At 46.4% G+C, this 70,932-nt stretch overlaps 3 protein-coding genes, 3 long non-coding RNA genes and 1 other non-coding gene across 7 annotated transcripts; 5 read left to right on the forward strand and 2 right to left on the reverse strand.

Annotated features, from left to right (window-relative positions):
* The first annotated feature begins 9,665 nt into the window (after positions 1-9,665).
* LOC127308239 (putative linoleate 9S-lipoxygenase 3) lies at positions 9,666-13,087 on the forward strand. The gene is made up of 3 exons (XM_051339008.2): positions 9,666-9,936; positions 10,295-10,590; positions 10,686-13,087. The coding sequence occupies exons 1-3, from the start codon at positions 9,765-9,767 to the stop codon at positions 12,840-12,842; spliced, it is 2,625 nt and encodes an 874-aa protein (XP_051194968.1). The 5' UTR covers positions 9,666-9,764; the 3' UTR covers positions 12,843-13,087.
* LOC139832118 (uncharacterized) lies at positions 10,136-14,844 on the reverse strand. The gene is made up of 3 exons (XR_011746724.1): positions 14,727-14,844; positions 13,885-13,991; positions 10,136-10,623 (listed from the first exon to the last, which is right to left on the reverse strand). It is a non-coding gene; the product is annotated as an uncharacterized lncRNA (long non-coding RNA).
* A 5,455-nt stretch (positions 14,845-20,299) lies between these two features.
* LOC127308241 (protein PECTIC ARABINOGALACTAN SYNTHESIS-RELATED) lies at positions 20,300-28,679 on the forward strand. The gene is made up of 11 exons (XM_051339010.2): positions 20,300-20,790; positions 20,885-20,935; positions 21,033-21,123; positions 21,777-21,853; positions 24,911-24,999; positions 25,617-25,736; positions 26,823-26,939; positions 27,155-27,298; positions 27,401-27,524; positions 27,630-27,821; positions 28,122-28,679. The coding sequence occupies exons 1-11, from the start codon at positions 20,437-20,439 to the stop codon at positions 28,482-28,484; spliced, it is 1,722 nt and encodes a 573-aa protein (XP_051194970.2). The 5' UTR covers positions 20,300-20,436; the 3' UTR covers positions 28,485-28,679.
* Positions 28,680-28,998: 319 nt separating this feature from the next.
* LOC127311027 (U6atac minor spliceosomal RNA) lies at positions 28,999-29,121 on the forward strand. The gene has a single exon (XR_007857520.1). It is a non-coding gene; the product is annotated as a U6atac minor spliceosomal RNA (small nuclear RNA).
* A 464-nt stretch (positions 29,122-29,585) lies between these two features.
* LOC127308235 (uncharacterized) lies at positions 29,586-34,094 on the forward strand. Its single transcript, XR_011746725.1, has 3 exons — positions 29,586-31,435; positions 31,545-31,720; positions 33,876-34,094. It is a non-coding gene; the product is annotated as an uncharacterized lncRNA (long non-coding RNA).
* A 1,494-nt stretch (positions 34,095-35,588) lies between these two features.
* On the forward strand, positions 35,589-37,607 carry LOC127308234 (SNF1-related protein kinase regulatory subunit gamma-like PV42a). Its single transcript, XM_051339005.1, has 3 exons — positions 35,589-36,434; positions 36,547-36,886; positions 36,982-37,607. The coding sequence occupies exons 1-3, from the start codon at positions 35,893-35,895 to the stop codon at positions 37,444-37,446; spliced, it is 1,347 nt and encodes a 448-aa protein (XP_051194965.1). The 5' UTR covers positions 35,589-35,892; the 3' UTR covers positions 37,447-37,607.
* A 7,968-nt stretch (positions 37,608-45,575) lies between these two features.
* Positions 45,576-47,348, reverse strand: LOC127308233 (uncharacterized). Its single transcript, XR_007856361.2, has 2 exons — positions 46,743-47,348; positions 45,576-45,830 (listed from the first exon to the last, which is right to left on the reverse strand). It is a non-coding gene; the product is annotated as an uncharacterized lncRNA (long non-coding RNA).
* Between the last annotated feature and the right edge of the window lie 23,584 nt (positions 47,349-70,932).

Genomic DNA, 70,932 nt, shown 5'->3' on the forward strand with positions numbered 1-70,932 from the left:
TGGCGTCCCCAGGAACATGGTTATCGCTCAACAAGCAACTTATAAGAAATAAAATGCATAAGTACATATTCAATACCACAATAGTTTTTAGGCTATTTGTCCCATGAGCTATATATTGCAAAGATAGAGGATAGAAATTTAAAGGTAGCACTCAAGCAATTTACTTTGGAATGGCGGAGAAATACCATGTAGTAGGTAGGTATGGTGGACACAAGTGGCATAGTGTTTGGCTCAAGGATTTTGGATGCATGAGAAGTATTCCCTCTCGATACAAGGCTTAGGCTAGCAAGGTTATTTGAAACAAACACAAGTATGAACCGGTACAGCAAAACTCATATAAAAACATATTGCAAGCATTATAAGACTCTAAACTGTCTTCCTTGTTGTTCAAACCCTTACTAGAAAATATCTAGACCTTAGAGAGACCAATCATGCAAACCAAATTTTAGCAAGCTCTATGTATTTCTTCACTAATAGGTGCAAAGTATATGATGCAAGAGCTTAATCATGAGCACAACAATTGCCAAGTATCACATTGTTCAAGACATTATACCAATTACCACATGTAGAATTTCCCGTTTCCAACCATATAACAATTAACGAAGCAGTTTCAACCTTCACCATGAAAATTAAAAGCTAAGAACACATGTATTCATATGAACCAGCGGAGCGTGTCTCTCTCCCACACAAGCATTTATTCAAACAAAAACAAAAACAAAAACAAACAGACGCTCCAAGTAAAGTACATAAGATGTGACCGAATAAAAATATAGTTTCATTAGAGGAACCTGATAATGTTGTCGATGAAGAAGGGGATGCCTTGGGCATCCCCAAGCTTAGACGCTTGAGTCTTCTTGAAATATGTAGGGGTGAACCACCGGGGCATCCCCAAGCTTAGAGCTTTCACTCTCCTTGATCATATTGTATCATCTCCCTCTCTTGATCCTTGAAAACTTCCTCCACACCAAACTCAAAATAACTCATTAGAGGGTTAGTGCACAATCAAAATTCACATGTTCAGAGGTGACATAATCATTCTTAACTCTTCTGGACATTTCACAAAGCTACTGGAAGTTAATGGAACAAAGAAATCCATCCAACATAGCAAAATAGGCAATGCGAAATAAAAGGCAGAATCTGTCAAAACAGAACAGTCTGTAAAGACGAATTTTATAGAGGCACCAGACTTGCTCAAATGAAAATTCTCAAATTGAATGAAAGTTGCGTACATATCTGAGGATCACTCACGTAAATTGGCCGAATTTTCTGAGTTACCTACAGAGAATTTGACCCAAATTCGTGACAGCAAGAAATCTGTTTCTGTGCAGTAATCCAAATCTAGTATCAACCTTACTATCAAAGACTTTACTTGGCACAACAATGCAACAAAATAAGATAAGGATATGTTGCTACAGTAGTAACAACTTCCAAGACACAAATATAAAACAAAACTACTGTAGTAAAATAAACACATGGGTTATCTCCCAAGAAGTGCTTTCTTTATAGCAATTAAGATGGACTCAGCAGTTTAAATGATGCACTCGCAACAAATAATATTTGAAGCAAAAGAGAGCATCAAAAAGCAAATTAAAAACAAATTTAAGCCTAACATACTTCCTATGCATAGGAATCTTGTAAATAAATAAATTCAAGAAGCATAATGCAACAAGCATAGAAAGATAAAACAAGTGCAGCTTCAAGATTTTCAGCAAAAAGAGAGGTGTTTTAGTAACATGAAAATTTCTACAACCATATTTTCCTCTCTCATAATAATATCCAGCAGCATCATGAGCAAACTCAACAATATAACTATCACATAAAGCATTCTTATCATGAGTCTCATGCATAAAATTATTACTCTCCACATAAGCATAATCAATTTTATTAGTTGTAGTGGGAGCAAATTCAACAAAGTAGCTATCATTATTATTCTCATCATCAAATATAGGAGGCATATTGTAATCATAATCAAATTTATCCTCCATAACAGGCGGCACCAAAAGACTATTATCATTATAATCATCATAAATAGGAGGTAAAGTATCATCAAAGTAAATTTTCTCCTCAATGCTTGGGGGACTAAAAAGATCATGCTCATCGAAGCCAGCTTCCCCAAGCTTAGAATTTTCCATATCATTAGCAACAATGATGTTCAAAGTGTTCATACTAATATGTTCCATGGGTTTTTTAATTTTCGCATCAAACCATCCATGTCTTAATTCAGGAAATAGAATAAAAAGCTCCATGTTGCTTTCTATTATGCCAAACTAGTGTAAAACAAGAAACAAAAAGATGCAATTGCAGGATCTAAAGGAAATAGCTTCGAGTACTTACAACGGCGCCGGAAAATAGCTTAGTAGCCGAGATCCGGAGTGTGAGTACCTTTTACCTTTCCTCCCCGGCAACGGCGCCAGAAAATATGCTTGATGTCTACTCACGCTTCTTTTCCTGTAGACAGTGTTGGGCCTCCAAGAGCGGAGGTTTGTAGAACAGCAGCAAGTTTTCCCTTAAGTGGATCACTCAAGGTTTATCAAACTCAGGGAGGAAGAGGTCAAAGATATCCCTCTCAAGCAACCCTGCGATCACAATGCAAGAAGTCTCTTGTGTCCCCAACACACCCAATACACTGGTCAAATGTATATGTGCACTAGTTCGGCGAAGAGATAGTGAGATGCAAGTAATGTGAATGAATATAAGCAGTAGTAACGGCACCAGAAAATAGCTTGATGCTACAACTGGCATGTGGTTGATGGTGGAAATATTGCAGGCAGTACAGATGCAGTAAAACAGTAAACAAGCAGCGATTTCAGTATTTGGGAACAAGGCCTAGGGATTATACTTTCGCTAGTGGACACTCTCAACATTGATCACATAATAAAACCACTCTACACTCTGTTGTTGGATGATGAACACCACTAATTGTGTAGGATTACACGAACCCTCAATGCCGGAGTTAACAAGCTCCACAATATTCGATATTCATATTTAAATAACCTTAGAGTGCATGATAGATTAATAGTGATACAAAACACATTGTAATCATAAAGGGATATAAATAAGCACTTCACTATGCTATTCATAACAGTGAATAAGTATTCTGTGAAATATAGCCTAAGAGACCCACACGGTGCACACACTGTCACCCTTACACACGTGGGACAAGGAGTCTCCGGAGATCACATAAGTAAAATCCACTTGACTAGCATAATGACATCTAGATTACAAGCATCATCATATGAATCTCGATCATGTAAGGCAGCTCATGAGATTATTGTATTGAAGTACATAGGGAGAGAGATTAACCACATAGCTACCGGTACAGCCCCTTAGCCTCGATGGAGAACTACTCCCTCCTCATGGGAGACAGCAGCGGTGATGAAGATGGCGGTGGAGATGGCAGCGGTGTCGATGGAGAAGCCTTCCGGAGGCACTTCCCCGTCCCGGCGGCGTGCCGGAACAGAGACTTCTGTCCCCCAGATCTTGGCTTCGCGATGGCGGCGACTCTGGTAGGTTTCTCGTACCGTGGCTTTTCCGTATCGATGTTTTAGGTCAGGTAACTTTATATAGGCGAAGAGGCGGAGTCGGAAGGTCGACGAGGCGACGACACACTAGGGGGCGCGGCCCACCCCCTGGCCGCGCCAGCCTGTCATCTGGGGCCCACAGGGCTCCCCTCTGGCGGTTCTCGGGTGTTCTGGAAGCTTCGTCCAATTCTAAGACTCTGGGCGTTGATTTCGTCCAATTCCGAGAATATTTCCTTACTAGGATTTTTGAAACCAAAAACAAAAGAAAACAGGAACTGGCACTTCGGCATCTCGTCAATAGGTTAGTTCCGGAAAACGCATAAAAATGATATAAAGTGTGAACAAAACATGTAGGTACTGTCATAAAACAAGCATGGCACATCAGAAATTATAGATACGTTGGAGACTTATCAACGACGTCAAGCCGCCGGCAAGGGGGACGTGGCCGGTGGGGTATGTTGATATTTCTGACTCGGTCAATGCCCATGTGGCATCTGATGTGGCCGCTGGCCCATCAGTCAGTAGCTGTAGCTAGGGGTAGTCGGGTACGTTTAGTATTTCTATTTATTTCAAATTCGAGAAAATACTGAAATTTTACAGAAATATATAAAATTCATTTCAACTTATAAAAATACAAATAAGATATCAAAATGCTCACAAAAATAAACTCTATTCAATAAAAATATAATATGAAAATGTTTAAAAATCAATTATTTTATGTCTTTTATTTTATCCAAAATACAATTTGAATTCAATAATTAGTTAAGTTAAAAAATAAATAGTAACTATTCAGTAAGTGAAGAAAATGTTAAAATTGATTATCTATATCATATTTTCATTAACTCAAATATTAGTGGTATTTTAAAAACTTTAATTTGCAAATTACCATTTACCATTTTCTTTAAATAATAATAAAGTAAGAAAATGTTAAAAACTAATATTAGTTTTAAAAGTTATTCATTTAAGGTAATCATTGTCACTTTGAGGTAATCGTTGTTGACTAGCTTGCGCTCATCGAACTCCGCCTTGATCGTCGCCCAATACTTCCCATACTTTTGGTTGGCGCCGATGATGTCATGGATCACCGTCGACCACGACTTGCAGAGACATTAATCCTCCAAAACCATCCACTTAGGGCCTCGTGTGCCCGAGGCCTTCTTCTTCCTCACGCCGACCGCGTCAACCTCCATGAGATCATCTGCATCCTCCGCGGCACCCGCGTCCTCGTCATCCTCTTCGTCGCTGCCCTCTTCGTCCTCGTCCTAGTCGTCCTCCACCCCTCCTCGCCCTCCTCCTCCTCCTCACCACCGGCGCTCGCGAATTTGAGCGGGCCCCTGCGGAGAGTGAACGAGGCGCCGTCCGCACCGGGGACTGGCTCGCACTGGGGCTCTTGAAGCCACCCTGCGGCAGCGTATCCTCGTACTGCGGTGACAAGTTCGGTGTCACGCGCCTGGGAGTGGCATAGGGGCCGTCGTTGTAGAAGCCGGATGTCGACGGGGACAACACTCCTAGAATGTACGTTGGCCCCGACGTACTCCATGGGCTCGCGTTGCTGGCCACGATACACGCGGCCAGCGCGTGCTGGTGCGCGCATGCCGCCACCATCTTCTTCTCTAGCTGCGCTGCCCTCCGTCCCCTCTGCTTCACCGTCGATAGCTTGCGGTGCAGGCAGTCTTGCTGCCACTAATTATCAGTCCAGACTTTTGGCTTCTTCTTCGGAGCCGGTGCCTTCCACGGCTTCGCGAAGGGCGCCTTCACCCCTTTCGTCTCATTGCCCGGTGGCTTGGTGGCCGCTTTCTTGGCCACTTTTTGGGGCCTGTCGGCGGCGCCATGAAAGGGGAGAGGGCAGTGGCGGCGGGAGGGATAGAGTAGCGACGGCGGGAGGGAGAAATGAATCAGCGGGATAGGCGGTGAAATTTGTTGGGAGGGCAGAAATGCGCGGCAGGAGAGGCGCGATGGCGGGAGAGGGGGCGAATTTTTATGTGATTCTAACGCGTTGGGCACGCCACTCTCGACCTCGCTTTTCGTTGTGTTCGGCGTGCCCGGAGCGTCCCCTGTGTAGCGGGCACAGGCTCGGAGCGCCGGACACCGTATCGGGCCGCGCCGGACGGAAGGAGGCTTTGGGCGCGCGGCTGGGAACACAATTTTGTCCAGCACGCTCCAAATCCCTTTGGGGACGCTTTGGGGGACGCGACTGTAGATGCATCACCCAAGTCATCAGGTTCTATAAGAACCATGGTATCATCCGCATACTGTAGATGCATCACCCCTGGAATAAGGTGGCGGACCACTCCTTGATGTGACCCGCCGAGTTGGCTTTGGTGAGCATCGCCGCCAACCCGTCTACCATGAAGTCGAACAAGATGGGGGACAAAGGGTCCCCCTGACGCATTCCCCTGGCGTTACGGAAGAAAGACCCTATTTCTCTGTTGATGTTAATAGCCGTTTGGCCTCCCATGACCAACTGCACATGCGATGAACCACCATCTTATAGAAATGCTTCCTGAGTAGGATTTCTCAGAGGAACTCCCAGTTTACACGGTCGTACGCCTTCTCGAATTCCATTTTTAGAAGTCGACCCCTATGCTTCTTGGACCGGAGCTCGTGCACAATCTCGTGAAGTGCCAACACTCCCTCGTGGAGGCACCTACCATTGATGAACACAATTTGACTCCGATCGATGGTCCTATGGGCAATAGCAGCAAAGCGGATCGCATATGCTTTCACAACAAATTAAAAAATAACATGAATTAGCGGTATTGGTCTGTATTGCTTAATGGTGTCTGCCCCCTTAAAGTTGGAAATAAGTGAGAGGATCCCGAAGTTAAGATGCGAGATGTCGACCCTCCCTAGGATCACATATGCTGAGAAGTCTAATCATTTAGCATACTGAGAATTGGTCCCTTCAGGATTCCCCAGAATCACTTATAGAAGAGAACCAGAAGGCCGTCAGGGCCCGGAGCCGATTCAGGCTTCATCCTCGCAAGGACTCGTCAAGCTCCTCGGGGTGAACATGAGTTCCAACCAGGTGTTCTCTCTGCCTTCGACACCTTTTGTCCCTCATCCCAGAGGTTCGGCGCCAGTAACATCACCCTAGTGTCACCCTCCGCTCGCATAAGGCCCAAGTAGAACTGATAGATATGCTCCAACAACTCACACTGCTCCGCGATTTCCCCCTAACCGGAGATCAGACAGGAAAACTGGCATTTCCGACGATGCCCATTCGCAGTCGCATGGAAAGAGGTGGTTCTAACATCCCCTTTGAGCGTCCAGTGCGCCCTTCTAAGTTGCCGCTAATTCTCCTCCTCGACTCTATCCAGCCCAAGGAGCCCCTCCTCCAGGTGTTATCGGAGGGCCCTGATGGGTCCGTTGCATGGAAAACAAAAATTTTCTACCGCAAAGACGAATAAATCCAAGATCTAATCTATGGAAAAGCCAAGATCTAATCTATGAGATCGGAGCAACAAGATGTATGTGAGACTAACCCTCGAAGATTCCAAAGCCTACGAGATCAGATCTCGTTGTTGATGTAGTCGATCGTCCCGGTGCTGCAATCCGGCATCACTTCCGTACTTGGTCGCGCGTACGGTGTCGATGGAGCCCGTCCTCTCCCCGTTCCAGCGGGCAGCGGAGGTGTGGTAGATCTCCACGGAATCCCAGCAGCACGACGGCGTGGTGGTGGTGGTGGAGAAGAAAAACTGCAGGGCTTCGCCTAAGCTGGAGCAGTGTATGGAGGAGGAAGAGAGGGGGCGGCTAGGGTTTGGTGAATGGGTGTGGTGGCCGGCCACCCCCTCCCCTCTTTATATAGGGGGAGGGGTCGGCCTAGGGTTTCCCCCTGGCCCCAACTCATCCTTGGCCGGCGCATGGGGGGATTTCTTCCCCCTCAAGCCTTCCCCTTTATCTCTTCAGTTAAACACTTTAATTTTGGAGATAGATTTTATCTCTAGATTTAAACCATTTAAATTAGAGATAGATCTTATCTCTATGGGTGGGCCGGCCTAGGCCCACATGTCATAGTGGGAAGGACCCACAATGCCATGTGGCGCCTATGTGGCCCCTCCCGGGGTGGTGGGCCCACTTGTGACCCTCTAGAACCTTCTAGAAGCTCCGGTCAAAAACACCGGAACTTTCCTGAACCCCGGAATGTGACTTCCCATATATGAATCTTATTCTCCGGACCATTCCGGACCTCCTCGTGATGTCATGGATCCCATCCGAGACTCCGAACAAACTTCGGTCTCCATCTCATATTCCGAATCTACCTATGCGATATCGAACCTTAAGCGCGTCACCCTACGGTTCGTGAACTATGCAGACATGGTCGAGACTCCTCTCCGAGCAATAACCAATAGCGGGATCTGGAGATCCATAATGGCTCTCACATATTCAATGATAACTTAGTGATCGATTGAACCATTTACATACAATACCGATTCCCTTTGTCACGCGATACTTTACTTGTCCGAGGTTCGATCATCGGTATCTCCATACCTTGTTCAACATCGTTATCGACAAGTACTCTTTACTCGTACCGTGGTATGTCATCTCTTGTGACCAAGTCACATGCTTGCAAGCTAATGAGACGACATTCCACCGAGAGGGCCCAGAGTATATCTATCCGTCATCGGGATGGACAAATCCCACTCTTGATCCATATGCCTCAACTCACACTTTCCTAATACTTAATCCCATCTTTATAACCACCCATTTACGCAGTGGCGTTTGATGTAATCAAAGCACCCTTCCGGTGTAAGTGATTTACATGATCTCATGGTCGAAGGACTAGGTAACTATGTATCAAAAGCTTATAGCAAGTTGAACTAATGACTTGATCTTATGCTACGCTCATATGAGTGTGTGTCCATTATATCATTCAACCAATGACATAACCCTGTTATTAATAACATCCAATGTTCATGATCACGAAACCATAATCATCTATCAATCAACAAGCTAGTTATACAAGAGGCTTACTAGGGACTCCTTGTTGTTTACATAACACACATGTATCAATGTTTCGGTTAATACAATTATAGCATGGTATGCAAACATTTATCATAAGCACAAAAATATTATAATAACCACTTTATTTTTGCCTCTTGGGCATATCTCCAATAGGCCCATCCCTCTGCTTGGTCACCTTCTCTTTCCGTGTTGTCTTTCAATCCATGTCTAGGGTTTTGTCCGTCAAAGATACGGTGGAGCAATTGGGATGTTGGCTCCCAGATAAATTTCCAGTCAGTCTGTGCGCGACTGGTGGTCTTCCATCAATCCATCTCCAGGGAGTTTGTAGGAAATTCATCACCCCTCTGGTCAATCTTTGTCTCTTAACCTTTGGGTCGAGAAAGACAGAGGGTGTTCAGAAACATTTCGACTAGGCGACTAACAATCTTAGAAGACGCCGTGTGAAGTATCGCCTGGCCAAATCGTTTGAGTTTCATTATACCGCTAGAATGGATATGTTGTTTTAGTTTAGGCGCTTGCGAGTGATGTGTTGTTGTAACGCTTCAAACATTTCGTAATTATTAAAATAAGGAAAAAGAACAATCTCCTGTCTAAAGAAAAAAAAAGTAACCAAAGCGTGTATCACGACGACATAAGTCTAGAACGACGAATGCATGGACATCCAGGACGAGTAGGATTGAGTATTGTTCGTATATGGTCCTCCTCCTCCTATCGTTCATGTCTTCCTAACCCTTATCCCAACAGTATGTGCGTCAGATTTCAGGTCTTGCGTTTTCAGATTCCCGTAACAGAAATTAATTACTTTTTTTAGGTAAGAAATTTATTACTGGGTTGAATTTGTTTATTAGCAAGTGAGGATCGGTGGCAAATTAATTCATGCATTTTCTTCAATTCCGTCTCCGGGTGATATATTGGGCCGTCTACGATGTACACACATGCGTAATTCACGAGGTTTCCATGCATGGCAGCGACTGAATCGGCTGTATCGATGAGAGGCGATAATGTGAGCGATCGACGCCGGCCTGCCGTCCACACGTCGTGCCCTGCTAATTGGAAGCCACACGTCGTACATAACAAGGGTAGGCGCGCGCCCGTGTAACACGCACGCACGTACGGTACTGCAGCAAGCTATAGCTTCAGCACAGCACTGTTCTTCAGTTCCTATAAATAGGCAGCAGCAGCTCGTTAGTTTTCCATCCCAAGCACAACCAGGTTGCCAAGTAATCACTGAGCTTAGTTAGCTTGGGAGTGAGAGTGAGAGTGATCGAGCTAGCCAAGATGTTCGGATTGTTTACTCGGGCGCAGCTCAAGGGAAAGGTGTTGCTCCAGCGCAGGAACGTCCTCGACTTGAACCACTCCAGCGGCGCCCCCCTCAGCCACGACACCTGGGATGAGTTCACCACCAAAGGCGTCACCTGTCAGCTCATCAGCTCCACCGTCGCCGATCAAAGTAATTAACATCTGAATACATGCATATATACATCCATCTATATATTAGCCTACCTACTGCATTAGTAGTATTACTTAGCATGATCTCCTTTCCCTCCTTTCAAAATAGATATCCAGAGTCACAAATACTATATCTATCTATGTCTTTCATGAAGATCTAGAACATGCTCAACAAGCGTTTTGTAATAATGTTTAGAAAATGATCATGGTAATAGTCTCCGGCCATCTATTATTCGCCGATCAAAGTATCAGTGCAAAAAATACTCATATAGGTTTCTTTCTACAGTTTTTTAAAAATAAAGTGAAATATAGCTAATTAGCTAAGCAGCTAACAAGAATGGGCCATCATCGATGTACAGACGACGCCAGCCGGGGTCTGGTGGGTGAGGAGGAGCGCGTGGAACACTGGGTGATGCACTTGCCCCCAATGACCCACAGCGACACCACCTACGATGTCACCTTCGACTGGGACGTGAAGAAGCAGGGCCTCCCCGGCGCCGTCATCGTCCGCAACTACCACGCCACCCAGTTCCTTCTCAAGACCATCACCATCGACCACGTCCCCGGCCACCACGGCCCCATCGTCTTCATCGCAAACTCATGGGTCTACAACACCGACAAGTACCACTACGACCGAGTCTTCTTCACCAACGATGTACGAGTCTAGCTTCATTTCCTGAATTCACTTCTATACCAACAACAACAAGAATAATGAACAAAAAATTGACAAGCATATGCAATGCGGTGCAGACTTGCCTGCCGAGCAACATGCCGGTGCTGCTCCAGCCGTACCGGGAGGAGGAGCTCCAGATCCTGCGAGGCGACCACCCCAAGCAGAAGCACGACCGCGCCTACCAAGACCACGACCGTGTCTACCGCTACGACCTCTACAACGACCTCGGCGATCCCGACAACAAGAGCCCCCGCCCCACCCTCGGCGGCCCCGACAGCCCCTACCCTTACCCGCGCCGCGGCCGCACCGGCAGGAAGCCCATGAAGAGCGATCCCACGTGCGAGAGCCGCAACGTCGTGCCCGTGCTTCAGCAGTTCTACGTGCCCCGCGACGAGTGCTTCAACCACGTCAAGAAGGCTGACTTCACCTCCTACCTCCTCAAGGCAATCAGCGCCGGCATCCTCCCCCTCGCCAGGGAGCTCTTCGACACCGCTGTGCCGCGCGAGTTCGACGCCTTCGAGGACATGTACAAGCTCTACGAGGGCGGGATCAAGATCCCCGATGTCCCCGTCATGGACCTAATGTTCAAAGTCTTCCCGCCGCTCAAGAGCATCTGCCCGTCCGGCGGCTCCTACCTCTTGAAGATGCCCATGCCGGAGGTCATCAAGAACGACAAGCTCGCATGGCGCACGGACGAGGAGTTTGCCCGCGAGATGCTCGCCGGCCTCAACCCGCACATCATCACGCGCCTGCAGGAGTTTCCTCCCAGGAGCAAGCTTGACGGGTACGGCGACCAGACCAGCACCATCAAGGTGGAGCACATCCAGCCCTACCTCGGCAAGCTCACCGTCGACAAGGCGATCACCGACGGCAGGCTCTTCATCCTGGACCACCACGACAACTTCATACCTCAGCTGCTCAAGATCAACAGCCTCGAAAACACCTTCGTCTACGCCACCAGGACGTTGCTCATCCTGCAGGACGACGACACCCTCAAGCCAATCGCCATCGAGCTCAGCAGGCCACGCCTTGACGAAATCGGCACCAAAGTGGTCGGCGCCGACAGCAAGGTCTACACGCCCCCCTCCTCTGCAGGCTCCGAGTCGGACAACAAGGTCCAGGACACCATCTGGCAGCTGGCCAAGGCCTACGCCGCCGTGAACGACTCCGCCTGGCACGGGCTCATCAGCCACTGGCTCCACACCCATGCGGTGATCGAGCCGTTCATCATCGCCACCAACCGGCAGCTCAGCGTCACCCACCCCATCTACAAGCTCCTGCAGCCGCACTACCGTGACACCATGATGATCAATGCCCTCGCACGCCAAGTCCTCATCAGCGCTGGCGGCTTCTTTGAGATGACTGTCTGCCCCGGTGAGTACGCACTCAGAATCTCCTCTGACGTCTACAAGAACTGGAACTTCACCGAGCAGGCACTGCCCGTAGACCTCATGAAGAGGGGTGTGGCGAAGCATGACTCCACCAGCCCCTGTGGAGTGTCGCTGCTCATCAAGGACTACCCGTACGCGGTGGACGGGCTTGCTGTCTGGTCGGCCATCGAGAACTGGGCCGACGAGTACGTCAAGATCTACTACCCCAGCGCTAATGTGGTTCAAGACGATGCCGAGCTGCAGGCCTGGTGGAAGGAGGTGCGTGAGGTCGGCCATGGCGACATCAAGGACCAGCCCTGGTGGCCCAAAATGACAACAGTGCAGGAGCTTGTCAGGTCCTGCGCCACCATCATCTGGATCGCCTCCGCGCTGCACGCGGCCGTCAACTTTGGCCAGTACTCCTACGCTGGCTACCTCCCTAACCGCCCAACAGTGAGCCGGCGGCCAATGCCGGAGCCGGGAACCAAGGAGTACCAGGAGGTGGAGACTAATCCGGACATGGCCTTCATCCACACCATCACGAGCCAGCTTCAGAGCATCATTGGAGTGTCTGTGATTGAGGTTCTGTCCAACCACTCCTCCGACGAGGTGTACCTTGGGCAGCGCGATGAACCACAGTGGACATCAGATGACAGGGCAAAGAAGGTGTTCGACAAGTTCAGCAAGAGCCTGATCGATATTGAAAAGAGTATCATAAGTAGGAACAAGGATGAGAATCTCAAGAACAGGAATGGGCCAGCACAGTTCCCCTACATGCTGCTCTATCCTAACACCTCTGACATTGATGGCGAGAGCGCCACCGGGATCACGGCCAAGGGCATCCCCAACAGCATCTCCATCTGATCAATGTTTATGGTAAAATTTCTGTCGTATGTGTTTCTCTACTGTTTATTTTCAAATTGCAAATAAGGAACGTGCATGTGCACGCGTCTGTATGTGGCCAGAAGCGTGCTTGTTCACGTTGATGACGAGTTATGCTTACCTTTCTTTTGATGAAGCGGGTCATCGCCTTGTAGTCAGCAAATATTTTGAGGTTGAATAAAATAACAAAAAAAGCAGAAAATACGCATGGTTAATGCGTCCCAAAACATCGCCCTTTGTGTATTGGTGTGTTCTTCCATGTTTGTGTGAGTGCCAAAAATGCCCATGAGATTGTGTTGTGTAATCGAGCCTGGCCAAAGATTTTGTATTAGAGCATGACTGGAGGAGGAAACGAGAGACACATCACCGGAGAAGAAGATGTCACCATGAGCAGGAGTAAACAGCCTTGACAAAGAGGATCTGCAAGAATCACATAAGGTTTCTGAACCAGCTATGATAACATCTAATCAAGCGGTTAACTACAATCAATTGCCTATATTGTGGTAGAATGTATGTGATGTTCCACTATTACAGATGATTCATTTGATGTTTGTCCATTAGATAGAATTAGCATGGTCTCTTAGATTTCTACATTTTCTTCGCTCTTCCGATTAGCAACACATCAGTTTTGACACTTTTGGTTTAGCAGATAAATGCTTCAGATGGGAAACGACATAAAGATACCACCAGACCTCTGTAAGAGTTTTTTTATAACCCCAATGCCATGCTCACCGTTTTCACCGTTTTATGTAATTGTATACAAAGTTTTCTAAAAACTCTTGTCAAACCAACTGGCATGCCTTCAATTATAGCACCTCAAGCACTGATGACAGACATTGCCTAAATTATAGAAAACTATAATCAGACTAAAAGGTAATCCCTACAGCCATACAACACTTATTTCCTAATTCTTCCCCATGGTGTAGACAAAGATATATCATAATAGTACTACCAAATATGGTCAAAGAAAGGGAGAAACTGACGGGTGAAAATGGGAACTAGAAGTGGTGGCAGAGGTACGGACCGATCAGCTTGCCGATCACCAACAACTGATCCATCTGAGTCCTTCAAGTACTCGATCGGAAACTGCAGGATTTCTCTGTACACCAACGCTTATTCTTGCCATAGACACTGAACAAGCAATGTGCAGCAAGTTAGGACACGTTTGTCAGCTGAAAAAAAATACCAGAAAAGCACCAATACTGCATTGAAACTGCAAATAATGAAGGCATTTGAATGGAAGGTCGTGTGAGTAAATTTTACATAGATGTGAAAGCAGTATGTTAAATATAAGGGGCCTGATACTGGAATAACAGTTTTGGGTCCTTGTTTGTACTTTGTACCTAGTACTACTTGTTTGTGCCACTAGGTTCTTGGTTATGTCGTAATATAGGTAATCACTATCATCGGCTCATCAACAACTACAGTTTTATGTGCGTCTTCCAAGCAGGCGATAAATCCTACCGATACACACCATTCGATTGTGCCCCAAGCAAATGGAATCACCGTTCCATCGTTGTGTCTCCGCACCATGTCACTAGGCCAATAGCGCTGCTCCCAGGAAATCATACATGGGTGCAAATCTCCCTTGATGCCAAGCGGAGGAGATGATGGCTATGGGAGGCAGCATGAACCAAACCATAGGTAATTAGGCATTTTAATGAACTACACGAACAGACAATGTAAGCATTTCTATTCTTGAACCTGGCTTGGATCAATGTCTCAGTGAATAGTGTAAAATGTTGCATTCGACCTGGATCTATATATGCCCCAAATTTACATAAAAAGACTTTTGGGGTGATGCCCCAAATTAATACAACATCAGGAGTTCGATCGTTGCCAGAATGAAGAAGACATCATCCTTACCGTGGCGGGGTGAGAAGAGATGAGATGGGTGAGGACGCAGCTTCGCAGGCGGAGCATGGCGGCAGGCGACGGCGCCGGTGGGGATGGAGGGGAATCGAGTCCTGTGGAGAAACCCATATGTCACGACTGACAATACCATTGTATCAGTGTGACAAGAGAGAAAGCACTGGTGTGTTGTTGGGCTGTACAAGTGCGTCGCTAGACAGTAGTTGGACTCGTGTTGTGTGTGTGGGTAGTTGGCGTCGTTATAAGCCGAACCAGGACCTCTGTATTGTTCATCGATGAAATAGAAACCTGACGAGGAAACGTCTCTCACCCTCCGTCTCCTTCCTCATCCCCTTCGTGCTCCTCCCACCTTTACCTCCGTTCTCGTCGGATCTCGCCTAAATCAAGACGAGGTCGTGACAATTTGGTATCCAGAGCCAGCAATTTCCGCCGATTTTTTTTTCCGTGCTTCGCGCTCTTTAATCTCTCGGTATCGATCCGTAAATCCGTGCGAAAGGTGGGAAATCGCTCCAGCGAATTCCCGCAAAATCCCTAGCCGGTTCGATCTACTTGGAGCGAGTCGCGACGGCGCCTCAGAAAGCTTCGGCGCAGACCACACAAGTACTCATGGCGTTGGCGGAGAGCGAGCGTAACGTGCACACGATGTTGGAGCGGATTTTGCAGCGCCTCGATGATCAAGTCGACCTCGCCAACAAGCGTCACGATGAGCAGTCGGCCTTCAACACCAAAGTCTCTCAGGACCTTCAGGGCGTGCGCAAGCAACTGGAGGTGACAGCGGCGGAAGTGGATGAGGCACGTCGCGGGGGATCGTCCTCGATGCCTACGGCTGGTGTGGGCGTGGGTGCGGTGGCGCCGCGTCTCGCCAACGTCGGGCCCCCACTGATCCCTGCCGCTCCGGGCGCTCCGATCCATCAACCGCAACCTCAACCTCAACCTCAGACGCACCTGTATGCTGTTCGACACAATGCCGAGCCGAACCAGCATGGGGAGCGCGGCCGCGAGGAGGACACAGGGTATGTGAAGCCGCCTAAACATGACTTTCCTCGGTTTGATGGATATTTGCCAAATCTGTGGGTGGATCGATGTGTGGCCTATTTCGAGCTCTACCGTGTCAAGCCGCAACTCTGGGTGACGACTGCATCGCTGTATGTGGACGGACATGCTGCCTTGTGGCTACAGGCGTTTCGTCAGACACATGTGCAGGTGACTTGGACGCAGTTTTGTCAAGCCGTTGTTGAGGAATTCGGGCCCGATGAATTTGAGGGCCAGATGCATAAGTTGCTTCAGTTGCGCCAGACGGGTACTGTCGCAGAGTATCGCCGACAGTTCGAGATCCACATGTACCATCTGCTATCGTTGGATCCATCGCTGAGTAGCAAATTTTTTGTCACTCAGTTTGTCCTGGGGCTCAAGGATGAGATCAGAATGGCAGTAAGAATCCAAGCTCCAACTAGCATCACGAGAGCAACAGTGTTTGCGAAGATTCAGGAAGAGGAAATGGACAGCTTACGTCCTCGCCATCGTCCTGCTCCAGCGGGACGACCACCACCGCAGCCAGCTCCATTGCATCCACGACCTGCTGCTGTTGCGGTTGTGCCCAAGGCAGGGGGCGATGAGTTTGTCCGTGAGCGTCAGCTGCGTGACTATAGGCGTGCTAACAATTTGTGTTTCAAATGTGGTGAGAGATATTCACGAGATCATCAATGCAAGCGGCAAGGCGCCCAACTTCTGACCATTCAAGTGGGAGAACATGGTGAATTGTTGAATGAGGAAGCTATTCGAGCACTTGAATTGCTTGATGATCCAGAACCAGCAGTTGCTGCAGTTGCAGCACAGTGTTGCATGCTCTCCGCTCAGGCCACTACTGGGACCGAGTCTTCTTCATGCATTCGCTTAACAGCAAAAGTCCAGGAGCAAACAATGTTGATTCTCCTCGACTCAGGTAGCTCACATAGCTTTGTGAGTGCTTCATTTGTCAGACGCTTGCAGTTACCCACGTCCCCCTTACCTCCTGTCCCAGTGAAAGTGGCAAACGGTCAATTTATCATATGTGATAGCATGGTGTCACAACTCGAATGGAGTAGCCAAGGACATAACCTCAAAACTGATCTAAGGGTGTTGGATATTGGTGCTTATGATGCCGTGCTGGGCATGGATTGGTTAGATGAGCATAGTCCAATGAGTTGCCAGTGGCACGAGAAGCATATCTCATTTGACCATGAAGGGCAGTGGATTACTTTGCAAGGCCTGACCGATGCTACAACACCTGCTCCAGCGACGATGGATTTGCACACCTTGCACCAATTGGAGTTGCACAATGAAATCTGGGCAATTGCAGTTCTGGAACAGTTTGTAGAGAGCACTTCGGGCAGCGACATTCCGCCGGAAATTCAGCTTATTCTCACAGAGTACACAGATGTTTTCGCTGAGCCAAAAGGATTGCCACCGCGACGCCAATACGATCACGCGATCGCCTTGGAACCTGATGCTCGACCACCTAATTCTAAGCCCTACCGCTACTCACCTCTGCAGAAAGATGAAATCGAGCGCCAAGTACATGACATGTTGCGCTCCGGAGTAATTACCCATAGCATGAGTCCCTATGCTGCGCCAGTCCTTTTGGTGAAAAAGAAGGACGGGAGTTGGAGGTTTTGCATTGATTTTCGTCGTCTGAATCTGGTGACGATCAAGAACAAATTTCCGTTGCCGATAGTTGATGAGTTATTGGATGAATTGGCGGGAGCTCAGTTGTTCTCAAAGCTGGACCTGCGAGCCGGCTATCATCAGATTCGGATGCGCGCTGAGGATGAGGAGAAGACCGCTTTTAAGACGCACCATGGACATTTCCATTTTCGCGTCATGCCGTTCGGATTGACGAACGCGCCGGCGACGTTCCAGTGCCTGATGAACTCCATCTTCGCTGATTACACTCGCAAGTTTGTAATTGTGTTTCTAGATGACATTTTGGTCTATAGCAATACCCTGCAAGAACATGAGCAACACCTTCGTCTTGTGCTTGCACGCTTGCGGCAACATCAACTTTTCGCCAAGGCCTCCAAATGTTCCTTCGCGCAACCAAAAATTGAGTACCTTGGCCATGTCATTTCCAAAGATGGGGTGGCAACAGATCCGGAGAAAACGAAGGCCATGCAGGTGTGGCCTACTCCAACAAATGCCACTGAACTTCGTGGTTTTCTCGGTCTAACCGGCTATTACCGCAAGTTTGTGCCCCGCTATGGGATTGTTGCCAAGCCATTGACGCAGTTGCTAACAAAGAAAGGGTTCCTATGGAACGATCAAGCCCAGCAAGCCTTCGAGCAGTTGAAGTTGGCCATGGTCAATACACCAGTTCTGGCTCTGCCTAATTTCGCGCATCCCTTCACAATTGAGACAGATGCATGCGACACAGGTGTGGGTGCCGTGCTTGCCCAGGAGGGCCATCCAATTGCTTACTTCAGCAAAGCATTGGGCGTCAAGAATCAAAAGCTTTCGACTTACGAGAAAGAGTTTTTGGCTGTCATGATGGCAGTGGATCGCTGGCGACAGTATCTGCAACGTGGTCCGTTCCTTATTCTAACAGATCACAAGAGCCTCTGCAATCTGGGCAATCAACAATTAGACACAGAGCTTCAGCGAAAAGCAATGGCGAAGTTAGTGGGGTTACAGTTCAAGTTTCAGTACAAGCGTGGCGTGGAAAATGGGGCGGCCGATGCTCTCTCTCGTGTTGGTCACTTGTTGTCGGTCAATGCTCTGTCAGTGTGTCAGCCGCTATGGATGCAGGAAGTTGCAAACTCTTATGCAACTGATTCTGAAGCTCAGGCATTGTTAGCCAGGCTTGCTGTGCACAGTCCTGACGAAGATGGATTTGAGCTGCATCGTGGCGTGATCCGTGTGCGTGGTAAGTTGTGGATTGGAGCCAATACTGCTCTACAAACAAAACTCATTAGTGCCTTGCATGATAGCGCGATCGGTGGTCATTCTGGCACTACGGCGACTTACCATCGAGTCAAGAAATTATTCAGTTGGAAGGGTCTGAAATCAGCTGTCGAAAACTTTGTTCGGCAGTGCTCAGTGTGTCAACACACTAAGCATGAGAACTTCAAACCTGCTGGCAAACTGCAACCATTACCAGTTCCAGAAGCCCCCTGGCAAGACATTTCACTTGATTTCATTGAAGGGTTGCCCAAGTCTGATGGCTGTGACTCGATTCTTGTGGTGGTGGATCGTTTCACCAAGTTCGCGCACTTTATACCTCTTCGCCACCCCTTTTCCTCATCTCAAGTGGCAAAGGCACTTTGGGACAACGTGATTAAACTTCATGGCATTCCGTTGACGATTGTCTCAGACAGAGATCGCATTTTTACCAGTCATACATGGCGGGAGATGCTACAAACAGCGGGTACCAAGCTACTCTACTCCACAGCGTATCATCCGCAAACAGATGGCCAGACGGAGCGGGTGAATCAATGCTTGGAGATGTATCTCCGCACCGCCGTTCATGAAACTCCAAGACGGTGGCGGCGATGGTTGCCGGCGGCAGAATTCTGGTACAATTCGAGTTTCCACTCTTCATTGAACTCTTCTCCTTTCAAAGCACTGTATGGGCGTGAGCCAAACTTGGGTGGCATGTTGCAATGGAGCAATCAGGACCTGGGATCTGCGGAGGATTTCGATTGGCAAGCACACACGGCTGTGCTGCGAGCCCAGTTGGGCCACGCTCAAGCTCGCACAAAGAAGAAGGCAGATAAGAACAGAACTGAGCGACAGTTTACTGTGGGAGACCAAGTGTTACTCAAGTTACAGCCATATGCTCAGTCATCCGTGGTAAATCGTCCATGTACTAAACTGGCATACAAGTTTTACGGGCCTTATGCAGTGGAGCAGCGAATTGGAACTGTGGCTTACAAACTGACGTTGCCTGAAGAAAGTCGCATACATCCAGTATTCCATGTCTCTCAGCTGAAGCCTTTTGTTCCAAGTTATGCTCCAGTTTTCAGTGAACTGCCAAAACCACCAGACCTTCTGTCAGCAACTACTTCACCGGCTGCAATTCTGGAGCGGCGAATGGTGAAGAAAGGTGATCAGGCACTTGTCCAACTCAGGATTCAGTGGGACTCGCTGCCGGTTGATGCTACAACATGGGAAGATTATGATGTGCTGCGGGCTCGTTTCCCTGACGCTGCAATCTGGGAAGGGTCTCCTTCTGAAGAACGGGGCAATGTCACGACTGACAATACCATTGTATCAGTGTGACAAGAGAGAAAGCACTGGTGTGTTGTTGGGCTGTACAAGTGCGTCGCTAGACAGTAGTTGGACTCGTGTTGTGTGTGTGGGTAGTTGGCGTCGTTATAAGCCGAACCAGGACCTCTGTATTGTTCATCGATGAAATAGAAACCTGACGAGGAAACGTCTCTCACCCTCCGTCTCCTTCCTCATCCCCTTCGTGCTCCTCCCACCTTTACCTCCGTTCTCGTCGGATCTCGCCTAAATCAAGACGAGGTCGTGACACCATAGCTGGGCCTCCATCGTCAATTCACACGGCAAGATGGGCTCGCACATCCGTTGGCCTCCGCCCTCCCTTTTTTTTACTTTGCTTGTTCGGTGTGCTCGTGGGATTGTCTGCCACTGCCACGCAGCCAAAGCGAAATCCCGAGCTGCACACTCCCACTACCGTCCCGCACCGGGCCGCCGGCGGCAGCCAGCGATGGCGGAGCTCCGGCACTCGACGGCGGCGGCCGCCGCCCGCGCGTCCAACTCCCCAGCAAAGCGCGACTCCGACGCCTCCGCCGCCTCCTCCCCATTCGCATCCACCTCCGCCGCCCGCGGCCGCGACGACGACGACGACGACGGCAAGGACGCGCACCGCTCCTCCCCCCTCCTCCCGCAGCACCACCACCACCACCACAAGCAGCTCCTACCGTCTCCCCTCCGCTCCCTCCTCGCCCTCGAGGACCCCAGGCCCCCCACCGCCTCCCTCTCCTACCGGATCTTGCTCGCCGTCCTCGCGCTCCTCCTGTTCGCGGCCCTCTTCTCCGCGCCCTCCCTCTGGTCCCGCTTCGTGAGTTCCCCGCCACCTCCTCCTTCCAATGCCGTTCAAATTCATCGGAATCCCCACCTAGCACTTAGGTTGTTTCATATTTGGTTTATCGTAGAACGCGCCCTACTTGTGCCAGAAGGAGGGGATCACGCTGCACTGCCCTCAGGTGAAGCGCTTTTGATCTCAGGAAGCGTTTTGACATCTTGTGTTCGCGTGAGAAACTGTAGGAGTAGTTCTTATGGATTTTATTGTATTGAGTGCAGACCAAGGAACCCCTCTCGCTGTGGGAGAACCCGCGTGCTGCCACCACGTCATGGAAGCCCTGTGCAGAGCGTCGAAGCGATGAGCCCTCAGGCAAGTCCTGCATTGACATTGCTTGAAAGACACATAAAAAAAATGTAGCATATGTTGAAACCTTAGTAGCCTTGCGTTAGTCAGTCACTGTGAGGTCACTTACTGGTTATCGCACAGCTAGATTTGTGGTAATCGTTTAACAATTCGTTCTGTTGGTGATTACTGTGATGTGGCGTGAATTTTTCTAGGCTGGGTAAAACCTGATTACAGTGTCTTGGAGAGTCGAATTGTGACCTGTAGTTCCTTACTTCCATTTCAATGTAAGGCTGCAGATTTATGGGGCAGCATATGGCGAACTTAACCCATGTTATTCCTATGAAATGATGTTGCCATCAGTAACATGAAGTTAAAATTATAATGAAGTTTTCAGTTATAGACTTCTGTAGTGAGCAATCAGTCAGAACACATCCATGTAAAGTGCTATGCCAGATCTTATGATCTCGACATCTTCTAGACATGTTTTGTTATACTTATTACTTGTAGAACCAGAGTGTTTCCCTGCAAGAAAGGATACCTCAGCCAGGGAAGAGATGTTCTCGCCCTCTGTTATATACATCAACTAGTGCCTTCATCATCAAACATTTGTTTCCTTCCCTTCCATGATTGGGCCCTGACCTGATATTGATGATACAATATAATGGTATATAATGCAGATGTCCCACCAGAGAATGAAACATCTGGGTATATCTTCATTCATGCTGAGGGTGGACTGAACCAGCAACGAATAGCTGTATGTATGCACTTCTGTTGTCCCAGCCTTTCTCTCCTTATTGTGTGTGATTGCTAAATATTTGTTTCCGTGCTGCAATGTTTTTTTGTGCTTAGGCGTAGATTTGTAGCAACCTGCCAGTACCTCCAAATCTTTGTGTCACCTGAGAATATTTTTTCCTATGTAGCTGGTTGTTGCTTCAGCACAATCAGGCTATACCTTCAATATATTAATGACAATTCATTTTGATAACATATTTTTGCTATGGTTGTTGCTTATCTATACCTAATAATAAAGGGAGAAGCGTTTCCGCGGTTTGGTCCGTCTTCGTCCGCCAGCTTTTGGTTTCGTCCGATCGTGCGTGACTACGTGATGTTTTGTTTTCATCCATCGTGTAGCTATTTTCATACCACACGAGTCACTTGATGGGAGTTTGATCCGGAACATGCAAGCCAAGCTAGCTATTTTCACGTCGCACGAGTCGGTTGATCGGAGTTTGATTCGAACACGCAAGCTACCTACGCGTTTCTATTCCATATATCTGGCCTGGCCGCCCGAAAGAATACCCCGTCCGGCCGCCCAAAGATAAGATCGACAGATTACGACCCTACCAGCGATGGAAAAACAAGGGACAACCCTGAAGCAATCGGGCTAGATGTTCAGGACGCCCCTCATCTTCCCCGCCTCCGGCCGAGTGCCGCTGCGATCGAGTTGGTCATCTCTGGCCGATCAAGGTGCTGTGGGAGAGGTTGGGTGACTTGGGGCGAGCACAATTGAGCCAACGCGCTGCGACGGCGTCTCTTGGCCTGTTGCCAGCTGCGGCGGTCATATAGGAACAGGTACAACCGTACGAGGTGCAGCGGCGGCTCATCGGCTGGGTTGTGTCGATGGATGAGAAAGAGGTTCAGGACGACCTGGTGTTGGCCATCGGCGAGCAGCCGATACGAGCCTACCCCGTGACAAAATCGATCGGGCAAGCAAACAAGCAAGGGTGCGGTTGGTCAATCACTGAATCTGCCAAGTAGCAGGTGTCGGTGTCGAGGATCTCTTGATTATTCCGGGCATCCCGGAATTCTAAACTCCTGAAGTCTGATCGCATCCTTTCCCAACTCGATATCCTCATTGACCTTGGCAAATAAAAATCTCAAATCCAACGGCAATCCCGCACCAAGCGCTCCAGGGCGATTCTTCCGCACGTACGAGGTAAGACGCCGCCTGGGAGGTTTCCGATGTGCTGCTGCAGTCCAATATCCATCCGGGGCAGAATCAACTTATGTTGAACAGGGAGGCAGGGCTGGACAGTCCCATGGCGAAGATAGCAGAGCTCGACCATGTCGGCATGAACTCCCAGCAGTCTAGCACGAGGTCCCATCATGCTCGGTCATGTGGCTCTGGAGAATGAGGCGTTCCTATGCTACCTCAACTACAACATGGCATATCGGCTCATGGTTTCATGGGGCTCGGTTGGGTGTGCTTCGTGGAAGAGATGCCCTTGTGCAAGGGTTATGGCCTCAATATGGAGAATATGCAGATATTTGTCTTTGAATCAATTCATGCCCCAGCGGCCAGAATCCAAATGCCAAGGACGAGTACCCGGTATTTGTGTCTTGCATGCATGAACTGAGTGAAGAAAGTGAATCTTGGACGTTCTGCCTGTGGCGATGGCTATTGTTTGATGAATCAATCACGTGAGGTACTAGCTAGCAAGCTTCATGTCTGTTTCTTCTATGTGATTCTTCTTTAATTATGATTAAAATTATCATATCATCTCATTAGCAATTTATGGATATACAAGCTCATTCGATTAAAGAGGCTTGCTCCACTACAACCCCCTCCCTCAAACTCAACTAAGCCCAACCGGTACTTTTTAGGTCCATGTCCAAACCCGAATCCAAAACTAGGTATGTCTACGTGTAGGCATACTGTCACCACAAGACAGTCCGACGTGGGAAGCAAGACAGTCCGACGTGGGAAGCAAGACAGTCCGGCGCGGGGTCCGCAAGACAGTCCGGCGCCACAAGATAGTCCGGTGAGGGCATCGCAAGACAGTCCGACGGGGGAACAACAAGACAGTTCAGCGCCACAAGACAGTCCGACGAGGGCACCACAAGACAGTCCGGCGCCGCAAGACAGTCCGGTGTAGGCGGCGCAAGACAGTCCGATAGGTCTCGTTCCTAACCCGACGGACATTCTACCCAAATTGCCTCGGGCTGTCTGGGGCGGACTGTCCGGATCTCGCCGTTGTGCCGCCGTCTAGCCTACACGCCGCCCCACCCGTGCCGGCACGCACCTATGAGGCATTGCTGAGGCTCGTGTCCTCTAGATCGTGGCCGGCCAGCCCCGCCATGACGTTCCTCTTGCCCGGCGGCCACAACCGCCACCATGCGGAAGAGTTGCCACCAATGATCCGCTACGTATGTAATCATAAATATACGTATATATATATGTATGCAACATATTCGTATAATTTAGTTGGACCATACGGGTTTATACAGGGCTACATATACCCGTTTAATATTAATAACGAAGAGGTATCAAGCGATCTTAGCCGTTCTTGTGTTTAAGTTTGCTACGAGTTTAGGGGAGGGGGTTGTACTGGAGCAAACGCCTCAATTTAGACAACTGAAAATCAGTTTGTATTTTTTAGCGTCCTCTGCTTATGTTGTCGTTGGAACTACCATGAGGAGCCAACCATGGTGATCTAAAAGTAATTGGGGGTGCCAATCGTTGGCGGCACGAAGAATATCTAGGCGGAAAAGAGCTTGTTATCACAATGGTCGTGCTCATCACACACCTTACCAATTCTGTGCGGGCATGACCAGCTAAGGTTACCGTTGGCCCAACCTTGCCACGAACACTATATAATTTTTTTGTTTCCCGTTGCAACGCACGGGTACGTTTCCTAGTTTAAAGAAAAAGGACTCTCCTGTCATTTAATGCTAATTTACATACCTGCCTAAGAAGATCATGCCAATTTCTTGAGCAGTGAGCAGTGATAATTAGTTTCCTAAGATAGCATCGAGTTTCACTTACAACATAGACCCATATGTTAATTTCCCATCTTTGGTGCTTATGCAGATATGTAATGCTGTCGCAATTGCTAAGATAATGGATGCAACACTTATTTTGCCAGTTCTGAAGCAGGACCAAATATGGAAAGATCAGACGTAAATGCTACTTCCTCTTGTAACTTCTTTTACTTGTCTGTTTTCCTGCTGGTATCGTGGTCTTTACTTCACAGTTCTATTATACAAATTTTGCTTCACATCCACTGGAATTCGATGTTAACTACTGTCTTACTAGAATGTTGGGAAATGAACTTGTAGTATTGGCTCTTCTAAAGATGATTTCCTTCTCGTACTACTACTACTACTACTACTACTACTACTACTACTACTTGAATGGCCAAATTACGTGCTCCCAAAAATCATTATCATCTTCATGCTTATCTATGATTATGGGAAAATCCTCCTTGTTGCTTCAGCAGCGAAGTAATGACTAATGAAAAAAATATGTAGATAAAAAATGCATATTGAAGTCATTTTATGACATCTCAAGTTCTGGTACTATGAATTTTATAAAAAGGAAAACTTGCGATGTCATGTTTAGTAGGTCCAAAGATTTCCTGGTCCTATACTGGGTGTTGAATGATGAACTGATTAATATTGGATATAATGCGGATTTATAGTTCACTTAGTTGCAGTATCACCTGCTTTGACTCTGTTAAATACATTGTGTTTGCCATTACTATTTTGATTGTTAAGATCATTTGTCTTCTCTGCAGTAAATTTGAAGATATCTTTGATGTGGATCATTTTATAAACTATCTGAAGGATGATGTACGCATTATCCGAGATATCCCTGACTGGTTCACAGAAAAAGATGAGCTCTTCACCAGTATAAAGTAGGTCTTATATTTTCTTTTGCTCCTTGCCTTAAGTGTTAGTGCCTCTTTGGTTCAATGTAGGACTGTTATCTGTAAGATCTTTCTATATGGGTTATTTCATTTATGGGATTGTAATCCATGTGAATTTATCCTCTGACTCATTCACTCTATGTCATAGGAAAATTTCCTTGAATAATGCTTGAAAAAAATGGTATGATTTCCTACGTTGCAATCAACACTACAGGATTCAAGGTGTGGCATTGCAATCCTGCGATCCTGCGATCATCCTATTCCTGTGTGTTTTAGAATTGAATCAGAATGACCACTACCCCTACCATTCTGAAATTTACGTTAGACTAACATGCAACACGGTATTGAACTTTGAATTTGAATTTTCTGTCACCAGTGAGATTTATTTATGATTCCGTCGAATGTATTTCAGTGGGTATGGGGAAGTCTAAAGTTACATTCATCTTGTTAATGCTTGAAATCTTGTTTGTTCTTAGCTCATCTTTCATGGGTATTCCGATAGATCTGAAGCAGTTTATCTGAAAGCGTGTTTGTGTTTCTGTCTCAGTTAATATTGAGAAGTGTGCGCTTGCTCGGTGGTAGGGGCACTGTCTAGTGACTCCAAGCCAGCCGGGTTTGATCCCCATGGGGAGAAAATAGCTAAACTGAGTTTCTGGCCTCTTCCTTAAAAAATGGCAATGGGCCCTTCTTTAATATGACTGGACTGAGATATTAAATGCTCAAATTAACCTCTGTCCACCTGGAATGGATGTTTTGATGCTTAATAGACTGAATCAGGTATAAACACATTTCTTTTATTGTCTTCTGCGAAGAGGTATCTGAAATACCATTTTTTTGTGGGTTTGCCTTCTTATAAAGTTAAATGGAAATTTAGAAATAGCTGGAACTGTTGTATCATCTTTTCACTACCTGCCAGCCCACCTTGTCTTATGTTTGCTATTGGAACCTATTTGTTTGTTTTCTTGTCGTCTCAGTATAAATTTCTATTCTGCTTATAACGGGTGTAAAGATCAAGCAACTGAATTGCACTAATATCTTCTGCTTATAATGGTATCGGAATGTGGTCTATGACAGGCGTACTGTGAAGAATATCCCGAAGTATGCATCTGCTCAGTTTTACATTGATAATGTACTCCCAAGGATCAAAGAGAAAACAATAATGTCTATTAAGCCATTTGTCGACAGGTTGGGGTAAGTCGACAACTGAATCAACTATGTTGTGGCAACCATTCATACGTGTGTTTTCTTAACCCAAAATTCCAATCTGCTTCCATGCTAATGTTAAGAGAACGTTGCTGTTTCTTTCTTCGCTTTTATTTAATTTGTGCCACAGCAGTTACATCGTAGAAAATCTTTAATATGGATGTAGCAGTATAAACAAACATAATACAAACCTTCAATTTCAGATATGACAATGTTCCGATGGAGATCAACCTGCTAAGATGCAGAGTTAATTACCACGCTTTAAAGTTCCTACCTGATATCGAAGAAATGTCTGATAAGCTGGCAACAAAGATGAGGAATCGAACTGGCAATGGAAATCCATACATGTAAGCTACAGTGAATCTCTTATGTCCAGTCTATCTGGAGTTCATTGTTTTCAAAGGGAGTGCTTATTTGATGATGAAGTAATTTTCTCTTCTTTTTTAAAGGGCACTTCATCTGAGATATGAGAAAGGAATGGTGGGCCTGTCCTTTTGCGACTTTGCTGGAACACGTGAGGAGAAAGCAATGATGGCAGCTTATAGACAGAAGGAATGGCCACGCCGCTATAAGGTCATCTCAAATTTCCATTTTTCCTGCAGTTATCTCAGTCCCAAGTCTTCAAACATAGAAGTGCACACAACATAACATTCTAACAGTTTTCACTGTTATGCGCAGAATGGATCTCACTTGTGGCCATTAGCACTGCAAAAGAGAAAAGAAGGACGTTGCCCCCTTGAGCCTGGTGAGATTGCTGTGATCCTGCGAGCAATGGGATACCCAAGGGAAACACAGATATATGTTGCATCAGGGCAAGTTTATGGCGGCAAAAACAGGATGGCTCCCCTCAGGAACATGTTTCCAAACTTGGTAAGTTCTTCCATGGCTCAACCAAAGTGCTTATCCACCACCCCTGCAGAGACATTGCAAGTTTGCAACATTTCATTAATTTTCTTTTGGAGCAACCGAGCAAGTCTATTCCACCTTACAACCATTGCCCTTAAAATCATGAGTCGAAGAGTGTTGAATCTCCGGTCCGAAGCAGGGGCCAATTCTAGACTCACACATTAGTCATGGAGGGCACAGCATACGTAAATCATTTCCTACTCTTCCCCCTGAATGCATGAGCCTCAGCACAAACCGACATAAGCTTTGCACATGTGTTTGCAGGTGACCAAGGAGGAGCTGGCGAGCGCAGCGGAGATGGAGCACTTCCGGAAGCACGTGACAAGCCTGGCAGCGCTCGACTTCTTAGTGTGCCTCAAGTCAGACGTGTTCGTGCAGACGCATGGCGGCAACTTCGCCAAGCTCATCATCGGAGCGCGGCGGTACAGCGGGCGCCACCGGCTCAAGTCCATCAAGCCAGACAAAGGGCTCATGTCCAGGTCCCTCGGCGACCCGTACCTGGGCTGGGCCTCCTTCGCCGAGGACGTCGTGATCTCGCACCAGGCCCGCGCGGGCCTCCCTGAGCCCACCTTCCCCGGCTATGACCTCTGGGAGAACCCACTCACCCCCTGCATGTGCAGAGCCTGAAGCATACTCAGTAGTTCTTCTGTAGACTGTAGTGCACAAGTGACAACCATTGCCTCTGTAGTTCTATGGGGTTCACGCACTCTAGAAGCTAGCTAGTATTTCCATTTTCCTTTATTTGCTTTTGATTTTGTTCATATGATACCACTTTCAGTAAGTGTTCCTGGGCTCTTAGCTAATATCAGGTTTTTGTGTTCAGACTTCAGAAGTTCAGATGATTAGACGAAGGGCCTCACCTAGATTGGTTACCTCTGAAGTTCTATGGGGTTCACGCGCTGTAGAAGCACGGAATCTCGATTCAGTTGTTACATTATTTGCATGGGTTTACTCATCACGACGACTGGCGGGATCAATGCATTTTGATTGCGTAGCAGCGGTATTCAGAGGTTGTTGTCGTAGTCAGTCTCCATGTCCAGGGACGGGGTTGCAGCAGGTGCGGGGAGTGTTTTTTAGTCCCACCTCGCTACTTCGGAAGCACGGCGAGTGGTTTATAAGGGGAAGCGCGGCCTGACGTTTCGTGTTCGTAAAAAGGAGAGACGGTTGGCATCTCCCCTGACAGGGACGGGAATGGTCTTCGGACTTTCCTCTAGCACATTGCGGTTAAGGCTACCCGCTTCGGTGGATCTTACCCAAATTTTTTGGGGATTTTTTTGCTGAACTAGTGGCTGCAGAAAACAAAAAAGCTTCCCAAAGACTATATAACTACTATATAAAAGGGTAACACACATCTTTTTTCTCCTAATTTTGATTTTCCTTTTTAATTAACGTGATGCTGACACGTGTGCATTCTATGCACATGTTGTTTTGGTGTACACTATTTTGGTGTTCCATGGAATTTTTGATGAGGTTCAGAATTCTTGTGGCTTCACCGCGTGGATAATTTCCTCCCTGATGTTATGCTAGGGTTGTGTGGCTATAGCTGTAAAGTGGGCATGTCTTCTTGGTTTTTGTGCGAGACACGTCTTGCATGTGTTGCTGTGTGCGGGATCTCTGCTATTCTGGCCACTTCACGCGTGGACGCGTGGTTCTGATAGCACCGACGAATGCACCGCTCAATTCCTCCTGTCTCGAGAGCTCCCATTTCCTACCGCCCAATGTATTCCCTCGGCCCTCCTCTTCTCTCTCTCTGCCCCCTCATCCTCTCGGATTCCACGGCTCTCCTCCCTGACCATCCCGATTTGTCGTCGTTCGGGGGTGGCCGCGAGCCTGCGACGAACCGGACGGCGGCGAGCTGCTCACGGTGAAGTGAGCAGGCGGCGTCTCCGTGGAGGTGCAGCTACGCGGGAGGGGCTCACCCTCGCCTCGCTCTGCTCTCCGCAAATGCTCCCCTCAGTCTCCTGCCTCTGCTTCCGCGCCGTGGCGGCGAGTACCAAATCTTCCCCGAGTTCGCTCTGGGTAGCTTTCTCGCCGGCCAGATGGAGAGGAACGGAGGCGGTCTCAAGGAAGGCACCGTACGGGAGTCTGCAGCGGATGTGCCCAGGGGCCTCATGCACCTCCACGGCGAGATCAATTGGAGGAAAGTGTTTATCAGAGCGGAAGGCTGGCCCAAGCGCACGAACTTCGGCTATGCGAGGATCATGGATTCGGCGGGCGTTCATGGCGCTTGAGGTGGCGCACAAGGAGGAGCAGGACGACCCGTTGATATTTGGATTTGGCGGTGCGCCTTACGACGCAAGCCGACCCGCGTCCGTGGAGGCCTGCTTCCGCGGCGGCAGCGCTCAACCAAGGTGAGGTCGATAAGAGGGGCTCCTCCATGTCAATTTCCGAGGGGGCCGCCCCATTCCTCTCCTCGCAAGGGGAGATTGACCGCCGGCATCTCCGTCTGGCTCCCTCCTCCTCTTCAATCTACGGATCCAGGCCACTCCATTCTGGTCCTGGAAGTAATTGGGACCTTCTTCCATTAAACTTGGTGGAGCTGGTGTACCCGATCTGTCCCCTCTCTCTCTTCTGGGATGATATGTTGAATGTTCGGATGCAGAACATTCTGGGATGATGGTGTATTAGTGCCCTCCACATGTTTGTTGTTATGTTTGTTTCAACTGAAACTATTTTTTTAGGGTTCTCTGGTGGTCTTTTCTCTAGGCTGCACACATACTGATCCATACAGGTTAAGTGTCCATTCTTCTTTTCTCACTGCCTTTATCCGTTTATTGTGTTTCAAACTGTTGTGGCAATATGTACAAGACTGAGGCGTGCATTTTAGGTACAAAGTTTACTCTCATCACTACACACATGTATGCAGGCTGCTATCTTCTTCTCATACATGCATGCTAAAATGCATGTAATTAATTTGGATGCATATCAGCAATGGAGAGTGAGAGTGAGGGGTCAAAAGCATTCAGGTGATACATTGTTGATTTAAAGAGGCATGGAATTCACCGTTGGTACTGTATGCACTTCGATTGCTTTTTAGCATGTTTATCTGTACACATACATCAGGTACAAGTTTGATGCATTAGGGAAGCTACCGGTTCACTTATATGGTTAACATTAAATACATATAGTTTGGATGCAATATATTTGATCATTTTGTTTTTAACCTTTCATGTTTTTGAAGTTGTAGACGTAAAGCAATCTAACTACACAGGCTGATTATAACTTATTTCATACAATTACAGTTGTGTATAATTCGTAGGGAAAAAGCATATATACTGTATACATGCATGTGAGTGTTTAAAGCTTTTGCATGACAAGATGGATTGGTTGTGAAGATGCTATATTTTGAGTGGTAGAATTTTTTCGGTATGTGCTGATTGCGATGCTTCGGCTTGACAATGTTATCTATTTCTTTTCCGTCAGTTAGCATATCTACTGTGTATGCTGCAACATGCACACTCGAGGTGAGCTGCGTCAGCGCACTATGTGAACATGTCGTGCAACAGTTTAAGCGACTACATTCAAGAATTCTGTGTGATCTCTTGGTGGCGTCCATGTATGAGGACCTTCAGATTTGGGTAAGCTATGGCTTTAGTGAAATAACAGCAAGTATATATGAGGTCACATGCCTCAAGTTTGAGGTTTCGAGTTGCTGAGTTGCTGATTTTGGCTTGATTTGTATTGTAGGACGATAGACACCTTCAGTGAAAATAGGAGTAAGGATTGGACCAAAGAAAGAAGTGCGCGAACCTGCTACCAGAGAGCGCATAAAGGGTTTGGAGTAGAGGCAGGATGCGCTGCGGATGGAGCAGCAAAAACTCTTTATTCGTCTAGCATCTCGAGGAAATCACCAAATGGGTTTGGTACGTCTTCTCCTGATCTTTATTTGTAAAAAAAAAGGCTCTTCATGTTCCCTTGGTATGATGAGATTTTTTTGCTTATCGATAGGTTATTCAGGTATTCCTCTCATCTTCCTCATGGTTAGATTTGATATGTTTCTCATCCTTTTGGATTGTTAGGAATGCCCGTACCTCTGCACTATTTTTTCTTGATATGGTTGTAGTCCAAATTTGAATAGTTACACTATATATGTCTGAATATGGCTTCTCGCCATGGATACTTATGTCGCTGATAAGGTCATCTCTCAGTAACTCTTGATGTTTTAGTTCAGTGGTACGCTAAAAAGGGTGATCCTATGGCCTTCCAAAAAATACTGTTACTTAGTGGCAGCCCTTATTTTTTGAATCAGTTGAAAGCTACTGTCTTTCCGCTGTACTACTTGAGCTCTAGGTGTTTCTTCATAACCAAGCAATGCTTCTTATGGCAGTAAAAGCTGATATTAAGTTGGAAGCCATGCTAAAAAATTGTGCAACATATTAGGGCCTAGGTTTATACTTTATCATAGCTATTCTTTATTGCATTTGGCCCACAAATTGTGGATGAAGATACCTATCTCACCAATCAGCTAAAGTAATGTCGACCTGGGCAATGGCTACTGATATATTGCCTCAGTTCAAGAGGTCAGCTTCTTTCAGGCTAAAACCCATGCAAGGGACAAAATTTTCAGTGAATACTTTCATAGGAAGCATTACAAATGTTTATTCCAGGGCAGGTTCTTCCTCGCTTGATTTGTGTATTTTTCTCTTCATATGTTTTTCTTTCTTTGCAATCCACCCTCATATATTACATTGTTCTGTTTCGATTAGCACCACAGTAAGCAGGCCTCTGTAAATCGCTCTGGCCATCCTCCTCTGCTTGCCCTCGCATTTCCGAACCATATATTCACTGGTTGATAAGAAGAAAATATTTATCTTGGCTACATGGTTTGCCTTCCAGTTTTGGTTGCAGTATGTGGTTCTCTATGCGGAAAATAAATACTTACGCCCAGGTTTAGAAGACAGCAAAGCAAACTGCTTTGGCGAAAGATCTGTTGAAGTCCTGACTGGAAAATATTATGCACCTATTTACCTGTAGTATTAGGTATCTATGTGTTATTATGACAAGTGTTCTGATTAGTTCACTCGGCATGTCTACTAGGCATAGTCAGACTATGGTCATATTAAGTGCCTCTGTGTATAATCATGACAAATGCCTCCTTCATCTTACTAATCGTACTACTAGATTGATTTAATCGATATTGTTTCAGTACTGTCTACAACTCGCATCATATTCTTAAGTCTCAAATCCAGTATACAAAAGGACATCACTCAGTCTGACATATCGGCAAATCATCTTGGTGGCTTGGTTTATATAAATACAAAACAATACCAGTATCCTCGCCTTACAAATATGGCAAAGGAGGAAGAAAACAGGCGCACCATAGACTCTCCCTTCGATAATGCCGGCGAGCCCTGAATCCCATGCGGTGAAACCGCCCTCTCTGGTGGTGCCCACCCAGCCTCCCCCAGCTGACACCAACCTGCCACACCGCACCGGCATGGCTGCTATTGCCGAGGTACCTGTAGAGCTTGGAAACGACAGTCAGACAAGCCAAGCAAACACCACAGACAGCCAAGCCAAGCAAACACCACAAACAGCGAAGAGAAGGCTCGGAAGCAAACACCACAGACAGCCAAGCCAAGCAAACACCACAAACAGCGAAGAGAAGGCTCGGATGGAGCATGCTCGCTGGATCTACGCCAACAACATATTATTCCTTGAGCCTCTTCTTGCACGGTAGAGCCGTGCAAAACAAGATCGAGCAGACCAGGCTCGCGAAGCCCGAGCCACTTAGGGCACGTGCGATGATTCATAAGGCCGTCTTATCTTAGCAGTCGCTATGTAATTTAGATATAACAACAAAATATAATGTATAATTGATTATTTTTAGTCTTACCTTCAGTAATCAGATATCCTAAATTTGTGGTCATAGAGATTATGCTAAGAGATCATCTCTTAATTAAGAGAAGGCAAACCTTTTTTTTTACATTCTCTTTCCTCCACCTCAGCGTTTATTCTACGTGGCACTGCTAAGATATTACTATTGTATATGCTCTAACAAATCACTTCTTCACGCAGTTCTCGCCTGTCAAGATAGTCTTGCCTTAGCCTGCACTACTGCAACTTCTTCGACCATGGAATGGGCTCGAAAGGCCTCAGCCTGCCCTATTGCAACTTCTTCGACCATGGAATGGACGTGGAAGAAAGTATATTGGCTTTACACAAGCAACACTGAAATAATCGATGTACCATATGACAGAAGAAGATGAGACTAGCTAAAGTAGTATTTGTGCATGAGGCAGAACTTGGTATATCATATATCGTCCAAGTTAGCAAATTTACTTCTTTCTATATGTCCCTCTACCGTTAATGTATCATGTATCAGATTTGTTCATCAAATTGCTTTCTACCCAATAGTTTAGCCAGCAAAATATTCACCCTTTTTCTCGAGACCATTGAAAAGAAATATAAAATATAATTAAGTAATAGTCAGAAGACGCGTCATTGGCTACATTACCTCTACATTTTTCTTCTAATACCCTACCCACACTGTCAAAAGAAACCGCCAATCGCCCACCATATGGCGCGGCGTGCCGCCGCGCCTATTATTGCTAGTAGTAATAATAGACTAATAGTACTACGTAAAAAAGGATATTATTCAGTAGGCGGACCATGTTAAGCTGGGTGCACGTGTACCTTATTATAAAAATTAAAAAAGGTTATTTTAATGTTTCAGAAATTTTTGAAATAAGCACGCATGTATATATTATGTTGACACTTGTGCGTATTTTGGCATAAAAAACAATTATGTGTGACCTACACATAAATGTGAAAATGGAAATTCATATTTCTCTTAGTAGTACAAAACCAATCATTATAGTATTATTTGGATATTTTGTCATTTTCGTATAGGCTACGTACAATCGTATTTTTTCATTAAAACTTAGACAAGTAAGTATCAACATAATATATACATGTAAAAATTTATTTCAATTCTTTTTTTAAAAATAAATAGCATTTTTCTAATATTGGAGAAAATGGATGCACGCGCACACAGGTTGATCCTGGCATTTTCTTATTATTCAGGGCTACAAAAGCTCGAGACTGCAAACATAACATAGAGCAAGCCGTATCAAATAATTGGGCGTTGCTGCATTTTCTACGTTTTGCACTAGTAATGGCATGCAAAAAAAAAACTCAAGATTAAAAAAAATTCTCCCAATGCTACAAAAAAAACAGAGTTAGAATAAAAATACTCAAGAATGCAAACATAACACAGAGTTGAACTAGCGGTAGCAAATTCGGGTATGAGAAAAAAAAAAACCCAATACTTGAAAAAGTAACAGATAAAATAGTCTCCTAGGACCACAGAAAATAAACTGAGTTAGACCTACAAATACTAGAGAATGAAAACATAACATAGAGTTGAACTAGCGCCTATCGGTAGCAAATAATTAGGCCTTGATGCATTCTCCATGTTTTGCACTAGTATTCGCTTTGGCGTATGAAAAAACTCAACATTATGAAAATAACAGAGAAGATAATTCCGTGATTCTATCATGCGATGCTACCGCGCTGCGATCCAGATTAAGCGAAATGATATTAGGATTATGCTAAGGTTGCAGCGATGCGACCCGGCAATACTATGTTCTAAGAAATGACATATCAGGAATTGTTGCAATTTATAATTCAGAATTCAGGCTTATTTGCTAGTTCATAGTTAATTTAGAAGTGGGCCCGGTGTGCTGTACTTTACAAGTTTCGTATCACTTAGCCACAACAGTGATTATGAAAACAGTAGTACGAAAATCCGTTGGAGAACCGAGGCATCGATTTAGTTTACAGGTCTACTAGTTTTGTAGCGAAACTTTGGACGTGGCCACGGACTCGTGGTGGTCGGTGGCTCGCTGCACCACGTTGCTTTCCACACGGCAGCCAGACACGCGATGCAGCCTCGCTGCTCGCCACGTACAGCCTCACTCGAAGCGCTCGATCCGAACGCCATTAAAAACTCATCCAGAACACACAGCTCATCTCCTCACTTCCTCACTCCAGTACTGGTGCAGTGCACTACCAAAAATCCTTCAGATCGACAATGGCGCAGATGCGAGCGTACGGCGACGAGCAGCAGCAGCAAGAATCCCTGCACGGCCACGGCCGCGACAAGGACGGCGCAGGCGGCGGCGAGAGCAACAAGAAGGCGCGCGCGGGCCTCTGCGGCGTCCTCCGGGAGCGCAAGGTGCTGGAGCTGGCGCGCGCCAAGCAGCGGCTGGTGGAGGTCCCCTACACGGCCACGCTGGCCAACGCGGCCAACGCGCTCCTCGCCGGCCGCGTCTCGGCCGTCACCGTGGCCGCGCCGCCCGGCCACTGGATCGGCGCCGGCGGGTCCATGATCGTCGAGTCCGACCCCGCCACCGGCGTCGCCCGCAAGCACTACATCGGCATGGTCAACATGCTCGACATCCTCACCCACATCGCCGAGGCCGGCCACGATGATGATGCTGCCGCCGTCGGGAATGGCCCGGCCGCGCCGCCGGAGGCCATCGACCTCGACCACCGCATGTCCGTGCCGGTGTCCTCCGTCATTGGCCACTCCCTGGAGGGCCTCACCCTGTGGACGTTCCACCCAAACACAAGGTACTAACTACTTCCTAACCTGTAATTTCTGTAGCACTTCGATCTCTCGACAAATTCAGATCGTGAAACTGACACATTTGACATTGTTTTGATTAATCAACGGCGATTCAAGCCTGCTGGACTGCATGGAGACGTTCAGCAAGGGCGTGCACCGCGCGCTGGTGCCGCTGGAGAGCTCGGCGGAGAACGTGGTGGCGGTGGAGCTGGTTGAGTCCGCGCCGGTCTACAGGATGCTCACGCAGATGGACGTGGTCAGGTTCCTGCGCGCGCACGGCGCCGAGCTCGGCGGCGTCCTGTCGCGCACCGTCCGGGAGCTCGGCGCGGCGAGCGAGGCCGTGCTGGCCGTCGCGAACCGCACCAAGGTGATTGAGGCCATCAGGACGATGCGGGCGGGGTCGCTCACCGCCGTCCCCGTCGTCGACGCCCCCGTTGACGCGTACATCCTGCAAGACGTTAGTTCTGTTTCCTCACCGCCTCAACAACACTCTGCTTGTTGCTCTGTTTGTATTCATCGATGTGGTAACTGGTTGCTCTGTTTGTGGTGCAGGGGAGAGGAAAGAAGGTGGTGGAGACGTTCTCGGCGACGGACCTGCGCGACTGCCCGGTGGCGCAGCTGCGGTCGTGGCTGGGGACCACCGTGGCGGAGTTCAAGAAGAAGGTGGCCGAGTACCGGCGGGATGGCAGCAAGCCACTCGACGCGGCGACCGGCGTCCAGGCCACGGACGACGGTGATACCGCCGGCACCACCGTGGACGCTGGTGGCGTGGCGGGCACCGGCAACGAAGAGAAGCCGCCGCGGCCGCGGGAGATGGTGACGTGCTCCATGGACAGCACGCTCGGGGAGGTGATCGAGAAGGCGGCGGCGAGCCATGTGCACCGCCTGTGGGTCGTCGACGACGGCGAGGAGGCACTGCTGCGCGGGGTGGTGTCGCTGACCGACGTGCTCCGGGTGGTCAGGGAGGCCGCCCTCGACGAGGACCGGGAGCTGCAGAACTTTGTCGTTCTAGAGTAATTTTTTTCGGTCTTACACGTTCAACTGTTGTACTGTGACGACGGATGGGCGCGTGAGTTTGTATCAACTGTTGTACTGACCCGTTCCCTGTGTCCTGATTGCCTCTAGAGTAGTTGTGTAAAAGGGCCAACGAAAAATCACGCACGCCAATTATATCTGAATTTTCGATTTGGTGTTCAAATCAAATAATGAACGATTTCACCTCACACACCAATAAATAGGAAACTAAAATGAATGAAGGGGGAACATCATTTGCTCGATGAGGTCAAGGTTGAAGTGCTTATCTGTGGTTGAATCTTAAGAAATGCTTGAATAGATCGGACTCCAAGAACATGCAGCGACCAAATCGGTCAATTCGGGCGGCAGAAACTACCTAGGCGAAAGAAGGAGCTCCGACGAGGTCGAATCCGGTGGCCTAGGTTGAAGGCGTGGCTGAATCAGATCCATGGCGGCCGCCATTTCACAAGTCCTCCGCCGCATAAGAAAAATTCGGAAAATCTGAAAAACCAAATCTAGATGTATGCTATAAACATGTAAAGTTTCATAGAGGCAACTTTATATTTTAGGCTACACACAAAAATGATAGAAGTTCGTATTCTGAACAAGAGATTTGGTGCACATGAGCACAAGTAGTTAAAAAAAAATCAGAAACTATATTTTTAAGTTTCAAAAAAATCTGATGTATCCCACAATCGTGACAAAAATTAACTCCAAACACTTTATATTTTAAGCTACACAAAAATAACACAAGTGTAGATCTGAGTAGTATATTTTCAAATTTCTAAAACATATTAGATTTTACTTTTTTATCCAGCTCAAAATAAAAAGAAGTTTTGGTTTAGATTTTACATGACTGTGAGATGTATTATTGACAATTTCCAGAACTGTTATTGATTTTTTATAACTTGCAAAAGTATTTTTTATATGGCAGGAGCACATGATCTCGAGAGCTAAAAGCATTTTTCGTTAAATTCTAGTATAGCAAATGGGAGAATCGATCTGTGGTTGGATGGTTAGGAGGACAGTGGCACCCCTAGTCCATTAAAGTTCAAATTCTAGATTTGACACTTTGGTATCTCATTAAAAGATGAAATATTCTTTGGTGGGAGGCGATGTTTCCATCAACAGTCAAGTGTCCGTGGTTACTTCGTCAATCTCAAGACCCGTCGAATCAGTTTTTTGGACTCATCTCTCGAAGATGCTCATAAGGATAGAGTGTGCGTGTGCGTGTTTATAGGTGTGAGTGCATGTACGTATGTGTAACGTCTGCGTCTGTACTAGGTTTCGCAAAAAAAAAAAAGCAAATGGTGCACATTTCAAAACTATTAAATGTCCATTTATAATTTGTAGCCTAGAATATAAAGGATTTGATATTAGGTTTTTCACGTTTGTACGATGCATTATTGACTACATCCAAACTATTTTTATTTTTTCCAACTTGTATATATGATTTTTGTTTTTTAAATAAAGGTTTACATGTAGCTAGGCCTCCAATTTCCCACACTCATGTTGTGATTGCCCTTATCCTTCTTATGTAATATTCCACTAAGAAGTAGGACACAACTCGCATTTGAAACCCACAATGGACTAAAATCCGATTCTTTGCCAAACACCAAGAATTAGCTCTACCCAACTCGGATCAACACACACATGGCGTGACAAGGCACGTGAGCGTAGGAGTTAACGTGAATCACTCCTCTCCTTAAGCTCCTAGATAACCCAAAAAAAATTGCATTCTTATATATTGTCCAACTCCGATATTTTCCATGCATGAATGGACCTTCGACATCTTGTATTAATGTTATTCCATTGAAAGGTGGGGAGAGTGCACCTCCCCCGATGAAGAGGTGTGCCTTGACTAAACACATTGGCATCTAGGACTGAGAGTGTGTGTGATCCGCATTGGGGGATATGGCGACGAGCAAGGGTATGTGTCTATGCAGATGGGCAAGGTAGCTTCGGTGATGATATCTGTACGCTTGGGACGAGGCCTAATTAAAACCTAATGGTAGTGTATTGCCTGCTTGAACGATGTCCATATGCTGGAAAATCAAGGACAAAGTCCTCTAGCGGAGGAATGGTCCAATTTGTCGCCACAACGTAGATTAAAATCCACCCTTCTCATCTATTTATATAAAACTTTTTTACCTTGTCATTATTTATTTTCGCGGTAATGTATGTCACATTATTTATACATTCTTCAATACTGCTATCTTAATTACATTTTAAATAGTAATTATTCCCTCTGTTTCAAATTAGTTATCGCGAATATTTTTGCTAAATGAGCCAACATATGGACGGGAACGTATCTAGATACGTATCTAGACCAAATCTGACCAACACCGTGACAATTAATTTGGAACGGAGAAAGTATTACATATTAAGATGCATGTTTTCAATGCCATTCTACTATTTATCATTACAAGTATGTTTTTGATGTGCTAACTGGAGCTATATTTTGTTAGGATTTTTTACTTTTTAATTGAATTTGAGATGTTAAGGGAATATTTTGTCAAAACAGAAGCCCTTCTAATGTATTAAAGTGCGTTTGTATTTGTACTTGCCCAGAATATCTTTAAATATCTACAAATCTTGGCAGAGTGCTGTAGAAGTAGTTTTCTTAGTATATAAGACTATGAATGTTAGGTATATGTATGAGGTCAATGAGGGGTCAATAAGTAAATTGTCATGTGATATTGTTTTTGCGGGTATGTGATATTTGTTTTGGGTCAAAGTTGTCCTTCCCATCCTTTGATAGTTTTGTCAGTCAGCATCCATGAGACGGTCCAATCAGACAGTGCAGAAATCCGTAACATTTTTAACATGCATGAGTATTTAGAGTGGAAATTTAAGCTTGTAGTCTATTTCATTCGATTTGATTACTTGTGTAATTTATCCAGTAGAAAACTCTTGAGTTTATTTGATTATTACTTGTACAAGAGAAACTAGTGTAAAGTATCCACCTTAGAGGTACCAAAACATTTAAATACAAAGAGATGGCAATGATGTAACTAGCTCGTGATCCATCTAGCCTTCTCGAAACCAACTTACCCCGGCATTATTTGCGTTTTAAAAAAGCTAATTTATAAAATTGCGCCGTGAAATGTGAACTGGTAGTTCTGCTGCATTGCTTGATCGTAGTATCAGGATACTTTTTTTTAGTCACTAGCTAGTATCAGGGTAGTACTTTTGTGTGTCTCTGTGTTTTTTTGTTCTATGAGGCTAGCATTTACTGTTCGTTTTTTTTAATCTGGCAAGTATGGGCCGTCCCTGGCTGTAATGTGGGAGCAGCCCAGCGCAACAGAGGAACTAAAATTGTGGCCACCACCGCCGGCCGTCAGAACACACGCGGATCTATAGACCAGGGAGCCAGGCCCGCTTTTTGCTAAGATTGGAGAGGTCTGGGTCCCACGAAGGACTTCCCAAATGCTACGAAGGCTCACCTTCTTCTCCGGAGCCTATCCCACGAAGGAATAGCTCACTCAATTGTGGTAGACTTTAAAGGTAGCCTCCAAACCCTCACAAATTCTTTTGGAGCAAATCCACAACCCGAATGCTTCCGAGTGACATTAGACACCTAGGGTTTCCACAAAACCCAAGAGTAACAAGCTAGCTCGATGAACTCAAGGGGGAATGAGATTTGGCTTGGTGGAATCGTAGATCTAGGCCCCCTCAAGCTTTTCCCCAAAGGAATTTAAGTTTGGTTGGAGGAGGAGGGAGATCTGAAGGTTTTGGAGCTCAACAATGGAGTGTGAGAGAGAGAGAAAGAAATATCTTGAGCTTTTGCACTGGTCGTCTTACCTCTTCAAGGAAGAAGTGGCTTATATAGTCCTCCCGAGAAAAAGAGCCGTTTGAAGCCAGAGTCGAGGCACCCGCCAGAGGACCCGGCAGGTACCGAAAATTCCGGTATACCACCCGGCATGTCGGGCTACATACCAGGCTGCCCGGCAGCAGCACCCGGTATGCCGGGCTGTGTGCTAGGTTACCCGGAAGCATCACTCGGCATGACGGGTTGTGTGCCGACCTGCCTGGAACTGCGGTTCCTCCTCCAGAACCCTATGTCATGGTTCCCAATTTTGCTCAAACGGAAAGTTTCTCGGAACAACTATACCACTCAGCATTTTTGGTGTGAAGAATATGTGGTAGGATGTGTATATGTGGCTTTGGCAACATCCCCTTTAAGCTCATCGAGACCGCCCCTCTTAATAGAGCGGTGTTTCCTATAGACTCAAATATAACCAATAGAGAAAAGAGCCAAAACACCGTCGCTTCTTGAGAACATCAATTGGGGGGTCTCTCACCACCTTGCAACCTCGTATGCGGACTAAAACCCTTTCTCACCACCATATGCGGACTAAAACATGTGTATACACTTATAGAAACCATTAGTCCACACAATAGCTTCGGTGTCATTGTTAACCCAAATAATAGTTAAGGGTAAAATACTCATACAGTAGCTTCGGTGATGATATTTGTACGCTTGGGACGAGGCCTAAAGCCTAATGGTAGTGTATTGCATGGTTGAACGATGTCTATATGCTGGAAAATCAAGGACAGAGTCCTCTAGCGGAGGAATGCTCCAATGTGTCACCCAAATGTAGATTAAATTCCGCCCTTCTCATCTATTTATATAAAACTTTTTTAACCTTGTCATTATTTATTTTCGAGGTAATGTATGTCACATTTTTATACATTCTTCAATATTTCTATCTTAAATACATTTAAAATAGTAATTACTCCCTATGTTTCAAATTAGTTGTCGCGGATATTTTTGCAAAATGAGCCAACATATGGACTGAAACGTGTCTAGATACGTATGTAGACCAAATCTGACCAAAACCGTGACAATCAATTTGGAACGGAGAAAGTATTACATATTAAGATGCATGTTTTCAATGCCATTATACTATTTATCATTACAACTATGTTTTTGATGTGCTATCTGGAGCTATATTTTGTTAGGATTTTTATTTTTTAATTGAATTTCAGATGTTAAGGGAATATTTTGTTAAAACAGAAGCCCTTCTAATGTATTAAAGTGCATTTGTATTTGTACTTGCCCATAATATCTTTAAATATCTACAAATCTTGGCAGAGTGTTGTAGGGTAACCAAAAAACCTTGAGAGTTTAGTAGAAGTAGTTTTCTTGGTATATAAGACTATGAAGGTTAGGTATAGGTATGAGGTCAATGAGGGGTCAATAAGTGAATTGTCACGTGATATTGTTTTTGCGGGTATGTGATATTTATTTCGGGTCAAAGTTGTCCTTCCCATCCTTTGATAGTTTTGTCAGTCAACATCCATGAGACGGTCCAATCAGACAGTGCAGAAATCCGTAACGTTTTTTGACATGCACGGGTATTTAGAGTGGAAATTTAAGCTTGTTGTCTATTTCATTCGATTTGATTACTTGTGTAATTTATCCAGTAGAAAACTCTTGAGTTTATTTGATTATTACTTGTACAAGAGAAACTAGTGTAAAGTATCCACCTTAGAGGTACCAAAACATTTAAATACAAAGAGATGGCAATGATGTAACTAGCTCGTGACCCATCTAGCCGTCTCGAAACCAACTTACCCCGGCATTATTTGCGTTTTTAAAAAGCTAATTTATAAAATCGTGCCGTGAAATGTGAACTGGTAGTTCTGCTGCATTGCTTGACCGTAGTATCAGGATACTTTTTTTTAGTCACTAGCTAGTATCAGGGTAGTACTTTTGTGTGTGTGTGTGTTTTTTGTTCTATGAGGCTAGCATTTACTGTTCGTTTTTTTAATCTGGAAAGTATGGGCTGTCCCTGGCTGTAACGTGGGAGCAGCCCAGCGCAACAGAGGAACTAAAATTGTGGCCACCACCGCCGGCCATCAGAACACACGCGGATCTATAGACTAGGGAGCCAGGCCCGCTTTTTGCTAAGATTGGAGAGGTGTGGGTCCCACGAAGGACTTCCCAAATGCTACGAAGGCTCACCTTCTTCTCCGGAGCCTATCCCACGAAGGAATAGCTCACTCAATTGTGGTAGACTTTAAAGGTAGCCTCCAAACCCTCACAAATTCTTTTGGAGCAAATCCACAACCGGAATGCTTCCGAGTGACACTAGACACCTAGGGTTTCCACAAAACCCAAGAGTAACAAGCTAGCTCGATGAACTCAAGGGGGAATGAGATTTGGCTTGGTGGAATCGTAGATCTAGGCCCCCTCAAGCTTTTTCCCAAAGGAATTTAAGTTTGGTTGGAGGAGGAGGGAGATCTGAAGGTTTTGGAGCTCAACAATGGAGTGTGAGAGAGAGAGAAAGAAATATCTTGAGCTTTTGCACTGGTCGTCTTACCTCTTCAAGGAAGAAGTGGCTTATATAGTCCTCCCGAGAAAAAGAGTCGTTTGAAGCCAGAGTCGAGGCACCCGCCAGAGGACCCGGCAGGTACCGAAAATTCCGGTATACCACCCGGCATGTCGGGCTACATACCGGGCTGCCCGGCAGCAGCACCTGGTATGCCGGGCTGTGTGCTAGGTTACCCGGCAGCATCACTCGGCATGACGGGTTGTGTGCCGACCTTCCTGGAACTGCGGTTCCTCCTCCAGAACCCTATGTCATGGTTCCCAACTTTGCTCAAACGGAAAGTTTCTCGGAACAACTATACCACTCAGCATTTTTGGTGTGAAGAATATGTGGTAGGATGTGTATATGTGGCTTTGGCAACATCCCCTTTAAGCTCATCGAGACTGCCCCTCTTAATAGAGCGGTGTTTCCTATAGACTCAAATATAACCAATAGAGAAAAGAGCCAAAACACCGTCGCTTCTTGAGAACATCAATTGGGGGGTCTCTCACCACCTTGCAACCTCGTATGCGGACTAAAACCCTTTCTCACCAAATTGCAACCTCATATGCGGACTAAAACATGTGTATACACTTATAGAAACCATTAGTCCACACAATAGCTTCGGTGTCATTGTTAACCCAAATAATGGTTAAGGGTAAAATACTCATACAGTAGCTTCGGTGATGATATTTGTACGCTTGGGACGACGCCTAAAGCCTAATGGTAGTGTATTGCATGGTTGAACGATGTCTATATGCTGGAAAATCAAGGACAAAGTCCTCTAGCGGAGGAATGCTCCAATGTGTCGCCCAAATGTAGATTAAATTCCGCCCTTCTCATCTATTTATATAAAACTTTTTTAACCTTGTCATTATTTATTTTCAAGGTAATGTATGTCACATTTTTATACATTCTTCAATATTTCTATCTTAAATACATTTAAAATAGTAATTACTCCCTATGTTTCAAATTAGTTGTCGCGGATATTTTTGCAAAATGAGCCAACATATGGACTGAAACGTGTCTAGATAGGTATGTAGACCAAATCTGACCAAAACCGTGACAATCAATTTGGAATGGAGAAAGTATTACCAAATGAAGCCTGGTGAACAGGGGGATATGTGAGCACCCCCTGAACGTCCGACACGTGGCAGTGTCAGATCCACATGGTTATCACCATATCCACTTATGCATGCACATTAGCTTTTAACCCAACTCCCAAATCATGCAGGCCCCACATTTTGAATTCAAATATCTTACTCACATTGGTACTATTCATGCAGGCCCTACATTTGAATTCAAATAGAGGGACCCACATTAGTGGACCCAATAGTTTGAATTTAAAATATGGGGCCCACGCCCACATGCTCCCCTTCCAACCGTTCAACATGGACGTATTCAAAAACCAACCATTATTAACGTTTTCCAAGTAGTTGCTATATGTGATATTTTCACCATCTGCAGGTACTTCTTGTATGTGTGCAGGTCGATTAACATTTTTCGCAGTTGGAGCCACCGGCAATTACATCCAGCGGCGCATGAACATCTGAGCAACCACGATTCTCCACACCGTTGACCGATCTATCCGATGAATATACCGCGCTGTAATTCGTTCCGCGGGCAAGATGAAGGAGTATCATGCCGCGCTGTAATTCGTTCCGTCTGGAAGGTGAACTAGAACCACAACGAGCTTAATCGACCTTTCATTTAGTAATCCGTGCAAAATAGCAAGATCTCCGATGCTCACTATCATCACGTTCGAATGGGGTTACGAGACCAACAGCACATGCAGTTGTTTTCAGAGGTTGGAGGTAGGAGAAGATGAACAGTGCGGCCTTAGCTGGTATTTTTTTTAGCAGCTAGCAGTCAGCTCAAAGTATCTCTGGCACATGATTAAACAAGCCAAAACAAGCACTGTTCAAGATTCTTCACTCACGGACCGCACAGTATGCTCACATCACATATTCGTTCTTATCACCAAGTCCTAAAGCCTTAAACAATATTTTAGTACCGGCCCTTCACACCAAGTCCTGAGCAGCTCGTCGCCACCGCCAGCTCCAGCGCCGTCTGGACATAGCAGAGCACAACTTAGTCAATGAAATACAGAAGCATCACACACTAAAGGCCAAAAAAAAAACTGAAGAAGAACACAGCTTAGTCAATGAAATTGATATATAGACGGTTCATAGAGTGACGGAAAAAGAACCCAAGCAATAGACATGATCACTCTTAGCTTCAAGACGATCTGATCTGCCAAAAGTTTGGACACGAGTGATGTATAATCCATCATGTACTATCTAGTCAATTTCATTTCATCTTGCACATTTATTTGTGTCTGTACCAACATCTACAAAATTCAGTAGCCATTAATGAATTGAGTAGTAGAAAATTTCAGTAGCAGGGGCATCAAAATTCTTACATACTTCATGTACAAACAATAGAAAATTTAGTAGTAGCAGCGTCAGTTTTATCTCTTGTTTCATCTATATCTACAAGATATAATAGTCTCACGGTTATCTAACTTCAGGATCTTCCAAAGATTGTATACACGCGTAGTCACAGTGGACATTGCCTCTGTGATTTCATCAATCATGCGCCCCATCTAACAGCAAAGTCAAATACCGTATATACAACCAAGCCCCATCTTCTCCATAGCCCAGGACCCTCCTCCACCGATGCAGCCCCTCCCGCCCCATCCTCTCCTCCACCGCCCCCAACTCCCTTCCGCCCGTGCACTGGCCGCCGCCAAGCAAGAAACGCCCAGACCTGCTCGCATCCACGCATCTGGTGCCCGGCCACCTCATTTTCTCTTCCTCAAATACAAGGGCTGGGCAACCACCGCCTTGCCACCGAATTCGGCTAAATTAGAGCGCCGGCGGCCGGATCCGGCGCCTGCCAAGGTGCCAGGGTCGAGCTCCCCCTCGTCCCCATCCAATTTCTCTCTCGCATACCTACTACCCCGAGAAAAAAATGGCGTACCTGGAGCTGGCGAGCGGGGCAGCGACGAAGTTGCGGGAGTGGCGCTCGTCCTGGTCCTCCAACTCTTCTGGATGGACGCGGGAGGCAGCTCGCGGCCGAGCAGTTGGGATGGACGAGCGTGGCACCGTCGTCCAGATCTGGACGATGGGTACCAGGATGTGGAGGTCGTCTAAATTAGACGTCCATATAGACCAGCCACTGGGACACTTTTTTTGCTTACGGCCGTCTACGGATGCTCTTGTAGTTGTTGTGACTGCCGTAGAGATCACGAGCGATACAGAGCCAGAGAATGGAAAGATTCCTTCATGCGCTGGTACGCGCCTTTTTTTAGCTATCGCGCAAAATAGCCCGCCAAAGAAGCACCCGAGCATGCAATGCTAATGATTGGCGGCAGCAATTATTGGAGAGAGGAACACTCAGCCCACGCCTAGTGTAGAATTAGTGCTGCATAAGACAAAGACCAGTCAACCGCCAACCTGCCTGTAACCGAATCTCAGAGCGGATCAAACGGCTGCCAAGGGGTGCTCACGTATCCCCATGTTCACCGAATCCACTCTCAAGTATTACATATTAAGATGCATGTTTTCAATGCCATTATACTATTTATCCTTACAACTATGTTTTTGATGTGCTATCTGGAGCTATATTTTGTTAGGATTTTTATTTTTTAATTGAATTTCAGATGTTAAGGGAATATTTTGTTAAAACAGAAGCCCTTCTAATGTATTAAAGTGCATTTGTATTTGTACTTGCCCATAATATCTTTAAATATCTACAAATCTTGGCAGAGTGTTGTAGGGTAACCAAAAAACCTTGAGAGTTTAGTAGAAGTAGTTTTCTTGGTATATAAGACTATGAAGGTTAGGTATACGTATGAGGTCAATGAGGGTCAATAAGTAAATTGTCATGTGATATTGTTTTTGCGGGTATGTGATATTTATTTTGGGTCAAAGTTGTCCTTCCCATCCTTTGATAGTTTTGTCCGTCAGCATCCATGAGACGGTCCAATCAGACAGTGCAGAAATCCGTAACGTTTTTTGACATGCACGAGTATTTAGAGTGGAAATTTAAGCTTGTTGTCTATTTCATTCGATTTAATTACTTGTGTAATTTATCCAGTAGAAAACTCTTGAGTTTATTTGATTATTACTTGTACAAGAGAAACTAGTGTAAAGTATCCACCTTAGAGGTACCAAAACATTTAAATACAAAGAGATGGCAATGATGTAACTAGCTCGGGACCCTTCTAGCCTTCTCGAAACCAACTTACCCCGGCATTATTTGCGTTTTTAAAAACCTAATTTATAAAATTGCGCCGTGAAATGTGAACTGGTAGTTCTGCTGCATTGCTTGATCGTAGTAGCAGGATACTTTTTTTTAGTCACTAGCTAGTATCAGGATACTTTTGTGTGTGTGTGTTTTTTCTATGAGGCTAGCATTTACTGTTCGTTTTTTTAATCTGGCAAGTATGGGCCGTCCCTGGCTGTAACGTGGGAGCAGCCCAGCGCAAGAGAGGAAAAAAAATTTGTGGCCACCACTATCCCTATTCTCCGCTCAAAGCGGGAGCGAGCGGTCGCTCCGCTCAGAGCGGAACAGAGTTGGGCCGGCCCATTAGGGACGGAAATGGTTTTCCTTCGTTTTTTTCTTCAGTTTTCTCATTTTCTACTGGTTTTTCATTTGGTTCTGCTGGTTTTTTCTCTCCAGTTTTTTTGTTTTGCTGATTGGTTTTTTCTGAACTTTCCATAATTTGAACTTTTTTATTTGAACGTTTTTAAGTTTGAATATTTTTAGATTTGAACTTTTTTAAATTTAAACAATTTTTTAGTTTAAACAATCTTTATTTTGAACACTTTTAGATATGAACATTTTTCACATTTGAACAATTTTTAGATTTGTTTTTTGTTCTTATTTAAAATGTGCATATTATAAATTTGTTCGAATTCGAAATTTGTTCACATTCGAAATTTGTTCAAATATGAATTTTGTTCGATTTAAAATTCTTCGTTTTTAAAAGTAAACAATGTTCAAATTTGAAAAATTAAATTTGAACATTTTTATAATGTGAACATTTTTCAATTTTAAACAGCTTTCAAATTTGAACAATTTTCAAATCTGAACAATTTTCTAGTTTGAACATTTTCAAAGTATGAACAATTTCTAAATTCGAACATTTATTTAAATTTTGAATATTCAAAAAAAAAAAACAACAACAGAAAATCATAACGATAGCAATCTGGGATTTTGAGTCCAGAACGACCGAAGGTCTAGCGACCGCGGACTCAAATGGGCCGGCCCAGGTCGTAGTCCTGAAGCGATTCGGTCCCCTTGCATCGCTTAAAGCGATGTATAGGAGCACCCCACCGCCGGCCGTCAGAACACACGCACTCCAGATCTAGACCAGGGAGCCAGGCCCGCTTTTTGCTAAGAAAAGGAGGTCCAGGTCCAGGTCCAGCAGCCCATGCCGGAGTTCAGGTCGGTTCATCCTCCACTTGAGCGAAATCGTGTAGGGCATCCGTCCGAGTCGTCATCCGAGCCGAGCAAGCGCGGCCTCCGTCCGCACGCCACGCCACCTTTTAACGCGCACTATTAAAACACTTTGTTAATGGCGGTGGACCACCCGTGGACGACGTTGTGGTGTGGTGCTCCACCACCACCACCCAGCGCGAGCTCGGCCACCACCTTTCGCCTCGTCCTGATCCCGGTGGTCCTCCCCGCCAATCATTCCCGACCCAAAATCTGACCGTTGCACGCAGGATCCGTCGTGTTGCCCACTTTTCCGGCTTTCTCCAGCGTCTCTCTCTTCTCAATCCATCCAATTCCACTTCTGTCCTTTGTGCGTCGTTGCGTATGCACCGCAGACGGTTGAGGATATCCGAACAGGGCACCCAATCATGTCCACTGTTCCGTTCCAGATACTAGCAGGAGTAGCACCAACACTCTCGAATGTTCTAACTAACTAACCATCTTTTTTTTTTACGGAGAAAACCTGTATGGATACCCCCGTGGAGACTACCCCCTGTGGAACTCTTCCTTCTTGAGCCCTCTCCCAGATTCCCTCGCCGGCCTCTCTCTCCCTTGCCGCCGGCGGCCATGGTGGCCGGCGGTGAGTGGGAGAGAGGTCTGGTTCTCTATAGTTGTAGGTTTTCTTGTGTTTAGTTTCTCTCAGGAAAATAAAGCGGCGGCTGGATCTGGATCCACATCAACTAGGCTTCAATCTCCTCTATCTCTGGTTCATGGTGATGAGGAGCGTTGCTGCTGTGTTGGGGTTGGCTCTTATGCCAGCACCGCTCAGCCTAATCCATGGCGAGGCTTTTCTTCGGCTGGCCTTGCTCCTCCAATCCCAACTATTTCTTGCTGCAATAAAATTCCTTGCAGGCTGTTAGATGGTGGACAAGATCTGAGACTTGCTTCCTCTCATCGTGGTGATGTTGAGGAGAGGCCTTTGGATTTTGTCTATGATTTGGCCGTTCTGCATCGATGTGAAGCTTTTTCCATCTTTCTTGATGGGTGGAGAAGTGTGGCTGCAACTATCTTCTGGAAAGTTCATCAGCGGGGGACCGATGCTGGCGTCCAAGCCTTGCCCCTGCATCCTATAGCTGAAGGGCAGCTACCTTCCAGGAGTTCAACCTCCATCTGGAGGCCCTTATTCTGGGTCAATCGCTGGAGCTCGCCATCGACCCATCTCCAAGTGGTTTGTCCCCGGAGATGTGAAGAAGGCCGGCGTCTTTGGCTCACCGTCGGCAAGAAGAGAAAAACGAGCATCTCTCTCTTGGATCTCTGCGCGGCTCCTGCCCGGAGGTCGTCGACGTTTGGCGGAGAAGAAGCCCAGGCACCGGATTGCTTAGATTTTTTTAGTGCCAGGGCTCTTTTTGTAAAGTGGAAGGCCTTTTCTGTCATTTCTAGATATTATAGGGCAGTAGAAGTTAAGGGGTCTTCCTGTAATTCTGTACCTGCCAGTTTTTATTGCAGCTTCTAGGCCTCTCGAGGCCGATCTCTGTTCAAAAAAAAAAAATCTTTTTTTTTTGCGAGAAAACCCTGTTCTTGTTAAACCACGGTTCTTACAGAACAGTCCAGAAACAAGAAAGAAATTACAATAAGGTCCTTCTGAACCCCAACACCGGGGACGGCAACGAGAACGTTGCGCCGGCGCGTCGCCGCACGATCTCCCCAAAGCCTTGGATCGGGAGACAACCCTGTACGGATGGGAAGTCGACGCTACTCGGCTCCGCAGAGCCTCCACCCTGCACCACCACCGCCATCGACGCGGTCGACATGAACATCAACCTTCAGCTTATTCTAGATCCAGATCCGCCGCCGCAAGATCTGGCCGGGAAGGGGAGCACGACACGAATCCTTCGATTCACGGGTGCGAGGCAACCAGGTGCGCCACCACGGAGCTACACGAGTGCCGTCGTCGAAGAAGACGCCCACCTGCACCAAAAGCAACGCCGGCGGCCCCATCTTCTCCTCAGCGCCGCCGGTTGAAGCCCCAAAAGAGCCATCCATATCTACACCTGTGAGGCAGGGATCCCCCACCCTCCCGCCGCCGGAGCGGCCGACGGAGGGCGAGGGATCTCTCGGATCGACAGCGAGGTGGTGGGTCGACTGGGAGGTGGAAAAAATCGCCCCTCTCGCACAGTGACGGGGGAGGAGAGACGTCCAGGCTCATCTACGACGTGTTAGTGTAGTTAACGGTTAACTAACCATCAGGTATAATCTGCTTAGATCAACTGCATTTGGTTCACGGTTCACACAATTTCGAAGCACAAATTAATGGATCACTAACAGAATGTGGCTGACCGTCCACCTTATCAATGGTTCTCTGTGTGAGGTTCTTGAGTTTGTTGCTAGCTTTACAACAAGCCCAAGTTCATCGAAAACGGAATCCGCATGTATCTTCTATTGCGTTTTCGAGTTTGGACATCGTCACCGGTTCCTGACGGTGGGAGACTCCCTCTCTAGATTCATCTAAAAATATCCCGTGAGGAGTCTCCATATTTCAAGAAATATTTGTCGTTATCTTTTCAACAAAATTGGTTTCATGTCGATCGGAGTACGGGAGCATTTTCTGTTTAAAATGAAGAAAACCTGTTCTGCCCCTGGCCGGTCTGTTGTCCGGTCGGACCGGCCTTGGCACCGGGCGATCCGGTTCCGACCGGCCATTGGACCAATGCCAACCGGGCACTGTCCAGGGGCCTTTTCCCGTCGTCCGGTTGCTGCCCGGTCGGTGGCCCGGTTTGGACCGGCCGGTCCGGTCACATGCCCGGTCGTACCGGGTTCTGCGCCGGACAGCCCGGTCCCATACCCGGTTGACCGGCCTCCTCGGAAGCTGACTCAGCCCAACTTTTCTCCAACGGTTATATTTGCTCTTGGGCTATAAATAGCCCTTCTTCCACCTTGGGCTGGACAAGTTCTTCCCCTTTCTTCACATCCATTGTTGCTATTCGAAGAACTACCTTCCTCTCTTGATTCCCCCCATGATTCTTGCTCATTCTTAAGGGATCTAGGAGAGGAGATCTAGATCTACAATCCCCACCAATCCATTTCTCCTCTAAGTGAGGGGAACTCTTTAGATCTAGATCTTGGAGTCATTTGTTGATTTATCCTTTGTTCTTCCTCTCTAATCTCATCCTAACATTTGTTGCTTTGATGGGATTTGAGTGTGAAGGATTTGAACACCTCTAGTGTTCTTGCTTTGCATCATTGCATAGTGTTGAGCTCTCCACCACGATTAGTTCGAGTGAGAGATCGTGAGCTTGTTACTCTTGGAGGGAGACCTCCTAGTTGGCTTGGCGGTTGGTGCTCCGGTGATCTCTTCAAGGAAGATTGTGAAGAGGCCCGGGCTTCTCCTTCGTGGAGCTTGTGAAGTGGTTGTGGAGCTTGCCATCTCCGGAGTGGAGGAAAAGCTAACCATAAGGAAAGGGTCATTATCCTTCGTGGGTGTGGCTCGGAGAATAGGGTGAGCCTTCGTGGCGCGAGGAATCCTTCGTGGGACCTCCACTCCTCCAAACGCGACGTACCTTCTTGCAAAGGAAGGGAACATGGGAATACATCCTCGTCTCCGCGTGCCTCGGTTATTTCTATACCCGAGCTCTCTTTCCTTGTGATAGCCATCGTGATTGAAGTACATATATCTTGCTATCACTTGTGCTACATATATCTTGTGCCTATCTTGCTTAGCTCTAGTTGTTATTGTTACACTTAGTGAGCTTATCATATTTAGGGTTTGTGCTTGTAAACTAAACGTTCGTTTAATTCCGCATTCTAACAAGACAAATCCGCAAGAGTTTTTTAAACGCCTATTCACCCCCCTCTAGGCGACATCTCGTCCTTTCAAAATGCTTGAATAGGTCAAACTCCAAAAACACAGGGAGACCAAATCTTACCGCGACGGGGTAAATGTTGTCGATTCGGGAGGTTGGAACGGGCGAGGCAAAAGAAGAAGCTTTGGCAAGGTCGAATCCGGTGGCCTAGGTCGAGGGCATGACCGAAAATCGAAGCTCCATGGCGCATCCATGGCGGTCGCCATCAAGGAGTCTCTGAAGCAGAAGAAAACATGGTCAAATCGCGTGATTCAACCTACTACTGATGCGGCGGGGTGCAGGGCACTCACAGGCAGCGACACATGGTTGATGCGACCGAGAAAGATAGCAGGCGGGCAGCGGGGACTAAGTGGCGGATCGACGAAGCATGGTGATGTTGAGGTCGAAACTTCAGGCCGGGATATATGCTGCCCTTTATTTTTAAAAATAAAATTTTAATTTTAAAAATGTGAAAAGACGATAAAATTCAGCACTCCCCATGTGTGTGCCGCCACAACCGCTAGATTGGTGGTGTTTCTTCTCACACAACTCAACACTTGTATCAAAATCATGGGCCTGGAAGGTGCGGAACTGCATCTCCTCCGATGAAGACGTGCGGTAGGCGCGAGCCATCTTGGAGTGGGTGTGCATGATCCGCAAATGACACATATTGTGCAGAGGCATGAACAGATTGTTGCAACTATCAAGAATGGGAGGAGACGACGATAAGCAGTGACGTCTCAATTGACCCGGGGATGGTAGCATTGTCGATGACAATCAAGGACAAAGTCCGCTAAGTGAGGAAAGGTTCAAAGTGAAGTCCAAGTGTAGATTAAAATTTGCCCTTATCTTCTATTTATACCAAACTTTTTAACTTTGTCATTATTTATCTTTCCACTAATATGTATGTCAGTTCTTCATGCATTCTTCAATATTTCTATCTTAAATGTATTTTAGATAATAGTTATTACCCCCCGGTTTCAATTAGTTGCCGCGGATATTTTTACAAAATAAGCAAACCTACTCACTGAAGCGCGTCTAGATACATGCATGCGTTGACCAAAGCCGCGACAACTAATTTGGAACGGAACTAATTTGGAACGGAGGAAGCATTATGTATTAAGAATTTAAGATGCATGTTTAACATACCATTCTGCTATTTATCATTACAAATATAATTTTCTTGTGCTGTCTGGAGCTATATTTTTGTCTGAATTTTTACTGTTAAATTGAATTTGAGATGTTAAGGGAACATTTTGTTAAAACACATTTCATTCTAATGTATTCATGTGCATTTGTATTTGTACTTGCCCGTAATATCTTCAAATATCTATAGAATTTGGCAGAGTGTTGTAGGGCAAATGAAACTAACCAAAAAAGACTTGAGGGTTTAACAGAGTTAGTCTTCTTAGTATATAAGACTATGAAGGTTAGGTATATGCATGAGGCCAGTGAGGCGTCAAAAAGTAAATTGTCAACTGATGTTTGTTTTTCAGTCAAAGTCCGGAAAACCAAATCTGATCCCGGGTGCATATGCACCTGGTATGTATAAAACATATTTTCAAAACATAAAAAATTTAGTAAAAAAATTTAGCATATAGAGGGACATGTTCTATGTGTGCACGTAAAGTTTCACATAAAACCAACAATTTTTCTACCCTGTGTAAAAAAGACAAATAATGCCTCAAAAAATAGACTATTTTAGCACCAAAGATTTGTCTTTTTTGCACAAGGCACGAAACATATCGGTTTTTGCTGAAACAACTTTGTAAGCATGTAATATGTCAAGGTATACACGGGGAATTTTTATTTGTATTTTTCTAACATTTTAAAATATGTTTAATATGCATTTCAAATAAAGGGTGCATATGCACCCGGGTGTAGAAACACCCTGTCCCGTCCAAGTCGTCCTTCATATCCTTAGTAGTTTTGGTAACTTCGCGTCCTTCCTCACTCCGCAGTTTCAGGAGTCAGCTCCATGAGACGGTGTAATATCAGACAGGGTAGAAATTCGTATTGTTTGCAACGAGCGTGAGTATTTAGAGTAGAAACTGGTGATTTTTTTAAATAATACGTTTTCTCCAGCAATTTTACAACTAACACACGATTTAAAAAATTTCAAATCTGTGACTTGGTCGACTGACCAGTCGCCGATCGACACACTGGTGGCCTGGTCGGCAGCCAGTGCGCCGATCGGCCACCGGCTGGCCGATCTGCCACCAATGGGCCGACACTAATTGAAATAGTTAGGGCATCTCCAACCGAGGCGAAACATTTTATACGTTCAAATTGTCCGCGGGCGTTCGTTTCCGTCCCCTGACGGACACGAAAATGACCGCGAGGCGCGAACTGTCAGTTTGCGTCGGGGGCCATCCCCCAGCGATCCGACGTATTTTGGACGCTCCACTGTTTTGTTTCCCTGCTTTTTTTCCTTTTTTTTGAAGAACTCCCCAATTTATATGAATGAGCAAGTTCAAACGTGAAAACAAGTAGTAATGATTACTCGAATCGAACAAGTTTAAACATATTTAACATACAAACTAGAGAACAAATTTAAAAACAAAGAAACTATAAGCTAATTCTTGGTCTTCTTGTTAGAAGGACCTGCCTCGTCGTCCTCACGGACGCGCCTCTTGCTTGTCACCTCCTCCTCGGAAGAGGAACTGCCGGACGACGCGTCCGTGGAGGAGTTCCAGTCGGACGAAGTTGCGTCTTCGTCGTCATCGTCGTCGGTGAACGGACAACGACGCGCCGCCTGCGCCTTCGCCCTTGCCCGGGCCCTTGCCTCCTTCCTTGCCGTCGCCTTCTCGTTCGCTGCCTTCAGCCGTGCGAACTTGGCGTCGGAGTCCTCCTCCTCCTCCTCCTCCTCCTCCTGGCCATCGCTGCCAACGGCGCCTCCGTCCTCCTCGACCTCCCTCGGCATGGAGCCAGGATCGCTGGGCGTCGCAGACGTTTCCCACCAATGTCGCCATCTCGGCGGCTTGCCCTCGCTCTCCAAGTCCGACGACAAGGAAGAGTAGCTCATGGCGCCTGGCTAGCCGGTGTTGGAGAAGAAGAAGAAGATTGGCAAGCGGTTCGACGTGAATTACAACAGGCGCGGGGTTATATTCTGCGGGGATTAATGGCAGCGCGTATAACGAAGAGGCCTGCGGTTGCTCTTCCGCGGCGGTTCGGTGCTCCATTCCGACGGTTGGCGGGTTGATCGGCTCGGTTGCCACTCTGGCGGTTGACATCGGCGTGCTTGTTGTGCTTTAATTCGAGACCGATCGAGCTAGGGTCGCTGCCATGCGGGTCCGTGGAGGAAGCGAGCCGGCGCTAGGCGCGACCACACAGCGTCCGCGGAGACGCAAACGTGCCGCACATTTGTGCCGCGTTTGCATCGTTGTGGACGCCCTGAACACGATTTGTCGCCCCGCTGGAGCAGGATGCAGACGCATTTCCGGTCCGCGCGCCCGTTGGAGATGCCCTTAGCATCCATATTCACGTTACTAGCTGATCTAGTCACTTTACTAGCTGAGTTATAAAGCTTTTTTTTCAAGAGCACACCAAAGGCGTGCCTTATTTTTATAGAAGGCAGAATATAGATACAAGACGACTACATCTCACTGCGAACAACGAAAGCAGTACGAACTCCACATGGGGTCGCCCGAAGACAACCACCACTGACATAACAACTCCAAAGCAAAAGAGTCTATCCAAGCTAAACTACACAGCAGCGTCTCGACCAACGCCGGTCACCACCGAAGAACGACAGCTCCAAAAGGACTTCCCTTGTCAACGCACCATGCACCCTTGATGCCGAAAAGGAGGTGGCAGGACAATGGCGGGACTTGATCGGTCCGGAGAAATACATCGCCTTGGACTCGCCGGCGATGGCGCACATGGCGCCCGTGAAGGTCGAGCTTGGACAACGACGAACACCGGAGGAACGCAACAAGGTACCTGCAACGCTTAGTCTCCAAACGCAATGCTCTCAAAAGAGTGACGACGTCGAGAACGCCGCCATCGCGCCGGTTCACTCCGAACCTAGGTTTTCACCCGGAGACCTCCACCAAACCGTAGATAGAGCTGGGAAGTGCCGACACACTCAGCGACGCCTCCAAGGAGGGGAACGACGCCCACAGGCGCCATCGCCGCCAGCGCCGACCGAAGACGGGCAAGACTTTCGTCCGTGTAGTCGCACACCTCCCATCCTACTCGCCGGATTGAGGCAGCTGACCTTGTCATTCACACCGCCGCTGCCGCAGCACCTCGCCAAGAAGCCGACATATCGTGGTACACCAACGCCGCGCATAACGGAGAAGACGCTCACCTCCACTCCACCCCGAACGAGGATGCAACCTCCGCCCTCAGACCACCTCGAGCACGTACCAGGCCGCCTCAACGCGCCGCCATCCCACTCCAGGTTGACAGCAACGCCTGCGCCCCAGCCCTGGAGCCCAGATCGGGCCCTCGAAGCCCAGATCGGGCCCAGGTACTCCCGTGCCTCCATCGACCTCCCCCACAGCAGCGAGCAACCAGGAGGACGACGCTCCATCCCAAGCCCGGAGGTAGCTGGCCGCCGCGCCAGGAGCTCTCTCCTAGCAGCACTCCATGGCCGCCGCCTCCAAGGTTGGGCCGCACCGCCGCCGCCAGGTCCCGTGCCGTCGACCACCACGCTCCCTCCTCGCTGCATCTCCGCCGAGCTCCGCTCCTCAACGCCTCCCCACCATGCGCCGGCGAGCTCCGCCGACCTCGCGCCGATCGACCTCCTGCGCCGCCCGGGTGACGTCTCCCTCCGCGCAAGGGAACCCGTCGGGGCGCGCCGACCCTGCCCGCCGCCTTCGACAGCCGGGCGCGGCCGCCACCACCGGCGCCTGTGGCGGCAGCGGCCGGGAGGAGGAGATCTGGGTGGGGCTTTTCCTGTTAGGGTTCGGGGCTCTCCGGAGCCGCTCGCGCGAGAGCGACCCGGGAGAGAATTCTACTAAGTATGAGTTATAAAGCTAGCTAGCTGGTTTCGTTGAGAAAAAATAAGATAGAATGGGTACTAGCCTCGTCGGAGCCTCCTATAAAGTAGCCTCGTACTAGCTACGCAGAGATCGGAAAGTGTCTTTGGCACATGGGCACCAGTGCTCCTATTTTCTAAAAATCATATTTTTCGAATTCCAAAAAAAATTATATTAAATACTCACATACATATAAACATTTCGAAGATACGGTGTGAATTTTGTAGAAAAATATGTTGTATTTTGAGCTATACAAAAAAGACAAATTTCTGACAAATATATGCCACTATACGTAGCGACAAATTTGTTTTTTCCTGTAGCTCAAAATACAATGCAATCTCTAACGAAACTTTGCACGAGTATTCATGACATATGTATGTATTCACGGAATAAATGTGACGATTTTTTGAAACATAGATATACAGTTTTTAAATATTTTAAAACCAGGAGCACTAGTACTCATGTGCACCAAATTTGCTTCCCGTAGAGATAGCTAAATCTAGCATAGTAGCATATATTCACTGTACTAGCTGAGCTACGACAAATAATTAAGCGACCAGCCGTTCAGAGCCAGCAAGTAGCCTCGTCGGCAGCTTGCGGGCTGATTGGCAGCCGGAGATCCGATCGGCGGTCTGCCTGCCGACCAGGTCTTTGATTTGAAAATTTCTAAAATCACATATTATTTGTAAAATTAACTAAAAAAATATATTATTTTAAAAAAATCGCAGAAACTTGCGCTTGTTGCTCATTCGATTTGATTACTTTTGTAACGTATCTATAGTGGAAACGCATGTTTGTTGTTCGCTCGATTTTATTTGATTGAGCAGTGTAAGGTATCCACATAGTGATACAAAAACGTTTTAAAAACGAAGAAACGCCATTGATTTAGCCGGTCTACGCTAGCTCGGCCTTGGTACCCATCGAGTCGTCTCGAAACCAATTTACTCCAGCACCATTTTCGTTTTCAAAAGCTAATTCATAAAATTGCGCCGAGAAATGTGAACTGGTAGTTCTGCTGCATTGCTTGAACGTGGTATTGGGATACTTTTTTTTTAAGCGGAGGTACTACTTTTTTATTTAGGGAATTAGGGAAATGTGTCTTTCCTTTGGTAAGTAATGGGCCGGCGTGGTTGCAACGTGGGAGCAGCCCAGTGCAACTGAGGAAAAATAAAACAAGTTGTGGCCACTGCCGCCGGCCGTTAGAACATAACCGGATCCAGTGCAATAGTGCAGGGAGGGATCCAGGCCCGGTTTTTCCTCAGAAAAGGACGGTCCAGGTTCATCAGCAGCCCATGCCCGAGTTCAAGTCGCTTCTTCCTCCACTCGAACGGAATCGTCACCACACCACATCCACAAGTTCACAGCCGTTACCCCACACCGCGCGCGGCTGTCGTCCTCCGAGGTCCGGCCGCAGGGAGCTCGACCTTCGCACGCCACGGCTCCGTCCGCAACCTGGCCGCATCCACACTACAGATCCGCGATGAACTCGTCAAATTGGGAAGAAGAGTTGGGGTAGGAAATGCATTTCATGGGTGGGGAATGAGGATCAGAAAGAACTCTCACGAAGGAACCCTCAGTGGTTGGTCGGACAGATCATTCTTTCCATGCATGTGTCCCACTTTTTATAAGGCACCGACGAATCAGTGTTCGCATGGAATGGCAGAGAGTGCACCGATTGCAACAAGATTACATGTTTTAGGTAATGTCCAATCAGGAACATCCGTGCCTTGAGTGTCAAATCGTGACACAAGCTTCCTAGAGAAGGGATGGCAACCCAATGTCGAGCAAGATTGCTCTGCTTGGACAAACAACACTCAGTGGCTCGTCTATGTTGGAAAATCAAGAACAACTTCCACCACCGGAGGAGCTAGGTGAGTATGCATGACATCACAGAGCCACGTTCAGCGTAAAACCCCCCCCCCCCCCCCCCCCGTCCCGTCCCCTCGCGTCGCCCCCTCCAGGCGACCGAGGGGCGAAAACCCTAGATCCCGCCGCCACCGTCCCCTCCCACCATCTCCTCCCTCCCGTCGCCCCCAGAGGCGGCCGCCGGACAAGTCCGTGCAGCGCCGGGGAAAGGGGCGGCGGGGAGCTCGCGCATCTCGCCCGGACGCGGGTAGCAGGAGGGACCTGCCCCGTCTTGGCCAGCGGCGGCGGCGCCGCCGGAGCCCTCTTCTCTGCGCAGGCGCTGGTCCGTGATCTCCAGGCACCTCCTCCATGATCCTGCGCTGCGACCGGTGGGGTGTGCGACGGCCGGCCTTGGCTGGCCACGACCAGATCTGACCAGGCGGGGGCCTGCGGTCAACCTGGCGCCCTCCTCCGGCGGTCGACGACCCGCTATGGTGGTGCTATGGGGAACGGGCTTGGCTGCCGAGGCGGGGACCTCGACAGCGTGTGCGATGATGACCCACAAGTATAGGGGGTGTATCTTAGTACTTTCGATAAATAAGAGTGTCGAACCCAACGAGGAGCAGAAGGTGTTGACAAGCAGTTTCGATGAAGGATTCACTGTAAATGCTCACAGACAAGTATTCAGGGGGTTTTGATATAGCAGATGAATAAAGTACGAGTAAGTAAAATGCGAGAGAAATAATTGCAGCGAGTGGCCCAATCCTTTTTAGCACAAAGGACAAGACGGTTTGTTTACTTATAATGACCAAACGTTCTTGAGGACACACGGGGATTTTAGTCTAGTGCTTTCGCTTCATATAGTTGATTAATCTTCATTGTTTTGATAAGTGTTGTGTGGGTGAACCTATGCTAATGCACCACCCTTCCTAGGACTAATACATACTTGTGATTATACCCCTTGCAAGCATCCGCAAATACAAGAAAGTAATTAAGATAAATCTAACCACAGCCTTAAACTCTAAGATCCTGCTATCCCTCCTGCATCGATATACCAACGGGGGTTCAGGTTGCTGTCACTCCGGCAACCCCACAATTAGCAACCGACTACAAGATGCACTCCCCTAGGCCCATAAAGGTGAAGTATCATGTAGTCGACGTTCACATGACACCACTAGAAGAATAACACCACAACTTAAATATCATAACATTGAATATTACTCAACATAGTTCACTACTAACATTTAGACTTCATCCATGTCCTCAAGAACTAAACGAACTACTCACGAGACATCATATGGAACATAATCAGAGGTGATATGATGATGAATAACAATCTGAACATAAACCTTGGTTCAATGGTTTCACTCAATAGCATCAATAACAAGTAGAAATCAACACCGGGAGAGTTTCCCCTATCAAACAATCAAGATCCAACCCAAATTGTTACAACGGTGACGACGTGCAGCGGTGGAGATGGCGGTGATGATGATGGAGATGATGGTGATGTCGATGGAGATGATGTCCAGCTCGATGACGGTGACGATGGCATCGATTTCCCCCTCCGGGAGGGAATTTCCCCGGCGGATTCCTGCCCGCCGGAGAGCTCTTTTCTCTCTGGTGTTTTTCCGCCCCGCAGAGGCGGCTGTGACCCTTCGCGACCACCCCCTGGTGCTTAGGTTTTCGGGGCGAAGAAGTACGCGAAGGAGAGGAGGCCAGAGGGGGCTGTGGGGCCCCTCCCCACAAGGCGGCGCGGCTAGGGCAGGGACCGCGCCGGCCTATGAGGGGGGCCCATGGCGGCCCTCCTCGGCTCCTCCTTCTGGCTCTCTTCGTCCTCTGGAAAAATAGGATTTTTCATATAATTTCCGTCAATTGCTGATCTTCCGAAATATTGCATTCTGACGGTGCTTTTTCCAGCAGAATCCTGACTCCGGTGCGCGATTCTCCAATAATCATGAAACATGCAAAATAGATGAAATAACATAAGTATCATTGATGCGTGTAGTTGACACGTCCGTTGGGAACCCCAAGAGGAAGGTGTGATGAGCACAGTAGCAAGTTTCCCTCAGTAAGAAACCAAGGTTTAATCGAACCAGTAGGAGTCAAGAAGCACGTTGAAGGTTGATGGCGGCGGGATGTAGTGCGGCGCAACACCAGGGATTCCGGTGCCAACGTGGAACCTGCACAACACAACCAAAGTACTTTGCCCCAACGAAACAGTGAGGTTGTCAATCTCACCGGCTTGCTGTAACAAAGGATTAGATGTATAGTGTGGATGATGATTGTTTGCGAAGAACAGTAAAACAAGTATTGCAGCAGATTGTATTCAATGTAAAAGAATAGGACCGGGGTCCACAGTTCACTAGAGGTGTCTCTCCCATAAGATAAATAGCATGTTGGGTGAACAAATTACAGTCGGGCAATTGACAAATAGAGAGGGCATGACAATGCACATACATGATATGATAAGTATTGTGAGATTTAATTGGGCATTACGACAAAGTACATAGACCGCTATCCAGCATGCATCTATGCCTAAAAAGTCCACCTTCAGGTTATCATCCGAACCCCTTCCGGTATTAAGTTGCAAACAACAGACAATTGCATTAAGTATGGTGCGTAATGTAATCAATAACTACATCCTCGGACATAGCATCAATGTTTTATCCCTAGTGGCAACAGCACATCCACAACCTTAGAACTTTCTGTCACTGTCCCAGATTTAATGGAGGCATGAACCCACTATCGAGCATAAATACTCCCTCTTGGAGTTAAGAGCAAAAACTTGGCCAGAGCCTCTACTAATAACGGAGAGCATGCAAGATCATAAACAACACATAGGTAATAGATTGATAATCACCATAACATAGTATTCTCTATCCATCGGATCCCGACAAACACAACATATAGAATTACAGATAGATGATCTTGATCATGTTAGGCAGCTCACAAGATCCAACAATGAAGCACATAAGGAGAAGACGACCATCTAGCTACTGCTATGGACCCATAGTCCAGGGGTGAACTACTCACTCATCACTCCGGAGGCGATCATGGCGATGAAGAGTCCTCCGGGAGATGATTCCCCTCTCCGGCAAGGTGCCAGAGGCGATCTCCTGAATCCCCCGAGATGGGATTGGCGGCGGCGGCGCCTCAGTAAGGTTTTCCGTATCGTGGCTCTCGGTACTGGGGGTTTCGCGACGAAGGCTTTAAGTAGGCGGAAGGGAAACGCGGGGGGCCACACGAGGGCCCCACACACCAGGGCCGCGCGGCCAAGGCCTGGGCCCCGGCGCCCTGTTGTGGCGGCGCCTCGTGGCCCCACTTCCTTTCCCCCTCGGTCTTCTGGAAGCTTCGTGCAAAAATAGGACCCTGGGCGTTGATTTCGTCCAATTCCGAGAATATTTCCTTTGTAGGATTTCTGAAACCAAAAACAGCAGAAAACAGCAACTGGCTCTTCGGCATCTCGTTAATAGGTTAGTGCCGGAAAATGCATAAATACGACATATAATGTGTATAAAACATGTAGATATCATCAATAATGTGGCATGGAACATAAGAAATTATCGATACGTCGGAGACGTATCAGCATCCCCAAGCTTAGTTCCTGCTCGTCCCGAGCAGGTAAACGATAACAAAGATAATTTCTGGAGTGACATGCCATCATAATCTTGATCATACTATCGTAAGCATATGTAATGAATGCAGCGATCAAAACAATGGTAATGACATGAGTAAACAAATGAATCATAAAGCAAAGACTTTTCATGAATAGTACTTCAAGACAAGCATCAATAAGTCTTGCATAAGAGTTAACTCATAAAGCAATAAATCAAAGTAAAGGTATTGAAGCAACATAAAGGAAGATTAAGTTTCAGCGGTTGCTTTCAACTTATAACATGTATATCTCATGGACAGTGTCAATGTAAAGTAATATAACAAGTGCAATATGCAAGTATGTAGGAATCAATGCACAGTTCACACAAGTGTTTGCTTCTTGAGGTGGAGAGAGATAGGTGAACTGACTAAACATAAAAGTAAAAGAAAGGCCCTTCGCAGAGGGAAGCATTGATTGCTATATTTGTGCTAGAGCTTTGGTTTCGAAAACATGAAACAATTTTGTCAACGGTAGTAATAAAGCATATGTATTATGTAAATTATATCTTACAAGTTGCAAGCCTCATGCATAGTGTACTAATAGTGCTCGCACCTTGTCCTAATTAGCTTGGGTTAACACTGATGATCATTGCATAACATATGTTTCAACCAAGTGTCACAATGGGGTACCTCTATGCCGCCTGTACAAGGGTCTAAGGAGAAAGTTCGCATTGGATTTCTCGCTTTTGATCATTCTTCTACTTAGACACCCATACCAGGACAACATAGACAACAGATAATGGACTCCTCTTTTAATGCTTAAGCATTCAACAACAGTTAATATTCTCATAAGAGATTGAGGTTTTATGTCCAAACTGAAACTTCCACCATGATTCATGGCTTTAGTTAGCGGCCCAATGTTCTTCTCTAACAGTATGCATACTCAAACCATTTGATTGTGAAAACTGCCCTTACTTCAGACAAGACGAACATGCATAGCAACTCACATGATATTCAACAAAGAGTTGATGGCGTCCCCAGAAAACATGGTTATCGCACAACAAGCAACTTAATAAGAGATAAAGTGCATAAGTACATATTCAATACCACAATAGTTTTTAAGGCTATTTTGTCCCATGAGCTATATATTGCGAAGGCGAATGATGGAAATTTAAAGGTAGCACTCAAGCAATTTACTTTGGAATGGCGGAGAAATACCATGTAGTAGGTAGGTATGGTGGACACAAATGGCATAGTGGTTGGCTCAAGGATTTTGGATGCATGAGAAGTATTCCCTCTCGATACAAGGTTTAGGCTAGCGAGGTTTATTTGAAACAAACACAAGGATGAACCGGTGCAGCAAAACTCACATAAAAGACATATTGTAAACATTATAAGACTCTACACCGTCTTCCTTGTTGTTCAAAACTCAATACTAGAAATTATCTAGACTTTAGAGAGACCAAATATGCAAACCAAATTTTAGCAAGCTCTATGTATTTCTTCATTAATGGGTGCAAAGTATATGATGCAAGAGCTTAAACATGAGCACAACAATTGCCAAGTATCAAATTATTCAAGACATTTTAGAATTACTACATGTAGCATTTCCCGATTCCAACCATATAACAATTTAACGAAGAAGATTCAACCTTCGCCATGAATACTATGAGTAAAGCCTAAGGACATATTTGTCCATATGCAACAGCGGAGCGTGTCTCTCTCCCACACAATGAATGCTAGGATCCATTTTATTCAAACAAAAACAAAAACAAAAACAAACCGACACTCCAAGCAAAGCACATAAGATGTGACTGAATAAAAATATAGTTTCAGGAGAGGAACCTGATGATGTTGTCGATGAAGAAGGGGATGTCTTGGGAATCCCCAAGCTTAGATGCTTGAGTCTTCTTAAAATATGCAGGGGTGAACCACCGGGGCATCCCCAAGCTTAGAGCTTTCACTCCTCTTGATCATAGTATATCATACTCCTCTCTTGACCCTTGAAAACTTCCTTCACACCAAACTTCAAGCAAACTCATTAGAGGGTTAGTGCACAATCAAAAATTCACATGTTCAGAGGTGACACAATCATTCTTAACACTTCTGACCATTGCACAAAGCTACTGGACATTAATGGATCAAAGAAATTCATCCAACATAGCAAAAGAGCCAATGCAAAATAAAAGGCAGAATCTGTCAAAAACAGAACAGTCCGTAAAGACGAACCTGGAAGGGGCACTTAACTTGCTCAAACGGAAAAACTCAAAACTAATGAAATTTGCGTACATATCTGAGGATCACGCACGTAAATTTGCAGATTTTTTTGATTTTTTTTTAGAGAGACTTCTGCGCGAATTCGTGACAGACAGCAATACTGTTTCTGTGCAGCAATCCAAATCTAGCATCAACTTTACCATAGAGACTTTACTTGGCACAAAAACATGATAAGGAGAGGTTGCTACAGTAGTAAACAACTTCCAAGACTCAAATATAAAACAAAGTGCTGTAGTAAAAACATGGGTTGTCTCCCATAAGCGCTTTTCTTTAACGCCTTTCAGCTAGGCGCAGAAAGTGTGAATCAAGTGTTATCAAGAGATGAAGCATCGACATTACCTTGGGTGTTGGGAGTTTTATCAATTTTAGGCCTATAATAATTCTTTGGTTTAGGCACCTTAGAGACATACATGAATTTTTGCTCTTTACCCACATAAGCTTTCTCCTTGTATTTAGAAGAAGAAAAAGTTGAACCCAAGGTTCCCATAGCTTTTTCAAGTTCACCAATCCTATTGATTTGATTATCATGGTCAACACAAGTTCCTAGGACACTAATTCTTTCATGAATTCCTTCTAAGGATTTATCAAGTTCATCCGTTTTATCAAGTAACATTTCCAATTTAGTTTCAACACTTGGAAAATTTTTCTCTATGGCTTCCAACTTTTTCATGATGTCCTCAAGAGAGATTTCAATTTTAGTTTCATTAACAGGTGGTATTCCAACTAGACTCTCAATGATGCAACTAGCTTCTAAAGCAGGAGTACCTAGGAAATTACCCCCCGAAAGAGTATCAAGAACATACCTATTCCAACTAGATATACCAACATAAAAATTCCTAAGTAGGATAATAGTGGAGTGTTTCTTAGTGCACCTATGATGAGCATCACTAATTCTATACCAAGCATCTTTAAAACTTTCTCCACCTTGTTGTTTAAACGAACGAACTTCAACTTCAGGATTACTCATTTTAGCAGTAGTAAATAAAGCAAACTAGATAAAGTAAATGCAAGTAACTAATTTTTTGTGTGTTTTTGATATAGAGAGCAAGACAGTAAATAAAGTAAAGCTAGCAACTAATTTTTTTGTGTTTTGTTTAAGTGCAGCAAACAAAGTAGTAAATAAAATAAAGCAAGACAAAAACAAAGTAAAGAGATTGGATTGTGGAGACTCCCCTTGCAGCGTGTCTTGATCTCCCCGGCAACGACGCCAGAAATTTGCTTGATGCGTGTAGTTGACACGTCCGTTGGGAACCCTGTAAGGGTACATTGCCCCTATGTGTGGTTTTGGTAATTAATGACAACCCCTATGGACTAATGTTTTCATTGAGTTTATATGAAGGAATATTCCATAGGTACTACTTGTACTCCATGTGTTGGATTCAAGTATGGATGCCATGAAGATAAAGGTATACCTTGTGTATTGGCATCAAGATCATCGGTATGAAGATATATATGTGATATGATCAAGAAGAAGAAATGAAGATGGAGTTCTTATGTGGAACTCAATATTAGCCATGCTCTATCTTATGTGAGTATGAGAAGATACAAGGTTGAGTTGGGCAAGTTCAAGATGAGCATCTTGAGCGGATCACATGCTTGAAGCTTGCCGTCCATTCGGTGATAAATGGACATGTGAAGATGTGCATCAATGAAGCTTTCCCATCATTGTGTATGGGGGAGCATTTGTGAGTATACACGAAGCGACAATGAACAAGTGATGGGATGCGCAAGGCAAAGGTATGACCTTGATAGGTTTTCCTTTTACCGGTCTCGAGGTGGTTGATGGGAGACCGGATTATAGGATAGATAGCCGCACTATCAAGAGGGGCTTCCGGTTGGGTAACTTGATCACATCGTCTTAGGGAGCTCAATCTTTGCATGCGTTGCATATTCTTATTGCTTCTTGGTATTTCTCGGTGTGAGGTTCTTGAGCTTGTTGCTAGCTTTACAACAAGCCCAAGTTCATCGAAAACGGAGTTCACATGCATCTTCTATTGCGTTTTCGAGGTTGGGTGATTTTACCGGTTATTCATGATATAAGGTTCTACCTTTTATATTCATGATAAAATCCCCTCCTACAGTTTCTTGGGTTTTCACTTTCTATTAGATAGCATTCGTTGTTATCTTTCAAACAAAATTGGTTTCATGCGATTCGGAGTTCGGGAGCATTAGTTATTAAAGAAAAAGGAAAAAGGAAAAAGGGTAAAAAGAAAAAGAAGAAAAAGTGCCATCGGACCGGCCGGTCTGACCGGACCGGCCACCGGCCCACCCGGTCCGCGACCGGCCCAGGCACCGGTGCCATCCGGACCATCTCCAGTGGCCTGTTGGCCCGCGACCGGTTTCGGGCCCGGTCCGGCTCCGGCCGCCGGCGCCTCCTCCGGCCCGACCGGCGCTCTGCTGGGCCGCCTCCGCCCCGCGCGGCCCACGCGGCTGCGCAGCCCGCGCGCCCCCAAGCCTCCGCGCCGCCCGTGCGCGACCGGGCCGCCGGCTCCCTGCGCAGCCCACGCGCCGTCGCTGTCTCGGCCTCGGCCGGAGCCGGGCTTCACCGCCCGCCGGCCCAGCCTCGCCTGCCTCCCCGCGCGGCCGGAGCCTATCTGCCGCCTCGTGTGCGCAGCTTTGGCCTGCCCGGTTCTTGGGCCGGTCCGACTGGCTGCTGACCGCCCTGGCCGGTTGCTGCTCCGGCCGGCTGCCAGTGACCGGCTGGGCCGTTTTTCTGGCCGTTTTTCCTGCGTTTTTAATGGTTCTTTTTCCCCAACGGTTATATTTGCTCCCATGCTATAAATAGGCTTCTTCCACCTTGAGCCAAAATAGTTCTTCCCATTCTCTCTCCTCCATTGCTACCTTTTGAAGAACTTGCTCTCCCCCTTGAATCCTCCAACCATTCTTGCTCATATTTGAGGATTTGGGAGAGGGGATCTAGATCTACACTTCCACCGATCGTTTTCTTCTCTAAGTGAGGGAAACTCTTGGGATCTAGATCTTGGAGTCTTTGGTTGACTTTCCCCCTTGTTCTTCCTCTCCAATCTCATCCTAGCATTCGTTGCTTTGGTGGGATTTGAGTGTGAAGGACTTGAACACCTCCGGTGTTCTTGCTTTGCATCATTGCATAGTGTTGAGCTCTCCACCACGATTTGTTCGAGTGAGAGACCGTGAGCTTGTTACTCTTGGAGGGTGACCTCCTAGTTGGCTTGGTGATTGGTGCTCCGGTGTTCTCTTCAAGAAGATTGTGAAGAGGCCCGGGCTTCTCCTTCGTGGAGCTTGTGAAGTGGTTGTGGAGCTTGCCATCTCCGGAGCGGAGGAAAAGCTAACCATAAGGAAAGGGCCATTATCCTTCGTGGGTGTGGTTCGGAGAATAGGGTGAGCCTTCGTGGCGCGGGGAATCCTTCGTGGGACCTCCACTCCTCCAAACGTGACGTACCTTGTTGCAAAGCAAGGGAACACGGGAATACATCCTCGTCTCCGCGTGCCTCGGTTATTTCTATACCCGAGCTCTCTTTCCTTGTGATAGCCATCGTGCTTGAAGTACATATATCTTGCTATCACTTGTGCTACATATATCTTGTGCCTATCTTGCTTAGCTCTAGTTGCTATTGTTACACTTAGTTGAGCTTAGCATATTTAGGGTTTGTGCTTGTAAACTAAACGATAGTTTAATTCCGCATTCATACAAGACAAATCCGCAAGAGTTTGTAATTGCCTATTCACCCCCCCCCCCTCTAGGCGACATCTCGATCTTTCAATTTGGTATCAGAGCAAGGTCTCTCCTTGTTTTAGGCTTCACCGCCTTGAGAGTAAAGATGTCGGCTAGTAATTTAGTGCACAATGACACAATTATCTTTGTTGGCACAAATTATCATTTGTGGCGAAATTGCTTGCTTTGTAAACTTCGGACCTTGTGTCCAAACATTGAGCAATTTCTAGATGTAGGTTTTTCTCCTCCGATGGATCCTCAAAATCTATCTTTAGAGGATGAGAAAAACTTACATCTTGAAGCTCAAGTATCTAATGAGCTTTTATTTTCCTTGAGACCCGATTTTCGTAGGTTCTTGATATATATAAAGCGAAAGTCGTCTCATGAGATGTGGATCAAGCTTAAGGAAATGTTTGGTGGATCCACTTCTCATTTGGTCGGTGGTGACTCCGAGGAGCTCTCTTCTTCTTCACATCATGAAGAGCTCCAAGTTGCTTCCACCTCCGGCCGTGATGAGTCATCATCTTCTTCCACTTCACCAACGTGTTGCAAGACACAAGGTAATGATATGGTGAGTGGTGAGGGAAATTGCAATGTTGATATTGTGCTCAATAGTGATGACTCTTCATCTCTATCTCATTGCAATGTTTCCTCTTTGGACTTAAACACATCTTGCATTGAAAATAATCTACATGCTTGTGTTGATAGTCCTTGCATATCATGTGTAAATTGCTTACATAGATCTCATGAAGATATGCTTACCTTGTCTTGCCCCCATAATCAAAATGCTTATATTTCCTCTAGTTGTTTGTTGACTAACAATGTAGAGGAAACCGAACACTATATGGATCAAGACATGTTTTCAAATGAGGATTCAAGAATATCTTCATCTTCATTCTCCGGTATGCACATGTGCCTTATGGCAAATGGATCAAAGGTATCTCCTACTTTGACTCCTAACACTTCCTCTAATGATGAGAGTGATGATGATGATAATGATGAAGAATATAATACCTTGGTGCATAATATGGCAATGATATATGCTTCTCTTCATGGTAATAAAGAAGCTCGTGCTAATCTCGAATACTCTATGGATATCTTGAATAAATATAAGGAAACCATAGTGGAGTTGGAGTCCCATGTTGAAAATGGGGAAATGAGATTCAATCTCCTCAAGCAAGAGCTAAAAGATGAGAAGCATACTAATTTTATGCTCACACAAAAAATTGAATCCTATGAGCTTGAAAATGAAAAATCTATTGATGATGCTTGTGCTACTAACTCTAATTCTTGTGAAGCATCTACCTTAAAGGAGAATGTTGAGCTAAGGGCTCAACTTGAATTGCTAACTAGCAATTGTAGGGAATTGGAAGAAAGCAATAAAACGCTCTCACACTCTTTTGAGGATCTTCTAACTTCCTACGATGAGCTAAAGTTAGCTCATGAGGCTAGTATCACTAAGGTAACATCTTGTGAGCCTCATGTGGACATTAGCA

Source organism: Lolium perenne, chromosome 6, assembly GCF_019359855.2.
Source record: "Lolium perenne isolate Kyuss_39 chromosome 6, Kyuss_2.0, whole genome shotgun sequence".
Classification (NCBI taxonomy): domain Eukaryota; kingdom Viridiplantae; phylum Streptophyta; class Magnoliopsida; order Poales; family Poaceae; genus Lolium; species Lolium perenne.

What these genes read in the sequence shown, in the direction of transcription:
- LOC127308239 (XM_051339008.2), top strand. Translation starts at nt 9,765, where the DNA reads ATGTTCGGATTGTTTACTCGGGCGCAGCTCAAGGGAAAGGTGTTGCTC. An exon ending in CTCCACCGTCGCCGATCAAA is followed by an intron (nt 9,937 to 10,294) that starts GTAATTAACATC and finishes ATCGATGTACAG; the next exon opens with ACGACGCCAGCCGGGGTCTG. An exon ending in GAGTCTTCTTCACCAACGAT is followed by an intron (nt 10,591 to 10,685) that starts GTACGAGTCTAG and finishes AATGCGGTGCAG; the next exon opens with ACTTGCCTGCCGAGCAACAT.
- LOC127308241 (XM_051339010.2), top strand. Translation starts at nt 20,437, where the DNA reads ATGGCGGAGCTCCGGCACTCGACGGCGGCGGCCGCCGCCCGCGCGTCC. An exon ending in TCACGCTGCACTGCCCTCAG is followed by an intron (nt 20,936 to 21,032) that starts GTGAAGCGCTTT and finishes TATTGAGTGCAG; the next exon opens with ACCAAGGAACCCCTCTCGCT. An exon ending in GAGCTCTTCACCAGTATAAA is followed by an intron (nt 25,737 to 26,822) that starts GTAGGTCTTATA and finishes GGTCTATGACAG; the next exon opens with GCGTACTGTGAAGAATATCC.
- LOC127308234 (XM_051339005.1), top strand. Translation starts at nt 35,893, where the DNA reads ATGGCGCAGATGCGAGCGTACGGCGACGAGCAGCAGCAGCAAGAATCC. An exon ending in ACGTTCCACCCAAACACAAG is followed by an intron (nt 36,435 to 36,546) that starts GTACTAACTACT and finishes CGGCGATTCAAG; the next exon opens with CCTGCTGGACTGCATGGAGA. An exon ending in ACGCGTACATCCTGCAAGAC is followed by an intron (nt 36,887 to 36,981) that starts GTTAGTTCTGTT and finishes TTTGTGGTGCAG; the next exon opens with GGGAGAGGAAAGAAGGTGGT.